General features: G+C 43.6%; 1 protein-coding gene across 7 annotated transcripts; it reads left to right on the forward strand.

Moving 5' to 3' along the window:
* Positions 1–4,765: 4,765 nt before the first annotated feature.
* Abcb4 (ATP binding cassette subfamily B member 4) lies at positions 4,766–60,140 on the forward strand. Of its 7 annotated transcripts, none has more exons than XM_075955944.1 (28): positions 4,766–4,841; positions 5,322–5,407; positions 7,734–7,788; positions 10,649–10,799; positions 15,630–15,687; positions 16,539–16,730; positions 18,051–18,222; positions 19,679–19,803; positions 22,073–22,244; positions 24,659–24,772; positions 25,106–25,216; positions 25,422–25,547; positions 27,892–28,095; positions 30,364–30,534; positions 31,462–31,623; positions 34,263–34,439; positions 35,677–35,823; positions 37,226–37,330; positions 38,787–38,864; positions 40,034–40,117; positions 41,173–41,376; positions 45,288–45,388; positions 47,365–47,505; positions 49,771–49,927; positions 50,496–50,693; positions 54,827–55,033; positions 59,226–59,372; positions 59,884–60,140. In XM_075955944.1, exons 2-28 carry the CDS (start codon positions 5,328–5,330, stop codon positions 60,088–60,090), a joined length of 3,846 nt encoding a protein of 1,281 aa, XP_075812059.1. In that variant the 5' UTR covers positions 4,766–4,841; positions 5,322–5,327; the 3' UTR covers positions 60,091–60,140. The 7 variants fall into 7 exon arrangements, with proteins under 7 accessions (XP_075812059.1, XP_075812062.1, XP_075812057.1 ...); XM_075955942.1 differs by lacking the exon at positions 4,766–4,841 and adding an exon at positions 4,956–5,150; XM_075955943.1 differs by lacking the exon at positions 4,766–4,841 and adding an exon at positions 4,959–5,106.
* The last annotated feature ends 1,084 nt before the right edge of the window (positions 60,141–61,224 follow it).

Raw genomic sequence — 61,224 nt, forward strand, 5'->3', positions numbered from 1 at the left:
GATGCAAGAAATAACAAATACAGCTGTCTTCACTGTAGAAAACTTAAACATAACTAATTTCAAGATGAGCCACAGAGTTGACAGTAACTGGAAAATGCAAGCATATTAAGAATACAGTATATTACAAACAATGCTGCTATGAACATAGTAGAGCCAACCACAGTGTGTGTGTTTATACTATTCATTTCTTGACTGGTTTCTTTTTTATTGTCCCTTTGGGAAGCCCGTATACACGTATACAATTAAATATGATCACATCTACTCCCCTTTCCCCCTCCACCTTCCTCCATGCACCCCAAGCACTCTCCCAACTCCAGGTCTAATAATATATCCCACTAAGTCCAGTTAGTGTTCTCCATACGTGCATGAATGTGAGCCCATCCCCTGACATGTGAAACCTACTAGTGACCACAGCTTCAAAAACAATGGTCATCCCCCAGCCCAACAACCATCCACTTCAGTAGCAGCTCAGAAACGGGTGGGGCCTGAGGTCATCTGCTCCTTCTAAATTGGAAATTTGGGATGGCTAGGTCTTGTCTACATCTTGTGCAGGCAACTCATAGCTGTGATTGTGATGGCCACGCCCCGCCCACAAGACAGCGTTTCACAGCCCTCCTCCCCATCTTTTGGCTCTAACATTCTTTCTGCCTCCTCTTCTGTGATGGCCTTGAGCCTTGTGGGGTGCAGTGTTAATATAGATAGCCTATTTAACAGTCAGTTTCTTATGTCAGCACTTCGACTAAATATGCATCAATTCATTGACAGCTATTCATTGCAAAAATAAGCTTCTCTGACCGAGGTAGTGAGCAGTCAAGGTTTATGAGTATAAGCATAAATCTTCAGAAGGCAATTTAACAGCTTGACTCCCATTTAGGAAAAAGTAATATTGAGTTCTACCCTACCCTAGAGTCTATGATCTCCCCAGCCAAGGGTTTTTGAGCAGAATTATGGGCTCGGCTATGAAATTCCCTCCTGTAGAACAAACAGGTCTCAAATCCTACCAGAAAGCAGTTCCCCAAAACTGCTGTGCCATTACTGCACCAGTGGGCAATCCTTCCCATCGAGTCTGTACTGTAGCATGCAGTGTTCAGGGCTAGCTAAGACCAGCTGTGTCTTTTCTCTCCTCGCAGTCTGCATAAGCCCCTTTGGATGCTGTGAAAACTGCCAGCAGGGAGGGAGTGATTTCTCTACTTCCTGCAAAGTGTGTGGTGCCTTCAGTAACAGGGTCTTACAATATAGTTACGGTGGATGACCAAGGACAATCAAGAATGAAAGTTATATTGTTTTAGAGACCTCTGCAATCTCCCTGACTAGTAACTCTTAGGGAGGTATCCCTTGCTTATTCTGTAATTTTCATCTAATAACCCATTTTCTAGCAGTGGCGTTATCAACCCATGCAGGGTGATACTGCTTGAGCACTTTTTAAAAGCTGTAATTGAAACCACTAAACTAATGAGTTTCTATAAGACTACTTTATAGACCCTTGGTTTTGGTTAGCCATTCACTCTATGGTTTCTGTGTGGCTTCTCATGCTCCCTTCCTTTGAGGTAATCCTCACCTTTTCCCCCCAACACCCATCACCTTCCTTGCTCAAGTATTTTGGCTCCCAGTATTCCACTTCCCTTACTATGACCCCAAAGATCCCTTTTTACACTCACAATTAAGCTCGTGGTTAAAAACACAAAACCAACAATCTGAAGCTAGGATCTATGTGTGAGAAAGAATGTGTCATATTTATCTTTCTGGGTTTTAAGTTACCTTAGTATAATTTTTTTCTAGTTCTATCCGTTTACCTATTCCCTTGTGTATATGTACCGTGGTTTTCTTATCCGTTCATCTCCAGATGAACATTATCCTAGTTGGCTTCTTGTCAGCGTAACACAAACTAGAGTCATCTGGGAAAGGGAACTCTCAAGTGAGAAATGTTTGCCTGCAGACAAGTCTGTAGGGCGTTTATTCGATTACTGACTGATGGGGAGGGCCCAATCCATTGTATGTGGTGTCACCCCTGAGCAGGTGGTCCTGGGGTGTGTAAGAAATGGAGGGAGGGGGAAGGAGTGGGAACTGGGATTGGTATGTAAAATGGGAAAAGATAGTGTTTTTTTAAATAAACTGATTAATTTTTTTAAAAAAGTCAGACTGAAGAAGCCATGAGCAAGCCAGTAAGCAGCTCTCCTCCATGGCCTGCATCAGTTCCTTCCTCAAGCCCCTTGCGTAATGCTCTACAAGTCATAAGATGCAATAAGCCCTTTTCTCCCCAGGTCGCTTTCGATCATGATGCATTATCACAGCAAGAGAAACCTAACTAAATCAGATATTGTGCTTGCTTCCATTTCCCAGCTGTTGTGAATAAAGCAGCAATGACCATGGCCGTGCCAGTGTCTCAGAACTAGGATGTAAAGTCTGCTGTACATACACGCAGAAGTGGTGTAGCAGCCTCATGTGGAAGTTCTATTCCTTCTCATTCAAGAAACCGCTAGACTGATTTCCAAAGTGACTGCACTCATCCACACTCTCAAGAGTATTGAGCTATTTCCTTATGACGGTTACCTTCTCATAACTACTACACCCATGTAATTGTTACATTAGTTTATGTAAGCATGTAGAAATTTCATCATTGCCAGGTTCTTATGGGAGGTGTCCTATGAATCTGTAGTGTTTTAGATGTTTTCAAACAAATTCCCATTTAATTTAAATAAGTATGTAGTGGGGGGCCACTGTTGTTTCCCGGGTGCCCAGAGTTCAGACCTGAAGTAATCACACAGAGACTTTATTATTTAAATCACTGCTTGGTCCATTAGCTCTAGCTTCTTATTGGCTAACTCTTACAAATTAATTTAACCCATTTCTATTAATCTGTGTATCGCCACGTGGCTGTAGCTTACCAGGTAAAGTTCCGGCATCTGGCAGGGCTCCATGGCTTCTCTCTGACCCCTCCTTCTTTCTCCCAGCATTCAGCCTAGCTTTCCCTGCCTAACTAAGTTCTACCTTGCGATAGGCCAAGCCAGTACCTTTATTAACCAAAGGTTTACAAAGCACACAGAGGGGAATCCCACATCAAAAGTATATCTCAAATAATCTCTAAATTTTTTCTATAATTGAGCACTGGGATTTTGATGGTTCAGATTTTCATTTTTGGCAGATATGTAAGCATAGCTATAGGATATGGCTTCTCATTCCCTGTAGATATTCTGTGACCCACCTGCTAACGTCTGTCTTCATGCAGAGAACAGAGTAACTCCTACAAGGACAACCTGTGGGTTGACTCAGATAGACAGACAGACAGAGCAATGCACCTCATTCCCCCTCATGTCCAGATTTTGCTTATTTATGTTTTAATTCAGACTCCTTTTGTTCCTTCAAACATTCTGTTTTACTCTAACTTTCTTACTTTGGAGATTGACAAGCGTATATTATCCCTTAGATCCTACCGAATTTTGTAATGTCCCCCAATTACCCAAAATTCCCCTTTGTCTGAATTTAACAATTCTAATTGCTTTAGCCTCAGAATATCTTAAAACGATAATTTGAACGCCTGCTAGGCCTGCAAAGGGCAGAACCCCATCAAGGAGACCTCATGGTTGGGGTAGGCTGGGAATTGAGCCCCAACATGTGTCTACGTTCATGCCCATCATGGTTGTAATCAACTCCCCACATGCGGCTTGAGCCATTTTCCTTGTGAAGAGGCAGCCAGAGATACCCAGCACACTCAAGTCTACCCTACCTTTGTCTCTCTCTCCTGCACTTTTAACCAAACTGGCAGCTGCCGTTCATCAAGTGGCCCTGTGTGAGGGACACTGTACACACGTCATCTTCAGTCTTACTAACACCCCTATTTTAATGGATTTTGAGACTTGGCAAATAAGCCACCCAGACAGCAGTAAATGGCAGAGTGGAGATTCCTGCAGGTTCCGTGTGACAGCTCCTACACTCTGCACTCCTTTAAGGTTGTCTGGAGATCTGGGAAAGCAGTGAGACGCTAGTGTGCTCATAACCACACAGGAGACCAGAGCTCAGTGGATGAACCAGCTACCGGACGAGGAGAAAAGCAAGCCCCTTATTTAACAGGTGCTATGTTTTAGAAACAAAATAGGTACTTTGACAATAACCTAGTAGGCGAGACCGACCCTTAAGAAACTGAAGCCTAGAGAAAGAAGCATTGTCCGCAAGCCACACTAAGTTGTGAAGCTCTTGAGTGTGAAACTCACTTGCTTGAAGCATGGAAGGTGGCGATGTTTTGTCAACTGATTTAGCGCCTTCATTTTGGGTAGAGGGGAGAAAGTAAGGAGAGCTGACAGGGAAGCCATCTCCACATAGGCACTAGGAATAGAGGCAACTTAGCATTGAGGGAAGTCTGAGATAAGAGCCGAGAGCCAGGGCAACAGCAGACAATAGGCTTGGCTTGGGTGCCAGTCCTAAAGATATAGCGTTAGGGGGCATTTAGCTGCTCTGAGCACCGATTTCTTCACATGTGAAAACAAAAACTAAAAGAATGTGCTTCTAATCGTGGAACCATTCAAAATCCTTTTCATCACTCAAGTTCTGGGTCGCGAAGTGCCCCTCCCCGGTGGGGGACACCAGCGGTGTTCCTCTTCTTCAACAGGCGTCTGGTGATGATTCTGGGCCGGACCTTCATAATCCTCAGCATCCGGAATGTTATTTGGGTTTGGTGCCATGGACTAAAGCTGAGGTTGCAGAAGTGACGGCCTTGCTGCTCTCCCTGGGTTCTCTGAGCGTCTGGTTGCTGAGCCCGAGGACACTGCCTCCCTAAAGTGTTCTAAAAGAAAAGTCAGCTCTGGGAAAGAGTGACAGTCACTTTTTAGGGGCCGGCGGCCTGCCAGGCAAGCATATCGGTGGGCTTATCGGGGCTGCAGCTTGTGCTGAGCTGTGGGACCTGGCAGCTCGCCCGGGTGGGCGGCAGCGGAGACGCGCGCGCCCCTGGCGGCGAGGGCGACGCGTTGGTGGCGCTGGGGCCTGCAGAGGCAGCGGGCTTGCGGGGACTCTCCTGCGGGCCCGGGCCCTCGCCCCCGCTGCAGCGGGAGGCGGGCGTCGCTGGCTCGGGACGCGTGTGGTAGGCGGGGACGAGCCACGACGAGCAAAGTCCAGGTCTGCACGGCACCCGCTGCGGCAGACACGCGCGCGAAGGCCAGGTGAAGGGAGGCCGCGCCGGGTGACCCGGGGTGGCGGGAGGGCGGCTGCAGCGGGACCAGCCCGGGAACGGCTCCCATCCGTGCGCTCCGCTCTGAGCCTTTGGCCCGAGGTCCCCTCTCCCCGGGGCTGGGCTGGGTGCACTTGGACCTGAGGCTGTGGTTTCTCCCCAGGCTGAGATGGATCTTGAGGCAGCAAGGAACGGAACAGCGCGGCGCCCCGGGACAGTGGAGGGCGACTTTGAACTAGGCAGCATCAGGTATACAGGGCCACAAAGCCACAGGCTTTGCCTTTATACCTGAGTCCTGGAAAGAAGTTGAGAAAATCGGTTGATGCCTCGTACCTTTGGGAAGAAATTTTAAGTGGTCTTGAATGTTGCCCGGTCTCCGTTTGGAATGGGTTGTCTTCAAAAGAACTCCCCTCCTTGAGGCACGGGTGATTGGATGACTATTGGTGTTGTATCGTTGTATTTTTATAAAGTAAGCATTTGAAGATAACTCTCTTTAACCATCATCTGGCTACAGCTAGTTGAGCCCCAGACACCTGCTGTTGATGTCTTTGCTTCTTGAACTAGGGTAGTGAAGCAAGACCCCTCTGCTCTCCTTTCTCTTCTTTATCCCAGGTCTTCCCCTACCTCCCGTGTGTAGACTGTGTTCCCCATGTTCCCTCTCTGGGGGTGGCGGGTGTGTGTGTGTGTGTGTGTGATGAAGAGCAACCTCATTCTTCCCTAACTTCTGCTTCCAAATCAGTTTTTGTCCAAGTGCAAGAAGGGAAACCACAATGCTTCCTCTGCCATGAGCCTTTCTTCCTCCCTCTCTGTTCGGTCCTCCTCCAGCCCACAACGCAGCACGCATACACCCTCTTGTGAGGCAGAAGAGCCCGGTCAAGTGTGTGTGCGTTTCCTCTTTCATTGTGGGAATAGTGAATCATTTTCGCCCTTCACTTCAAACAGTTTATGAGGCTATTCCAGTCTCTGAGTTCATGCTAGGCCACCCGGAACTAAGTGACATGTGTCATGGGGTTGTCAGCTAGAGGGACGAATTTATCAGGTTCTGTAGTTGGTCTTCCAGCTGCGAGGCATCTGATTAGCCAACTGAAAGTATGCCTATCTGATGCTCAAACCGAAGTGTTACTCCCCTCTGTTAATGTGTTTGGACAGTGACATTGACCTGTTGTTCATTCTCAGAATCGTGGCATTCATTCACAGAAAATTTAGGTTTGTCCATATAGAGTTACAAAACCCTACTGGTGGTGTTACTTCTAATAGAAAAAAAATGCGGTTTTCTTGTCTGACAATTTAGCTTGGGGATGACTGTGAATCTATTAATAGCTGGCATTTTCATGAAGAAGGCTATTTATGTGTTACCCTCGCCGAGCACACTGACTAGTAAAAGACGGGGCAGCTCCTGCAAACGGGGCAGTAACCCTGGCGACGGAGCAGGGAAGTTCTCGGGAAAAGTTCACAGCCTGGGGTGGAAAGAGGGAAGCAGCTCAAACTGAAATACAGAAGTTAAGAATAGCTTGATATTATAAGATGGTAAGATGAAATATGAGACTGAATCTTATATAGTCATACCAAGGATTATACACTCAAGGGAAGCTAAGCCCGCTTTCTGCTGTGTAGGGCAAATTGTATATGTGCTTCTTTCGAACATGGTGCGCACATAGTCCGTGGCACATTCTTTCCTACATATAGGTGCCAAGTATGAAGAAAAATGAATGAAGTCAGGAGAACACAGCAGAAGTACTCGTCAGTTTTAAGTAGGGTGGTTATGGTAGGTCTTATTTTGAAGCAATTATTGCAAAGAGAGTGGAAGGATATGAGCAGAGGGAGTCGTGGGTATTTGGGGAGCATCTTCCTGACAGCAATACTTTAGAGCAAAAAGACCCTGCGATTAGGGCTGTGGTTGTTGTACCCAGAAAACAGAGCTAGGTACAACAAGCAGAGAAGCTAGGCTGCCTCTCTGAGCAGCCTAAGTAAGGCAGGGAGTGGGAGTTGTATTCACCAGGACTCACAGACCCGGTGGACTCAGTGACCAGTAGGAAGGTGTGGATTTCACTGAGAAAAAGTGCAGCAATTGTTATTGCCTGACTAGAGAAGTAGCTTGGGTTTTAAATGATTATGTTGGCTACAGGTTGCCAAAACCCTGGACCAAAGATAAACAGAAGTGAAGTGGAGAGGTTACACAGGATACCAGCCTAACAGGAGAGACGCGTTTGGATCTTAGATGCATCTTGAATGCAGAAAAACAGTATTTCCTGAAACTACTTCCATCACTCGGAAGAGTTCTCTCCCTATAGGTCAATTTGTACTTTAGGAACAGAATGATTTAAATGGTTTGGTAAGCATTATTAAGATGTTCATCTTCTCTCTTTTTTATTATTTAATCCATGTCCTTGTGGTACCTTGGACAGTTACTTGACGGCTGGCTGCCTTGCTGCCGTTATTTGTGAAGCTGGATACTCCTGGCAATGGTAGTCTTCTTGTATTTAAAAATGTTCTGATTCAAAACCATAGCTACTAATATTTATGTTCAACTGGTTGTTAATAACAGTTTTAAATTCGAACGATTGTATTTTTACAGCAACCAAGGCAGAAATAAAAAGAAGAAAGTGAATTTAATCGGACCATTGACACTGGTAAGCTGTGAAATACTAAATGGGAATAATCCTGCCTTTCCTTCAGGTTTAGGAGCTTGAGTCAATAGCCAGCGAGCGAGTCCTTTAAGTCTGTCTGTCTTGTGCAGCACTGGACTGTTCCTGCTGCACCCAGGCTATAAGGCTGGCTTATTGTAAACAGTGGCCTCGAATCACAAGACAGATGAAGACAGGGGGGCAAGCTGGCTGTGTGCTCACTGCTACATAGGAAGACAGAACAAAATGAAACATTTTAGAAACACCCTGGAAGCTCATTGACTTCACGAAACATCTTGCTCCATAAACAAACAAACAAACAAACAAACCCTGTCTATACCTCCCAGCCCCCCCCAAAAGTAGTTGAAAAACATTTAAAGCAAGAAATTTGTAAATGCAATTAGCTTACAAGGAAATTAGTTAAACTTATCATAACGATTATGGATTCTGGTTCTGCTTCAGGCCATTTCTAGTATTTCCTGAGGGTACAAGGTAAGGCAACGTGTATTTGGAAGAAATTGAATCTGTTTTCATTTGTAATGTGTCTCTGAGAGACAGGGCAGAAAAGTGTTTAACTGCTTTGGGTAAATGTGATATGTTCCAAACAGACAGTCTGAGAGGGAGAGAGAGAGAGAGAGGGAGAGGGAGGGAGGGAGGGAGGGAGGGAGGGAGGGAGGGAGGGAGGGAGGGAGGATTAAGTGCGTGCCCGTTGAAGCCAAGTTAGAAAGCAAATGGATGAAAAGCATCAAAACATCCTCCTGCCACTCAGCGGCCCCTACTCCGCCCACGCTCTTCCCCCACTACTCTGTGTCTTTGTTTTAAACGTTTCCCTTTGAGTACACTTTTATTTACGTTTTATCGTGTGTGTGCTTATGCCATATTGACTTGTAATGGACAATGGCCCAAGATCCCACTACGGTGTTTGCCTGATGTGTGTCCAGTGCAGCTGTCTGTGCCACAGCACATGTGTGGAAGTCAGGGGACAGTTTTGTGGAACAGGTTCTCTTCTCCCAAGCCTGTTGGTTTCAGGGATCAAACTCATGTTGTCAGTCTTGACGGACAAGTACTTTTACCCACTGAGCCGTCTCACCAGCCTAGAAAAAAGAATTTTGTTTAGTGCCATGGGGAAAACAGTGTGAAACATTTTAATTTCAGTTTAGAACATGTTTCCTATAGAAAAAAGAAACATACCTGATGCAAAAAGCAGATGTTTGCCTTTACTAATTTTAGTTTAAACTGAATTTAAGTCTAATCATTATCCTGTGTCTGAGTAGACATTTTGGAAGGAAAAACCAGAACAAAACTGGTATAGTAGAATTAAAAATGCCTTGTTTTGTTGAAAAAGACCAATCTAGATTTGCTTAGGAAAGCTGCTTAGCTTTAAATTTGACCTTAGAAATTTAAATTTGATTCAACTAACATGAAAGGCATTAAAACTCTCTTCAGAGTCATACAATGTGCACTAAAAAGCACCACAGGCTGTCTGACTGTGTGCCCAGAAGGGAGGCTGGAAGATGCTCATGATTGACCCCTTCACTTGGACCACTAACAGCAGACCTTGAAGACACAGGCCCTTTCGTAGTAGTCAGGATCCTGTTTACATTTCCTCCAGATGTTTGACACTGCCTGTGCTTTATTCTAAACTCTTTCTGGTTCTCAACCTTCATTTCCGCTAGTTCTCTGGCTTGCCCTGTGTGTTTGAGGGTGGCATCTGCCCCTGCTGCCCTTGGCCTCAGATGAACACTGAAACTCTTTGAGAACTGTTTGCACACGTGCTCAGTCTCCACTGTGTGTTCCCAAACTCAGCACCACTCGATATTGACCAGTGTGACTCAGCCTCCGCCCTCAAAGATGCTGCTTCACCATACTGAATCACTGTGTACTTTTCAGATAACTGTTCCTCGTCTCCAAACGGAGATTTGGGGGAAATGGACAGAGTATAAAGTTTAAAAGGAGAGGAATAATACAAGAGACTGAGAGCAAGCTAAAATGGAAATGTTCCAACAAGGCTGTAGTTTAGAAGACAGAGGAGAAAGAACAAAGAAATTCGTAGAAGAGTCAATCAAAAATATTTTGCAAAAGGTGTAAATTGGAGAAGATTAAAAAGGCAGAGTTGCAGTTGTCTGAAGTGGTATTTAATCAGTAATTAGGAACTGCATACTTCACTGTGATAATTGGTACCCACCCTGCTACCCAAAGGTAACACCAAATCCCAAAGTTCCAGTGGTCTCTCCTCCCTGTAATGTGACCTCCAGGAGTGCTGCTGTGCTCTGTGTAGTTGTGAGTCACCTTTCTTTGCAAACCTGCAATCCCGACTTGCTCCATGGTCCCTGTTCTTTTCAAGTTGTTTCTCTCTCATCTTTCAAGACTCTTCATGAGCAAGACTCCCCTAAAACCCACAGACAGATACTCCATAACCTTTCAATGAGCCGTTCATTCCTGAACTACCTTTACAGGCCAATTTTACCCTTTCAAAGAGTTCTGGCCTCAAACTGAGAAGGTCTGTTTGTTCCTATTTTCAATTCTGCTGAAATCATATTCTGTGCCTCCACTATTGTGAACTTAAGGTCTGTCCTCAACTCACCTTAGGTCACTACACACAACCTCTGAGAGATTAAATAATATTTCTCAATGAATCCAACTCTTTATTCCCTTGATTATATTGTAACAATTTACCCAAGTTAAACATTAATTAAGTTGAAATAGATTGATTTTCTTACATGTACATAAATCATGAAACTAATATGATAATTATCTGGATTTTGATAAGCACATTTGCACCTGCAATAATAGAAAGAACTCGAAATAAAAATTCCCAAAGCATAAATTATTAAATGGAATCTTATTTTGTTTCTTTTTTTTTCAGTTCCGATATTCTGACTGGCAGGATAAATTGTTTATGCTCCTGGGCACCGTCATGGCCATAGCTCACGGATCAGGTCTTCCCCTCATGATGATAGTCTTTGGAGAAATGACAGATAAGTTTGTAGATAATGCTGGGAACTTGGCCTTGCCAGGTAATTGTTGTTCTACCCCTCCCTTTTTAAAAGAATAAATTGTATTTATTTAACTGGGTGAAAGGTAGCAGAAACTGATCTTGATCTGCGTCATCTGTTTATTTATTGATGTAGACATCTAGGTGACCCTAAACACCACAAAGGGAGTTGTGAAACTTTCGTAAAAGTGCACTCATTCAAATCTCAAAAAGCACATTGTGATGTCAGGAAACTCTGACCCTAAATAAAGAAGGCCTATAGTATCACCCTGCAGTGTCTGTCCTCCGGTGATGTCAGACAGGTTTGAAACATATCCCAGCAATTCTTAGATACAGTAACTTTTGTAGGTTTTTTTTTTTTTTGAGTTTTGTCTTTTTCTCTCTTGCCCATTCTCATTTTTAAAATACCTATTTTCTATGTTTGTTTGTTTGTTTGTTTGAACTAATGAGATTAACTAGAATTGAATGAGGCACTTTACTAAATAGCAATGACCTCAGCATAAATCCAAAGGAATGACGTCACATGGGCCCACGTCACCTTAAAGGGGGTCCCAGCCACACCATTAGGGTAAGGAGCTTAATCTAGAACTAGTTCCATGGTTTATCCTAAGCCCAAAGGGCTTGTTCTTCTGAGAGACAATGGAGGTCTAGGAGGAGAAAAACAAAGGGAAGTTTATTGGTACCTAGATGATAGAATAAAATAATAGTAAAGGAAAGCCAGTCTTCATAGCAAATGTAACTGAGTAGAATATACGCCATCATTTAGATGTCATTATATATACATTTTCAGTCCCACTGATTGAGAACTACATATTTAGTTGCCATTAAAAAAACATAAGTCCAATGATTTAGAGAAAATGTGATTGCTTGATTAATATGGAAGATATGTTTACATTAACACTGATAAATATTAGTGCTTTTCAGAAAGCCAGTGGAAGCGTCCAGACTCTATTTGTGTTAGGACAGAATTCCAACCCAGGTCTTCCTACCATCCCAGCTATAATCATAACCTTGTATATTTCTTCCAGTATAAATAATTATGCTTTCTCTATGAAGAAAAAAACTATTTCAAATCAGTTTAGGTTTCTGATGCTAAACCAGTGACCCAAAACCTTAACGTAAACATTGTAAAGATAAGTTGAAAGGGACAAGATAGCTTTAAAGGCCACGAAGATGGCTCAGCAGTGAAAAGCACTGGCTGCTCTCCTACAGACCCAGGTTTAAATCCCAAAGCTCACATGGCAGTTGCCAGAGGCCTCCAAGGGCACTGCAAACTTGTGATACATAGACATATACATGCAGGCAAAACACCTGTATACATAACATAAAATATATCTTTATAAAAAAATATCGAACTTGATGCGGTGGTGCATGCCTTTAACCCTGGCACTCAGGAGGCAGAGGCAGGTGGATCTCTGTGAGTTCGAGGCCAGCCTGGTCTACATAATGAGTTCTAGGATAGTTAGTGATAGTAGAGAGACCCTGTCAGAAAGAGAGAGAGAGAGAGAGAGAGAGAGAGAGAGAGAGAGAGAGAGAGAGAAATTAAAAGTATTTAAGGAAATGTAAGAGATAGGAATTTCCTATTTATTCCCTTTTATTTCTTTATCTGTTACAATTACATATTAACTACATCAGTTACGTGTTAATTACACACACACTCACACACACACGCATACACACATGCACACAGACGAATGTACCAGGGTGATACCCATAATGGAACATATCAACCAAAAATTGTCTTCTATTTAGGGTTTTAAAAACCAGATTAATGTGGGCAATACATACGATGGAATGTTGCAGCCTTTAAAGGGGGATTTTGATGCGTGACGCAGCATCAGTGTACTTTGAGGGTACTAGACTAAGTTAAATTAGCGGAGGAATGATGACTATTGTCTGCACTGTTCACTTGTACGGATTACCTAGAGTAGTAAAATTCATAGAAGCATGAAGTCGTCCCCAGGGACTGTGGGAGCAGGATTTGGAGAGCTACTGGTGAATGAGCATAGGATCTTAGACAGTGCCGAAGACTGGTTGGACAAAAATGTGGGAATATTTAACACCTTTAAGCTTAAAATGGTCAAAATGGTAAATTTTATTCTATGTGTTTTTATTACAACGACTTTTATTTTAAATAACCAGCTTAAAACAATGCAACTGACTTACCATGAATGAATTTACCCCTGGGTCAAGTATCATAATCTTGCTTCTCTTTTTCTACAATAATTCAACGACTCGCTTATTTGGAGCAGGCTCCTTTGTTTTCCGTGTAGCTAATTGTGCAATTCAGTGGCTTTGAAGTTGGCAGGTATTTTGTGCTAAGGTCCAAATTCAAGGTCTCTCTGGGGAATTGAATGAGCCAGAGATTACCGAGTGGTGGACTGAAGAGGGTTAACAATTCCGTCACTGTATCCTCAGAATATAAAGCCTGAGGTTTGGACTCCTGACTCTGAAGTCACATGGTCACAGGTCATATTGCCTGTCATGGAGGATTTGTGGTGGGGTTTCTGATAAGTGACGGATTTCTAGTCAGTAATTCATTCTGTAGGTTGTGGAAGCAATACACTTCATTCTCTTTCCAGAAAAATGAAGTCATGGATGAACTCGCTCCAACTGTAGAGTGCTCATTGCTGTGTTTATTGATGGGGGTTGAGTACTGAAGTCTTAGCTAATCACACAGAGGGCTTTCGCTTGTTTGTTTTGTGTTTTTTAGTATGCTATTTAGAATTTTGTTGGACTCTTGGGCAAGTAGACTTACTGAAAGCCGAGTGAGAATGGAAAGAAGGTTTAGATTCCAAAAGGCTCCAAGAACGGCTAACTGTGGATGAAGCCATTGTCAGCAGAGTGACGTCACTTCATGACAGGGTTGCTGTCTCACAGTGACTCGGTTGTGCGCTGTGAACAGACGTTATTCATCCGAAACCTTAAGAACAGAGTCATAGAAAACAGTTCATCTGAGGAGAATTTGTTATTGTTTAGGACAATTCTGTGTGGTTATAATCATCTAGAAGATTCTGTGGGGAAGTTGCTGCAGCTTGCACGCTCTTGTATTGCTTCGTGGTAGAGAAGAAAGAATGTGTTTGAGCTCTGACTTATATTAACCGTCCACAGCACCCAAGCTGCCTGAACAAACGCCACCCATTTGTTTTAATGCTGGGAAATTCATGTGATAAAGGAATTCCCGAGCAATCTAGAAAAGAGTGTGTCAGTTCACTTTGAGAGTCCCACGTGATAACGCTGACACTTACTTTATTCCTTAATGCCACTGTTACTATTTTTATCCTTCTTGGCCCATGACTCTTAGGAAGAAGCGGGTAGGACTGAAATGCCCATAGATTCATCTTTCCTAGAAGGGGAAGGGGAGAGTCCACTTGAGTTACATGGTCCTTGAGGAAAGATTTTAAAGGTTTGATGTAGAGATCGGAACAGATAAAAATGTAAGGTTTCACCTAAGGTTTAGGGGGAGAAACACCTCGTGATTTCTACAAATACTTCAAACACAAATACAGCTTCAGTGTTTATCTGCCTCTCACTCCAAGCATAGCACTCAGGATGGAGAAGGGCACACACAGCTGCGCAGAAGTGAGGTGAGAGGATTCCTCAAAGACTCAGCAGGCTCTGGGACGTGCACTCCCCGAGACTGCACTCCTGGCAATCGACCCCGACATAGTTTAGGTTTAAAATAAATTTGAACTTTTTATCTTCCATTGGAGACAGATAAGAAGGGCACACAGCCACACAACAGCAAGAAAACATGACCCCTGGGTCATTCGCACAGGACAAAAGGATAAAGAAAGAACACTTCCTCTCCTGGTTTGCAGAGGAGGGGAAGCGCCGCCTGGTACTTTCGCAACAACGCTTCGGGGATACTTTATCCCGCTACTTCGTAAATGCTGTAAATAGATGGTCCGCTTCTTTCTTTTTTCCGTGGGTGTGTTTGAAATGGAAATAAGCCATCACCACACAAATCCATCAGCACAGCGCCCTGTGAGAGCAAAGGGCACTCTGCCTAGGCCTACAGATTCCTCCTTGCTTGCTGTGTGGCTTTGGACACGTTTATTTCTCTCTGCGTCCGTTTCCTTTCCCATAACATGATACTTTTTGAACTATCCTTTACCTCGTAAGGTTGTTATGACAGTTAAACAAATGTTTGTAAAATATTCAGAGCAAAACCTGGCTTGTAATGAATAGTATTTGTCATTTAAACAGGACAACTCGGAATGTCTTGTTGACACTTTTATTAATCAGTACAGTTCTTTTCAGTTACAGCTACCTAAAACACACATATCCAGTATATCCAGTGCTGTTGTTAGTAAGCAAGACATACTGTAAGACTGACTGATTACCGCAGATCCAGGGGCTGATTTTTGAGCCGCTCTTTTGGGATTTCCCCTGTCTGTAATTTTCTGCTTTTGTCACTGGGAAGTATGTAAGAAAAAAAAAGTTTAAAAATAAAAATTGCAAGAGCAAGTCTTTTGAATCTCCAAAAACAGCAGTGTCCACCAAATCTCCAAGTTTCCCTTCTGTGCAGTTCCTTTGGCCTCCTTTGCCTTCAGTATGCCGTGTGACACTCTGCCTTTGACCAGCTCTTCCACCTGTCTTAGGAAACTGCTGGGCCGCAGGCCCAGGAGTATATGGGAGGGGTAGAACCAGGAGAGCAGGTCCCCCATCTATGCCTTAACACGTAGACCTGTGTTTCAGGGAACTGCAAAGGACCTTGGGTGTGAAAAATATTTTTCTTTGAGAAAGTAGGCTGCAGCATCACACAGTTATATTCTTAACAGATTTTTTTAGTCTAGCAATTCCTATTAATAATCTCTTTTTAAAATGTTCTTTTTTTGTTTTTATTTAGTAAATTTTTCATTGTCAATGATAAATCCAGGAAGACTTCTGGAAGAAGAAATGACTAGGTAATTTATGTGTATGTATACACTGTGTGTTCCTTTTAAGATTCCTCTAAAAATGGTCTCTTACTGCAGTGTTTTAAGAATATATAAAATACCCGATTTCTTTCCCGAGCTCCACCTCCGCCAATTGTTTGTTTTCCAGCCCCCAGTTTCAAGAAAGTTGCTTGCTAATGACCCTTTACCTGCATGTGTTTCCTAGCAATAGATATGCTTTTCATAATCGTGGTAATCTTTTAATAAAATTAGTAAAGCACAGTTATCTATAGCTTTTATTCCCATTTTGTCACTCTGATTCCAGTACAGCCATGTATGACCTCCGCACCCCTTCCAGTCTTCCTAACAAATCTCAAAGGCCTGGAGCACGATGTCCGCATATTAATTGCTCTGACCTATGAACGAGGAATTTCTGCATGCTGAAGCAGGTCTGAAAAGCAAATGGAAAGGAGTTTGTCAAATCAGATTAGAGACAGATTTGAAATCATTGAGAAGGAGTTGAGTATTTTAAAAGAAACTGTTAGCCAGTTAGTTACACTTTGTTCCGAACCAATTTGAATTTATTAAATTTCTTATAAAATTCATGTTTGAAAAATAAAGTCTGCAAAATAGGATGATTTGGGGTTTCCTTATGGAAAAACCTCCCACTAAGAACTGTTTTACATGTTTCATATGCTTAGTGCTGTTTGCCACGTGGAAGGGGTAGAGACATTTTCAGAATGAGTACACAAGCCCAGGCTACAGTTAGGACAAACTGTCACCAATTTAAAGCAGAGCACTGCCACCGTTGTTGGAGGGACTCACAGCAGGCGTCACTGTGTGGTATTTCAGGCAAAGGTGCCTTCCCCATTGTTTTCCAGATACGCATATTACTACTCGGGACTAGGTGGCGGAGTCCTTATTGCTGCCTACATCCAAGTTTCCTTCTGGACTTTGGCAGCTGGTCGGCAAATAAAGAAGATCAGACAACACTTCTTTCATGCCATCCTCCGACAAGAAATGGGCTGGTTTGACATCCAGGGCACCGCTGAACTCAATACGCGCCTGACAGAGTAAGTGTATTGTTGGCGCTACATTTCCATGAAGAGAGACGCACTCTGTGGGAACTGTTAAGGGAAGGACGGTTTGAAACATTAAATCATGACTTTCCGTGTTAGTTATAGATTGAGTGTATATCTGATAGTCATATAGAAGCCTCTAGAGCTTATGTCACATGTCCCATTTATGTTGGATTTGTTTCCCCCTCTATTTAGTGAATCTATTTGAAGACTGTGTGTGTGTCGTACACGCATTTCTCTTTCACGGAGCTTGTTACGGGCCTGGCAGGTGCTAGCCCCTAAAGACGGTGGAATGGATGAGCAAGTGGTGGCCTTAACTACAAAGACTTACTTTAGTAACTGTGGGCATGTCACTTGTTTAACGAATACTCAAGGGCCTGTTAAATGCTAAGCATCCTCCTGGGGACTCGGGACATGAGCAAACAGAGCAAGCTGCTCTGTCTCTTCGGTGTTTTGCTCCAGGAGGGGGAATAAATGATCAGCTTTTCCTCACTGGGCATTCTGGCACATGCACAGGTAAGGTCAGGAAGAGAGAGAAGACCAAGGCGTTTAGGGCCTTCGTGCTTCACTCTGAAAGAAACGGCAGCCATGGCAACACTAACGGTCACTCTCCAGTCACACTGACCATGAGAACACAAGCAAGGGAACAGGTCGAATACCTCGTATTTGAGATGCTTGTAACTAGGAGTTGGTCCTGATGTGTGGACTTTGGGGATTTTGACGTGTCTGTATACACTTTACCAATGGAGCACTCTTAAAAGGAAAAATCTGAAATACCTTTTAGCATCAACACAGTGCTCATAAAGTTACAAATGCTGGCTGTGGTGAAGAGGGAAAAGAAAGAAAGAAAGGAAGGAAGGAAGGAAGGAAGGAAGGAAGGAAGGAAGGAAGGAAGGAAGGAAGGAAGGAAGGGAAGGAGGGAAGGAAGGAGAGGAATATACTTTTTTTAATTTTAGAGAAATGATGTTCCACCTAGAACAGGACTTTTCTGTGATTGTGCTTTGACTGTTATAATACCTTTTCTAATTTCTTCGTTTAAACAAATTGACTCTTGGCCACAGTGTTAATGCTTCTGTGATAGGATTAACGGATTTCATAGGATCAGCTTCATAGCCTTAACTTCTTAGAAACATGAACTCATCCTGAGTTTCCTTTGTTAGTGTTTTCATGGGGAAAGAGCCAGGAGGCTGACTCTAAACAAGACTCTCAGTAGGATGGGCGTGGTGTTCTTGTCTGTGTGTTTATTAAATGTCTACTTCACCTCCTGACTGAAGACCTCCTGACTGTAACCACCTAGGTGTGATCTTTTTTTAGTGACATCTCCAGAATCAGTGAAGGAATTGGTGACAAGGTTGGAATGTTCTTTCAAGCAATAGCCACGTTTTTTGCAGGCTTCGTAGTGGGGTTCCTCAGAGGATGGAAGCTCACACTGGTGATCATGGCCATCAGCCCCATCCTGGGGCTCTCTACAGCTGTGTGGGCAAAGGTGTGTGAAACCCCAACATTCTTCTGTGTGCTGGCCCACAGAGCGGTGCCTTGTGTATTCAGCGTGTGTCTACTGCCCATTCAGAGGTGTGCTCGGTGTCGGCAGAGCGTGTATGTCCTTCACACAGAGCTTTAATATCAATATTAATGTTTAATATGATTCCAAACACCACAGTTCTTACCTTAATCTCTATGCTTCATTTCGCTGTTACCTCTCGGAGTAAATATCCTCACGTGATGTTTGAAATAACAGGTGTGGTTATATTTTTATTTAAGAAAACACAAATTTAAACATAGTCCTCCAAATGATTGAACGCATAATAGAAATTTTAAACAGGGCAGGGGTTATGGTCCCCGTGACAATTACATAGCACTCTGTCGATTTTAACGTGTATGCATACACATAAAATCATATTTACTTGAGCTAACATTTTAGAGTAGAGTGAATTTGCTGGCAATTTTTACGCACCCTAAGACTGATGATTCACTTAATCACTTGTATCTCTTTTGTTTTGATTTTTCTCCTTGCTATCTTATTTAACTATCTTATTATCTAGTTCTAATATATAGAATCACCATTAATAGTTTGAAAGTATCATTTTCATCTTATCTTGCAAAAATGAGGATAAGTCCTCATTATTATTTTTTTAGTTAGATCCCCAGAACCCAAATTTTAAAAAAAAAATCCTGGGTTTGGTGTTACAAGTTTGTAAGGTCAGCACTGGGGAGGCAGAGACAGGCAGGTCCCTGGGGAGGGCCATTGAGCTGGCCCAGCCTAACTAGTGAGTTCCAGGCCTGGGGATGGCCATTGAGCTGGCCTAACTAGTGAGTTCCAGGCCTGGGGATGGCCATTGAGCTGGCCTGACTAGTGAGTTCCAGGCCTGGGGATGGCCATTGAGCTGGCCCAGCCTAACTAGTGAGTTCCAGGCCTGGGGATGGCCATTGAGCTGGCCCAGCCTAACTAGTGAGTTCCAGGCCTGGGGAGGGCTGTTGAGACAGCCTAGACTAATAGTGAGCTCTAAGCCAATGAGCTATCTTTAAGAAACATGAATGCTGAGCTTGGAATAAGATATAATATTTTTGCTATTAATACTCTTTTTATGCACATAAATATATACACATCTCTCATGCACACACAAGTTATGACATTAGAAAGGACAAGCATAATTCATCTTTCCAAGGTATAAGGTTTTATTTTATCTAACTTTAGAGTTGACAGAAAAGAAAACATATGAGAGGTGTGGAATTTGACAGGATTCTCAAATAAACTTTCCCTGATGATTCGGGTAGCCCGGATCTAGCCTTTATGAGAGGCATGCCAAGACCCGCCTTGAAACCTGGTTTCAGTGTTGTAAAGCGTAGGGTCTATATGGGCAAGTGGGGGATAAAGCACTGTGAAGACTGTCTTTTACCTCTTCTCTCCATGCAAAAGTCGTGACTGTGTCTCTTCTGAACAGATCCTCTCAACGTTCAGTGACAAAGAACTAGCTGCATACGCAAAAGCAGGTGCCGTGGCTGAAGAGGCTCTGGGAGCCATCAGGACCGTGATAGCTTTCGGGGGCCAGAACAAAGAACTAGAAAGGTCAGGAAGTTTCTTTGTCTGCTGATTCAAAGAATCCACTTTTCCGTGGTTTCATTCATTCTTTTGTGGTATGTGTGTTCCGTTCTCTCTTTCCTGGTAGTCACCTTCCCCGTATGATAGAAGCATCTGTCGCCACTGGCTGTGACTTGTCATCCTTCTGTGCTCTGCAGACCTAGGGGCTTGCTTCCCAGCATGATAGTTTTAACTGCATAAAAGGAAACATGCAGGGTCCCAAAGCCATCAATAAAGTACAGTTACCAAGGTACTGTCTACTTTTCCAACCTGTTAGTGGCAATGAACTGGAATACGGAAGAGAAAAATCTGAGATGTGGATCTCTTGGTCACAACCCAGGATTTTCTGTGGGGCTGGGAGAACCGGACATAGCTCCCCACCCGCCCCCATCTGGCTTTCTGCCTCAATGCCAGAAGCCATTCTCTGTGGCCATGTGCTGGAGGACACAAGCAATTGCTTAAAAAACACAACAACTCCAACAGAAGCAATTTCATTGAGATAGCATTGATAAAGGGCTCTATATACGTAGTTTGCGTATCTTAATGAGTTTGGAGACAAATATAAGTGTATATAAATCATTAATATTCTCATTAAAATAATTTACCCCAATAAAGTTGAAATATGACCCCATATAGATATCTTTTTTATGTGAGATTTTTGATACCCACAACTCTTTGAATACAGTGTCTGGAAATTCCCCAAGTTTCCAGTGTTAAATACACGGGTTCTCCAACCCATTCCTCCTCATTTTCTGGTTTTCTGTTCTTCATCGCTCTTCACAGCCAGCGTGTCTCTGGTTCTCTAACCTCTTCCTTTTTTCTCTCTCACTGCGGCTTCCTGTACACAATAGTCCCCACAGACCACACTAACCCTCAGTTGGACCTCAGGATGGCAGTGTAATCACGCCGCTCCGTTACCCAGTGAAGGTAATTACGGCATGCCCACTCTCACCGGAGCATTGCGTCACCCTGGGGCACAGGGCAACCTTGCTGCTGCGTGCACCAGGAGGCTCTGCCGCTCAGCAGGAACCACAGTGTTGGATGTGGTGCCCTGGCTGCCTCCTCAAACACAGCTCTGCTGGATGAGTGCAGCATTCACAGTGGAGGAAAGGACTCTAGAGAACTGGGTGCTTAGAGGCGTTTAGGAAAACCTTTCTGCGTGGCAGCATACATTAAAAAAAAAATGACTAATGAATTTCCATGCCTCATTTGGTTGAACTAAAAATATAGTGATGTTGCTGGGGAGTGCTGATAAAAAGAAATCCTCCAGTTTATATGATGTTTTCCCTCAGAGTTTCATTGGAAATCCATTAGGGAGCCAACCCTGGAATTTCTACAGTGATTGAATCTAGCACGGAATTTAATTAATTTAACCTGATGTAAAAATACTTCGATGTGTTAAACTCATTCATAAGATTTGTAAATACATATGTATACATATATAGCTGCATGTGAAGTTAAAATATTCAGATACTAAAATATCATTCAAAAGTAAGATGATAATAGGATGAAAAATATAAGAAAATATGTTCTAGTATGGTAGGAGCAACAGAAACAAGAATTAGCAAGTTCGCCACCAGCTATACAGCCGTTAATATACTTACTCCGCTTTGTAATTATCAGCCAGCCTCGTGATTATCTTCCTAAGTAGGCATTAGTTGGTAGAGTTCTTGCCTCCATTTCTCAGTCAATGAAACTAAAGTAAAAAAAAAAAAAATGGAGAAAGAGCTTGTGTCCTGTAAGACACCTGACCTTACACCTGACTTGGCAATGAAGGCAGCTTGATTTATAAAAATCCCTTACCCAGAAGAGCAACCTAGGGAAAATGTCCTTTTCTATAGAGAGGGAAGTAGAAAGGTTAAGAATGTAACCATTAAAGAGTCTAGAGTAGCCATCTGGGGTTATGTTGTTTATTTTAATCCTACCTTAATCCTGATGGGTGATGCTGGCCATGAAGATAATAATAAGATTGTTTCTACTCCAGGAGTGCGACTTCAATTCCGGGGCAGCCATGGGAACACTAGTTGGCATGGGAGAGTTCAGCATAGATGAGGCAGGCCGGTGAGGAGCAGGCTAGGTCTGTTCTAGTGAGCCCTGATCCTGAATGGGGCCACTTCCCAGGATGCTGGGGCTCCCAAGAGTTTATTACCTTTTTTTTAAAAAAAAAAAAAAACTCCTTGCTGAAAAAGAGGCAATTATGGTTCAGGTTGTAAATTGATTTTCTCATCATAACATTCCCCTCTTCATTTTCTGACAGATATCAGAAACATTTAGAAAATGCCAAAAAAATTGGAATAAAAAAGGCTATCTCAGCGAACATATCCATGGGCATCGCCTTCTTGTTAATATATGCATCCTACGCACTGGCCTTCTGGTATGGGTCCACTCTGGTCATCTCAAAAGAGTATACTATTGGAAATGCAGTGACTGTAAGTAATACCTCCAATGTGTACGAGCAATCTGTGCTCATTTCCCCCCCATCTCCTCTTTCTTGTTTAAAGATTTGATTTTAGGGTCATTTTGAGGTGTGTGTGTGTGTGTGTGTGTGTGTGTGTGTGTGATGAGTGCAAGTACCTTCTAGAGGTGTAGGATTCCCCTGGACCTGGAGTTAAAGACGGTTGTGATGAGTCACCTGCTATAGGTACGATGAACCAAACCTGGTCCCTGCAGGAGCAGGATGTGTTCTTAACCCTAAGCCATCTCTCCAGCCCCTGCCTATTCTTTTTCCATCTTCCTTCTTTTGGAAGAGTAAGTTGCGATTGTTTGTTTTATCTTTGCCGTCGTGTGGGTAGAGCTGACCTTCTGGAACATACAAGTCCTAGTGATGAATGGGGACAAGATAATAACATACCGGGGAAATACATATGCATGCAGAGGGAAATGAAGAGGGAAAGAATTTATGAATGGAATAGCATGTATTGGAAATACCCTTATTCTCCTGTTGAGTTTAACTTGAGGATATAATATACATCTATTATCATCGATAGGTCATTGTGTAAAATAGAATTCAATTCACAACACAGTAAGTACCAGCTTCTTAAAATATAAAAGAAAATTTGTTAGTTCACTTGTCTATGTGAAAGTGAAAATGCCCTCATGACACGGTTATGAAAATAACATATTCTAATTATTCTAAAGATTAAAATAAACACTTTTAAAAGTTTAGTTACTTACAGTCTAAGAATTCATGTAGACTTGATGGTGAATTTTGGTGTGTATTTTTCAGATATATACGCTTTCTCTCCCCCAAAATGAGGTCATAATATCTAGGTCTTCCTTGGGCAATCTTTTCTGTAAACCACTGATATTTTGTGATCATCGTCCCATGTTGGGGTTAGTCAGTACAAAATCATTTAAACAAAAATGTTTCAAAACTTGTTTCTTAAAATGAAAATCCTAAGTATAATTCAGTCCCTGAACTTTTTCCATACAGAAACTTGAATCTCACAATGTACCCTACGCTGGCTTCACCAGGCCTTGGGCAAGGCTGAGGGTATTAGTAACAACCGCCCGGCCTCAGCCCTCTCCTCTCTGGCGGCTCTGTGGCAGTTGGCCACTTTTTCTCACTTCCTCCTTTCCTCCTGATGACTCGACAAAGTCTCATCTTGACTTTGCCATTAACCTTGTGATGAATTTGTCCACATCTGTAGCATGAGGAGAATATCCGTGTCACAAGGCTGGAAGTGGCTTCCAAGATAAAGGGAACCAGGCGATCCTCACACAAAGCGCTGAGACTGCTGCATTAACGTCTTAGCATCTACTCTGATGAGAAGTTTTTCTCATTGGTCCTTATTTATATTGAAATAAGAGACAGATAATTAAATGTGTTTGGGTTTTATAAACATGAACAAGACTGTTGTTTCAGAGAAAATAAGCTATATGTAGAAGTTTTACTATGCCTAGAGAGAAGAGAGTAATTTCTCTTCTATATTTTTCTTAAATTATGTATGCTATTAATCTGGTTTCCTGAAACTGTATTCTTAGATTTATATATCAGTTTATTTTTCAGTGAAAAAACAAGAAGAAAAATGCATTGTTTTGTGTGCTGTAGAACAGAATAACCAGAGTCCTATAAATTTCATGTCCTATAAATGGGTAAACTGACTAGGAATAGCCACACACACCTTTAATCTCAGCACACAGGAGACTGGGGTTAGAGAATAGGGGTTCCTATGAGGCCCAGGTCAGCCTGGGCTACATAATGGGTTTCAGACCATCTTGGTCTACAAGAAGAGATTTAAAAAAAAATAAGTTAACATTTTGCACAAAATTTTGTCCATATGTCCATATATAAGTCTGCAATAGCCTTTCAAGGAAAAATTCCATGGGGTCAAAATCTGTAATGTTTCCTGTTGAACGTTTTGTGCAGTTCCCACAGAGATAGAGAAAATGGTAGAGAACTGAATAATAACACTAGTGGGAAAGTACTTTGGTGGCATTAACTTTGGCGCTAATGAAATGGGTTTCAGAAGTCTTTATGACAGGTAATTATATAATCAGAAAAAAATGCAGCAAATAGTTTGGAAGACTAAGCAAAACTTATTTTTGATGCTGAAAAGCACAGGTAATAGAATGCTATTTTGATTTTTATAAATTTTGTTCTCTACTGAAGCAGTTTTTATTTTTTATTAAAATGACAAAAGTGCTTATCACGCTAATTATATGCGTGTATCAAATTATCACAATGTGTCCATACAGATGTACAAATACAATTTCTTAATATGAAATAAAGATTGCTACGTGTTCAATAAATCTAAATCCCCACCTTTGTACTTGGTATTTCAAGCGAGCTCTAACTCGGATGGTGTCGTTCTGCCCTAACCATTCCCGTGCTCTTTCTCAGGTGTTCTTCTCAATCCTCATTGGTGCTTTCAGTGTGGGGCAGGCTGCCCCCTGTATTGATGCTTTCGCCAATGCACGAGGAGCAGCTTACGTGATCTTTGACATTATTGACAACGTGAGTAAAAGCACACCTATTTGGCCATTTAGAAAATCTACGCATATATGTCAAAAACTGGAAGTGAGGCGCCGCATGAAATAAAATGAATATCCCCTATAAACGTTTCATGTAACACAACGCACACATGCATACACACATGCACATGTATACATCCGTGCACACAGGGGCCATGCACATGCATACCCACACCACACCTTCACTGTGGGTTTGCTCACATGAACAAGATTATGCCACTCCAGGTTTTATTTTTAGCATTTGATGAGCCCTATTCCTTAAAATTATAATTGCTTATTCCTTGATAAAATAGTCATTGGATTTTGTTTTATTTAGAATCCTAAAATTGACAGTCTTTCAGAGAGAGGACACAAACCAGACAGCATCAAAGGAACTCTGGACTTCAGTGATGTTCACTTTTCCTATCCATCTCGGGCTAATATCAAGGTACCGTCAATAGTACTGGAATTCCCAGTTTAAATAATCTCTGATCATTGTTCTATAGTCTACTTCCTGGGATGTTTATGTACTTTGTCCTGTTGGAGTCAAACTCTTAATTGACACCTTTTTCCCCCTAATTCTAACTAGTATTGAATTATTCCTTTTTTGGAGCTGTGTTGTGAAGTGTGTTCTGCCTTGCTTTCTCCTGCAGATCTTGAAGGGCCTCAACCTGAAGGTGCAGAGTGGACAGACCGTGGCCCTGGTGGGCAGCAGCGGCTGCGGGAAGAGTACAGTGGTCCAGCTGCTGCAGAGGCTCTACGACCCCACGGAGGGCGCGGTGAGTGGGAAGAGCCAAGTTCCCCAGCTGGGGAAGCTGGGCGTAAATTGGCCCTAGATATTGTTTTCTTACAGATAAATCCGTGTGTGCATCTGAGCTTGGCAAGAGCACACAGTGTCGCAACACATTGGGACAAGGCACATATTTCTGGGCACGGGGCAAATGCTTTCAGTGAAAGTCTTGAAACAACAGGCACTAGACAGGATTCTTCTGTCACCAAATACTGCTCCCAGCTGAGTCTGAGTTGACAAAACAAATTCCACAAAGTTATTTCTGACAGTCTGGAATTGTGGCCACAGATACCGTAAAACTGCAATTACATTCAGCAAATATGATTGTTTTCTTTAGCTTTAGTATAACACGGAGAAATCGGAATCTCCTACCAGAACAGAGGTGAGAACAGGCTAGAATATTCTCTTTTTCCCCCCTCAGGGAATACACATACCCTTCACCTAGATCATCTTTATTTTTGACCCATTTACTTTTTTCTCCTTTTCCGTGTATGTGGGCTAAGCTACAGGATATGACAGACTTCAGAATATGTTTCCTAAGAGGGCTATTCTCTTGTACAGAGAATGACGATCGGAATTGTTGAAACCCCAAGTTAACAAGACTAACTTAGTTTACACTCCTCTTCAGCTGTCCCAACTTAAGGACATTGTGTTTCCCAAATGTTAGTCATCAACTATGAAACACAACTCTACAAAGGATCTTAGCTCTCTTTCTGTGACCATGGCCAACAGCGACTGAGGGTAGGAAAGGGTTTATTTGGCTTCTCCTTACTGGCGACAGTCATCATTGAGTCAGGACAGGAACTCATGCAGGACCGTGGAGCAGAGGTCATGGAGGAAGTGAGCTGGCTAGCTGGCTCTCTCTGCATCATGCTCACTTATAGCCCAGGCCACCTTCTCAGGGAATGAAACTACCCACAGTGTGCTGGCCGCTCCTATGATTTTAGGATATGAACAGACAAACAAATGATTGGAGAATAAATATAAAGTTATTTTCTTTACGTACCCTGGTAGGTCTACCATACTCTAGTACATGACTACATCCAAGACAACAAAGGTTGGACTTCATTTATGTGTGTGTGGTGTATGTAAATGAAGATAATATAATTTTTATCTCTATATATAAATCATAATTTATATATATATGTATGTATATATAAATAAGAGTTTGTGAGTGTGGAAGGGAGCTGGATCTGGGGAAAGCTGGGACGAGAGGGTGAATGTATCAAACAATGCATGGAATTCTTAAACAATTAAGCTTTAAAGGAGAAGATAAATATCAATTTACAAAGTACTTTTGAGAAATGGTCAGCTTAAACTATGGGATATAGATTCTGGGAGAAGGACAACCATTCTTTTACCTGTATACTCCTGCCCCCATGAGCCCACCAAGCTCTAACATTAATTCCAAACCCATAGTCATATAGATGGCCTCAGTGGGTCAAAAAATACAGCAAAAAGACACGAACCACGGAAAGGACCTGTAGGTAGGAGGGAGAGTTGACAGGGACGGGGACGGGAGGAAGATAAGCGAGGAGTGGGGTGAAATAAGCAGAATGCATTATTTACATAGATCTGTATTGAATATTAAATTGCCGAAGAACAAACAATTAAACAATGGTCAGCAATGGACCCCAGTCCTACCTAGTAAGGGATAATGAAGAAGACATTTTGTTTATTTCTGCTTATGCTGTCCATTACTAAGTTACTTATGAAGCGATGTATTTAGCTTTTCTTCATCAAGGAGCAAATGCCCAGCAAACAACAGTAAATTGGCATTAAGAAAAAAAAAATCTTTCTTCTCAACTTAATAATTCTCGGCTTTTAGAATATGTTTGACAAAAGAAATGTTCAAAAGTTAAGAAATGGTAAAGTAAATTATGGTATGTTAAGCATAACAAAACACCAAAATGTCATCTAAATATATGTGGATTAGTTAGGTAAGGGGGCGTGTTAACTTAAATTTATCGTTAGTAATTGAAACAGTGGCATGCCTAAAACATAACTGGACTGGATGTGCACTGCCGAGGAAGAGCCCTCGAGTATATAAAAGGCCTTGGGGTCATTTTTTCAGCACTGTGTCAAATAATTACATATCTAAAATTTCTTATGGAGGATAACTAATAATCTATTTTTTAAAAAAAATATATATATGAAAATATCAGGAGAAACTATGGATGCTTATTTTATTCTTGCATATTACTGTTTATTTTAATTATTATATCTAACTTTTGAATGAATTCAATACTAGCTAAGATGTTCTCACAGTAAAGAGCCATTGTGCCTTAGAGATCAGGTTGTTTAAGATACCGAATAGGAAGTCTTTCTTCCAGATTAGCATCGATGGCCAGGACATCCGGGACTTCAATGTCAGGTACCTGAGGGAAATCATCGGAGTGGTCAGTCAGGAGCCGGTACTGTTTGCCACCACGATCGCCGAGAACATTCGCTATGGCCGTGGCAATGTAACCATGGAGGAGATAAAGAAAGCTGTCAAAGAAGCCAATGCTTACGAGTTCATCATGAAATTACCACAGGTAAAGACTCCCTTAAAATCAGATCTGAAACATTAGGGACTGAGCTGTTGCTTCAAAGCCTAAAGTTTGTGTTACAATGTTGTTCAGCCTTGCTGGGTGAATCCCTGGAATTATTCAGTTAAGGATAACAGATTATATTTGGTTTTTTTTTTCTGTTTTTTTAAATGTAGTTTTTTTTTCCCCATTTTTTTTTATTGATAAAAGGAGGATAAAGAAAAGAAAAAAATAACAAATTTCCACCTCCTCCCACCAGCCTCCCATTTCCCTCCCCCTCCTCCCACTCTTCTCCCCCTCCTCCCACTCTTCTCTCCCTCCTCCCACCCCTCTCCCCTTCCCCCCACTCCTCTCCCCCTCCCTTTCCAGTCCAAAGAGCTGTCAGGGTTCCCTGCCCTGTGGTAAGTCCTAGGTCCTCCCCCCTCCATCCATATCTAGGAAGGTGAACATCCAAACTGGCTAGACTCCCACCAAGCCAGCACATTGCGTAGGATCAAAACCGCGTGCCAATGTCCTTGGCGTCTCATCAGCCCTCATTGTTCGCCATGTTCCGAGAGTCCAGTTTTATCCCATGCTTTTTCTGGTAACAGTCCAGCTGGCCTTGGTGAGCTCCCAGTAGATCATCTCCACTGTCTCCATGGGTGGGTGCACTCCTCGTGGTCCCGACATCTTTGCTCATGTTCTCACTCTTTCTGCTCCTCATTGGGACCTTGGGAGCTCAGTCCAGTGCTCCAGTGTGGGTCTCTGTCTCTATCTCCATCCATCGCCAGATGCGAGTTCTAGGATGATATGCAATATATTCGTCAGTATTGCTCTAGGGTAGGGTCATTTCAGGTTCCCTATCCTCAGTTGCCCAGGGAACTAACTGGGGACCTCAGCTTGGGCACCTGGGAGCCCCTCTAGAGTCAAGTCTCCTGCCCCCCCTAAAGTGGGTCCCTTGACTAAGAATTGTGGTTCCGTGCTCCCCTATCCAACCTTCCTTTATCCCGCTCCTCCTGTTTCCCCAAGTCCCCCCTCCTTCCCTTCTACCTTTTCTCTCCCCATCTCCCCTAACCCTCATCCCACCCCACCCCCAAGATCCCACTTTTCTCCCCGGCAATTTTGTCTACTTCCCTTATCCAAGAGGATAACTATATGTTTTTCCTTGGGTTCACCTTCTTACTTAGCTTCTTTAGATTCGCCTATTGTAGACTCCGTGAGCCCTATTTATGGCTAGAAACCAATTATGAGTGAGTACATCCCATGTTCATCTTTTTGGGTCTGGGATACCTCACTCAGGATAGTGTTTTCTATTTCCATCCATTTGCATGCAAAATTTGAGAAGTCATTGTTTTTTACCGCAGCGTAGTACTCTAGTGTGTATATATTCCATACTTTCTTCATCCATTCTTCCATTGAAGGGCATCTAGGTTGTTTCCAGGTTCTGGCTATTACAAATAATGCTGCTATGAACATAGTTGAACAAATGCTTTTGACATGTGATAGAACATCTCTTGGGTAAATTCCCAAGAGTGGTATTGCTGGGTCCAGGGGTAGGTTGATCCCGAATTTCCTGAGAAACCGAAACACTGATTTCCATAGTGGTTGCACAAGATTGCATTCCCACCAGCACTGGATGAGGGTACCCCTTCCTCCACAGCCTCTCCAGCAAAGGCTATCCTTGGTGTTTTTGACTTTAGCCAATCTTACAGGTGTAAGATGATATCTCAAAGTTGTTTTGATTTGCATTTCCCTAATCGCTAAGGAGGTTGAGCATGACCTTAAGTGTCTTTTGGCCATTTGAACTTCTTCTGTTGAGAATTCTCTGTTCAGTTCAGCGCCCCATTTTTTAATTGGGTTAACAGATTATATTTGTATGAAAACGATATAAAAGCATATAGGCTATGTGGTGGTAGCTTTCAAATTCAGTGTTCATTTGTTATAGTTTATGACCCATTATGACAGTCAAAGCTTCAGCTGTCTCCATCTATTTCTACAAAGTCCATACTTTCGTGTTTCAAATATTTGAAGAAGGTTGACATGAACTGGAGAGACGGCTCAGCAGTTAAGAGCACTGGCTGCTCTCTGGGAGGACCCAGGTTCAATTCCCAGCATCCACATGGTAGCTCACAACTGTCTGTCGCTCCTGTTCCAGGTGATCCCTCACACAGATATACATGCAGGCAAATGGGGATGGCTTGCCGAGCATGCTCAAAACCCTCCTGGGTTTGATCCCCAACACTGGAAAATTGGTTGAATGATTGTTTCCAGAGTTTTTCTGGGTTTTCTGTTTAGAAATTTGACACCCTGGTTGGTGATAGAGGAGCGCAGCTGAGTGGGGGACAGAAACAGAGAATCGCCATTGCTCGTGCCCTGGTCCGCAACCCCAAGATCCTCCTGCTGGACGAAGCGACGTCAGCCTTGGACACAGAGAGTGAAGCTGAGGTACAGGCGGCTCTGGATAAGGTCAGTACCTGAGGGATAAACACCCGGGATTGGGGAGAGACAGCAAATTGGAATGGTTTGCAAATCTCTGTCAGTTCTTTTGGAGTCTAGATTGAGAAACAAACCCATAGGGCAATGAGGTCATCTCTTGGGGTTTATTGATTCTCCTGGTCTGCCGCAGAGAGAGGTCAGTGGTCTTGGCTACCGTCCACCATGGTGCAATGAACCTAGATTAAAGCTTGTGGGAGGAACCATCTAGTTTTGCTTCTTTCTTGTACTTGGTTCTGTTTGACAAAAGCACTTATGGTAAAATATGTGAAGAAATTAATTTTAAAAATTTATAATTTCTAAGCATTTTTCTATAACAATTTTTAGTGATAGCATAGTGTTCCTTTCTGTGGTTTACTGTACTTTATTTTAAATTTTAAGCTATTTCTTTGTAAATTTACTAATTTTGTTAAACCAATAAAAGGGCAAATACATTGAAATATATGTGAAATACATATAAATAAATATGTGAATATATATGTATGTAACATATAAATTATGTTCAGATCAGGATCTGGAGAAAGCTATGGCTTCATAATGACCTCCCTAAAATGTTTCTGCTAGTGTTCAGTGCACCACACAGCTCAGAGGTAGGGCCCATCGGACAAACAAGAAGACACTTATCAGGTCAAATCTTTAACTTTCTTGAGTATCAGATACTCCATAGTGTTCCAGAGTAATCGGCCCTCAGATTGAAAGGGTTGCTCCCTGCCTGGTCTGGAGCTCAAATGTGACTTTTGTCTTCTATGGAAGAGAGGTGCCTATGCTTTCAGTACACCAAAATGTGGGTGTCACTCTCTACCTCAAACAGCGTCTACCCAAGGCTTGTTTGTGCCTGTTGATTGACAACGTTTGCACCATAATCCCAATGCACCACAGATCTGTCCATTTCCCCTTTAGGCTAGAGAAGGGCGCACCACCATTGTGATCGCCCATCGACTGTCCACAGTCCGAAATGCTGACGTCATCGCCGGGCTTGAGGATGGCGTCATCGTGGAGCAGGGAAGTCACAGGGAGCTGATGGAGAAGGAAGGGGTCTACTTCAAACTCGTGAACACGCAGGTACCGCTTGCCCAGTTGCTTTCCCTCTGCTCTCTGGGCAGCGAATACGGTAGTCTTTAAGTTACTAAAACAAATTGCAGCTAATTTCACACAAGGAAATATGACTAGATCGAGGCATTAAAATTAGGCAAGCCTCAAAGCCTTAATTCATAACCTGGGAAAGAGTGAAAGGCCAGGGGAAGACAGGCGAAGGCAGAATTCACAGTTAATGTACCCAATAGATTAACCCAGTGACTATTGATTGTCTGGGGCATGTGTCCAAACTAACAGGACCTTCTCAGTGGATGGAGAGAGATCTACAGCGGTCGCGGAAAAGGCTGCAATTTCCCGATCCTTTGTAGACAAACTTGGTAAAGCAAGTGGCAACACTCATAGCTTTTAGAAGTGAATGGTTGGCTTTAGAAAACTGTTTTCTCTAGCCACTAAAACACTATCACCTTGTCTCCTGCGGTGCACTCTCATTGTAGCAACCTTGCAGAACTGTAGTTCATACATTTTAAACTATGTGCGTCTGCTTTGGCATTATGATAAGCTCCTACGTGTGTATTGCAGATTTCCCCCTTGACATTTCAGGTACACATCATGAAATATTATTTCAATTACTCAGCGGTAGTTATAGAAGTATGTGAAACTATTTGTTTCTCTAAAGTTGAATACTTAGCTTGTTTTGTTTTTTTAAAAAAAATATTTTTTCCTTTATTTAAGTATTGCAGTACAGGCACAGCTGAAAGCCATGCTAACAATTCCCTCAATTTCCCAACGAGCCCCAGCCCGCTGAGTATCAGTTCACATTTGGATTAGCAAGCCTACTGTGAGACATGGCTATGTTTCCGAATGCAAGAAATCTAATTATGGTTTGTAGAGACTGGGGAGTGGTAGGGAGCACCAGGGAGAAGATGATTGACAGGTGCAGAGATGCAGGCAGAAGGAAAGAATGTTCCAGAGCCCAGAAGGGCAACTGCGACTGACCACAGTGAGTTCTGGATGTCGAAAGAGCTGAGAGAAATTGTTTCCTTTTCACATATGCTAATGTTACACATGCTACATATATGTCCTAAAAAGTAAACAAATTACACGAACATCTGAGTACCCTGGAAAGCTACTGGCCACTTTTACAGGATGGATTTGCTATTTGGATCACGTCTTACTGAGCTGTTACTGTGTTTTTAAAGACCCGGACACAGGACAGTTTCAAAATTTCAAATTCCTCAAAGAATGAAATGTCAGAAAAATATATATAATTCAGTTTTATATAAAGCCTCTTTATCAATTTCTATTTTAAAATCGATGTAATTATAATGGGTAAGGTTGTCACTTGGACCTTGACAGTGGGTGGCGCCATTCCCCGAGCAGACAATCGCGGACTCACAAAGTGCCATTGCCTTATTGCTCTCCGTTTCCTGATGCTGGATCCACTGCAGCTGCTCCCTCAAGCTGTGACTGGGATGGACCCTCGCCTGGAATCGCCAGCCAATCAAAGCTCTTCTCTGTCCCTTAAGTCGCTTTTGCTCAGCTATTTTATTAGAGCTAAAGAAACAGAGACATGGTATTTTAAATCCATTTTAGTTTTCATGTTGACATGATTATGAGCAAGGCTTTGGGATGACATGTGGGCTCCTCAAGTGAAATAACTCTTACCCATCCTTATCTGTCCCATGTCTGTTTAACCCATAAGAATGGCCTCACGCTACTACAAGGACTTCGGCTGGGAGACAACCAGATTGCTCTAAAGTCTGTACCATATTCTCTTGGCCTTCTTTCCCAAGAGAACACGTTCATTTTCAAACTGAACGGTGGTCCAATATGAATAAATTAAAATAATATGCAGCTAGTTGTCAGTAGTAGTACTGCCAAATTTAGCCAGTTAGGCCTTGTTATCCCATGTGAAGTGAATCGGGCTACATTGAATCACCTCTGCTGCTCCTAACGGTTCTGGGGAATTTAGGACCTGTGTGTTTCTCCCTTGGTCCCCTTGCCATGCCTACTTCTGAGTTTTGTTTTACCCTCCCATGTAGTAGCATTTCAAATGAATTTTAATAAATAAATCCTGCCTGAAGATCTGAGAGTCAAACAGTCCCACTGGTCACCCTTGGAGACCAGGTTATGGTAACACACACCTTTAATCCCAGTAGCCATAGAAACCGGGTGGTGCGTGCCTTTAGTCCCAGTGGTGCACGCTTTTGATCCAAGCCCTAGAAAGGAATATAAGATGGGGTGAGTCCGCTCTCAGATGCAGGCTCCTGAGATTCTAGGAGGAAGAATCGCCATTTCACACTGAGGTCCAGTTAGAGTTAGTGGCTGGCTCTTTTGCTTTTCAGATCTTCAGGTTGAACCCGAGTTTCTAACCCTGAGTTTTTATTAATTGTGCTTCACCCCCAGTTCCTTGTTGGTCCTTTTGCAGAGATGGAGGATGGGACCATGGTGACCTTGAGGGCTCACTGGATGCTCAATTTAGTGCTGTTTGTTTGTTCTCAAACCTCAACCTGGTTTTAATTCAACTCTGTAGATATCTTGATACATGTAACATTTAGAGTTGCTTTGTTATTCTAAACTTGGAGATTCTACTCATCTGGACACACACACACACACACACACACACACACACACACACACATTGTAATGATTTATCTGTCATTCAGACATCAGGAAGCCACAGCCTGTCGGCAGAATTTGAAGTTGAACTAAGTGAAGAAAAGGCTGCAGGCGGCACGGCCCCCAATGGCTGGAATGCTCGCCTATTCAGGAACTCCACCAAGAAAAGTCTTAAAAGTTCAAGAGCACATCAGCACAGGCTAGAGGCAGACACCAGTGAACTCGTAAGTTGTTTTCCTCTCTGGGTAAAGCCTTTGTCGTAGGGTTTTGCTGTTGAAATCCTAGCCTTAAAGAATATGTGTTTCTTACTGTGGGCTGCATGCTTTTTTAAAGAAAGGAAATCCAATTTTTAAATATATTTGACAGTGAATCAAACAAATGGGAATGAAAAACGGATTTCCTAAGGGAAAAAAAGATAAAATATAGTCGTTGTGCTGAGATGTTTAATCTTCACCTTTGTAGTCCCAAATGAGTCCTGAGATATAGTGGGAGGCCACTTGTCGGTTCCCGGCTGCTCAGCCCTGAACTAATCACACAGAAACTGTATTATTTAAATCACTGCTTGGCCCATTAGCTCTAGCTTCTTCTTGGCTACTCTTACATCTTAATTTAACCCATCTCCATTAATCTGTGCATCACCACGAAGTCGTGGCCTATCAGCAAAATCACATTTGTCTCCGGCAGCAACTCCATGGCTTCTTCCTAACTCTGCCTTCTTTCTCCCAGCATTCAGCTTAGTTTTCCCCACCTAGCTCTGTTTCCCTATAGCTCTGCTATAGGCCCAAAGCTGTTCCTTTATTAACCAGTGAAGTCCCACATCATTGGGATCAGCCTTTGTGATAAGAAAGGGGTTGTGATTAATCTGGCAGTCCTGGGCAGAGAAATATCATTATTGATAATGATGCTGTTCTACATTTGAGAGGATCTGGATCCATCTGTTTCTGTCTATTGCCTCATTTGATCTGATAGCATCGCTGTTAGAAAGGCAAGGCCATAGCGTTATACGCTGATGGGAAACTATAGCTCAGCTCAGGTGGCCTAACTGTGACTATCACACAGACCCCGAGCTGAAACTTTGATCCTGCTACCTCACAAGCTGCAGATCAGAGACAGTGGCTACAGCGTGGAAATTTTCACCTGTGTGTAAGGTTCATGCTCAGCCCTGTGTCATTGTAGGTACTGTCAAAGACAGGACATATTTTTGTATTGAGTCTGCATAACAGTTGAGGGTAATAGTCAAGCCTCCTCTTTGTCTACAACACCAGATGACTGCATGGTCACCAGCTCATGTCTGTGGGCACCGAATGGTTGTGTGGTCACCAGCTCATGTCTGTGAGCACCGAATGGTTGTGTGGTCACCAGCTTGTGTCTGTGGCACCGAACGACTGTGTGGTCACCAGCTTGTGTCTGCGGCACCAAAGGGCGGTATCACCAGTTTGTTCTGACATCTATATGTTCTAGGATGCAAATGTGCCACCGGTGTCTTTTCTGCAAGTCTTGAAGCTGAATAAGACGGAGTGGCCCTACTTTGTGGTGGGAACAGTCTGTGCCATTGTCAACGGGGCCCTCCAGCCGGCCATCTCCATCATCCTGTCAGAGATGATAGCTGTAAGTGTGAAGAATCCATGGCAACCTGAGCAGAGACAGGTCATCAGACTGCTCAGCTCAGCCTCGCCAGGTCTGGGGCTAAGTCCTTTTGGATTAACCTAAGTAGAGCCCTTAATTTCCTTTTAAAGCCAATCTTATTAAAAGAGAAAATGAGTAGCCTTTGAAGCATCCTGTCGCAACGTTAGGAACTTACAAAGTATAAAGACAACGAAGAAATCACTCTGGTTAGCTGTCATCACTTGGGTGAAACCCGGGTCAGGTGGTAGCTCGTATGTGTTTATTTAGAAGGGCTGGCAGTTGGCTCACAGGACCACAGGCCTGGAGGGGTCGGAATGGATGGGAAATGAGTTCACATCCTGCTCTCCTGCAAGCCCAGGTTCTAGGCACGGGCTGGCCTCCATGTTGAGCATGTGGGTGACCCATTGCACAGTTGTTTCTTCATGTGTGGAATGAGCAGTCTCACAGAGTGCCTGGGGATGGAGAGCACATAGCTAACCATGTGGGGGCATTTCAGAGTGTCTGCCAACCGTGCAGCTTCAAACCCAATCAGTAAACCCAGCAAGGGACGTGAGTACAAAGTGATCCCAAGTGTCTGTCTTTGTGTTGCGTAAACACCTTGGCCACCCTCTATGGTTATTGGGGAGACTTGTTGAATAGAAACAAATTGTCCTCCAACATGCTGAAACGTATTAGTCTCGTGATGTCAGGCATTGATCTATGTTAAGACCATAAACAACAAAAAAATTAGAAAGGACCCTCTGAGTCTTTAAATTTCAGTATAAGACAATCTGTGGCTTTCTTGTACCTCAAGAGACTCATGACTTGCAGGCACATTTTTTTAAGGTCCAGACACTAGAAAGACAGTTCATGAAACGAATCTTCCTTTGGCATCTCTCACACACAACACACACACACAAAGATACAGCCTTAGAATGTGTCTGGTATTAATAAGTATTTTAAGAGCAGAGCATGGGAACAAGGAGAGGGGAAGGTTGGTCAGGGTAAGCTCCTGAAGGGGAAGGCTGAGGGCTGGCGCTAGGGGACAGAGGAAGGGGAGAGGCGTCTCACAGCTCCCTGCTGTTCTCAACCTATGTATGACCCATAATCCCCCAAGTCACAGATGACGCCAGGGCCTACAAGGAGGGGGAACAAAGAGTTGTTTATTGGGATCATGAAATCATGCTGGCAATGGAGGGGACGAAAAGCCCTATGATAATATGTATGCATGTCAGGCCACTAAACTGTACACTTAATAATGGTTAAAATGCTCAATCCTATACCAGTTGTACTTTCCTGCAATTTGGAAACATCACACATTGAAAGACTGCTTTCACAGATTGTCTCGGGCAGGAGTGAGCAGGCTGGGTCCGGCCACTCACGCGTGTTCTAATGCTCTCTCTAGATCTTCGGCCCCGGGGACGATGCTGTGAAGCAGCAGAAGTGTAACATGTTCTCACTGATCTTCTTGGGCCTGGGAGTCCTTTCATTCTTTACCTTCTTCCTTCAGGTAAGCAGTGACGATTGCTCTGCCTGTCTGGGACTGGAGAAACTGATACACACCTAACCAAACAACAGATACTCACACTGAAGTGAGTGGGAGGCAAGGCTCCTTAGAGGGCACACCCCTTCACCGGTAAACCCCAAGTGTGCAAACAAGTGTGTCCTTGGCAAATAGTCATTATGGCAGAAGAAGTCCCAGGCTCATCCACTGGAAACTGAAAACCAATAGAATAAAATCCTCTCTTTTTTTGTTATTACTTTTCCCAATATCAAGTAACTTTGAATTCCTTTTCCTTCCTAATTGGTGAACTATGAGAAAAGACATACATTTATATCCATATATTATAGACCAGGCCAGGAAAGCTCATCAAAACCAGGCAGGTGGTACATATCTATAATCCCAGCACACGGGAAATTGAGGCAGAAGAATCACAAGTTAGAGGTTGGCCTGGACTACACAGTGAAGTCCTGACTCAGACAAGTAGACAAGAACAAGAAATTGGTACCTGTTTTTCTTTTCTACCGAATTAAGCTTTCCCCAAGCCATGGTCAATCCAGTGGGAATGATGGGGTTCTCAAAGACAATCTAGGGTGCGAGCAGAATGTAACTAGTCATGCCCAGCATGCTTCTCCCTTTTCATTATGGAGTCAGAGGTAATGGCAAGATGAGATTTTTTTTATCTGGAAATCATTGCCTTGTCAGGAGCACCTCAGAGGTGCCAGGCTCTCTGGGGAGCGGAATTCTGGAAGTTATAGGAGCAATGGGGCAGCATGCAGCAATCCTCCAGCAAAGACAGGTGAGGACAGGCCTGTCCTACACAAGGAACCTGTGAGGCAGTTGCGCCCCGCTCACCCTCCTGGCTTAGTCAAGAGTTCAGCAGTGTGCCCTCACAAGCGTTCGCCACAGCCTGCCCGGCACTCACAGCATTGCTGGAGCCCAACCACGCTACGTGCTCCAGAAGCAAGGCCAGCTCTGGACGTCTGGGCTCCTCTCCAGCTTGGACACAATTGTTAGGGAGAGGGAAACTGTCTGGCAGGGAGACTTGGAGAGGAAGTGAAACCTAATTGCTGGCTATTCCGGGAGCAGGTGGGGCTGTGCCAGTGGAGGGGAATCTCCTCTTTCTACAGCACAGCAGCCAAAGCGTGTCTCTGTGCAGAATTTGTTTTTTTTGGTTTCATTATGTTCGAAGTGTTAGGAACACAACAAACATTCTAGTTCAATGCGGTATCTTGGTTACCGGGATGCTGCCCTCGAAATGAGAGAGAAGCCGAAACGGGACACGTACAGGTTTTCCGTGTTGCCGTCCCAGCACACGCCACTGACTCTGCGGAGTCTGCGTTTTAAGTTGGCCTTCATTCTTTGCATCGACCTAGAGATACTGTAAAATCAGCATGAATGCATGCAGTTGTGAGAGGACAATCGTGAGAATCGAAAGGAACCCGAGCCTTTTTCTCTCCCCCAGGGCTTCACATTTGGGAAAGCTGGCGAGATTCTCACCACAAGACTGCGGTCCATGGCCTTCAAAGCGATGCTGCGGCAGGTGAGGGCATGGGACATGGTACCCAGTGTTTAGATTTAAGACTCTGCCTGCTTTGTTTGGCATTCCAATGGTCATATACCCCCTCTGAGACTTCCATACCAGGAATGACTAGGGTCCTAGTGACCCTAGTCTTGAACTAGCCAGTGACATCTCAGGAGCTTCGTGGGAGCAGGCTTTTCAAGACAGACAGCTGTCTGTCTCCGTGCGGATACTCTATTTCCAGTACCTGTATCTGTTTCCTGGATTTTGCACAGACACTGGCCAGTCTTTGGAGACTGTAAGGTGTCTTTGTACAAAGGAGAAAGTAGTTGGTAGCACCCACGTTCAAGTGGTACAGTTGGCCTTCTACCGAGGCTTTCCCAAATGCTAGAAGTTGAGCTATTGTTTTGCCTTGAGCTCTGTTTCCACACTGATTTCACTTGTTAATTCATTAAAATGTGACTTATTACGTAAGTTCTCGTTCTGGGGTAGGGTGTGTGGGAAATATGAAAACACATGTTTCTCCTTTAAAGAAAGAGGAAGCCAATTGACTCGAACTGGTTGCATCTCTTTCCACACCAGCACAAACAGGCATTATATTTTGAGCACATCTGAAGTGATGAGTTCTTTTGGGAACTTTTCAAACTCCTGCTGTTTGGGGCAAATAACTTTATATGACAGTAAAAGATACTGCCAATAAATATTTATAAATTTGTCAAATATAAGATACACTTTTAAAGTCCTTGTTTAGACAAAATAAAGCAGAAGTATAGCATTTAATTTCCCTGTTTACAATTTATAAGTTCTACTATTTCCAGCTGAAAGTATCTATTCAGTTGGAAAGAAGTTACCCTACAGGGCAGAGGTGTCCATAGCTCAAGTTGTGACAACTTAGCAGCTGAAACAGCCGCAGGAGTCCAGCTTTGGGGCGGAGCTGGCAGATGAATCTGTTCCTTATCTCTGACTAGAGACCCCTTCCTATCATGGGAGGCAGTCAGGACCTGTGGCCTAGTGCGTATGCAGTGGGGTGCTCAAGATTGCCCCTGGTTGGCCACTTTGCGCAGAAGGTCTCCTCTGAATTTAAGTAGCCACATTCAGAGTGGCTGTTTCTTCTTACTGGAGCACGGAGAGATGTTTTTTTCTGCTGGTTTTAGCTGCGGGCTAATTTAAAGGCGTGTTTAATTCCATAGGACATGAGCTGGTTTGACGATTACAGAAACAGCACCGGAGCCCTTTCCACGAGACTAGCCACGGATGCTGCGCAAGTCCAAGGAGTACGTAGGCTGAGCTCTGCCGGCCTTTCCATGATAAAATGAACCTGTTTGTTCCATCTCTTGAGATGCTTCCAGCCGGGGGTGTGGGGGTGTGGGGGTGTGGGGGTGTGGGATAGCTTACTGGTAGACAGATTGCCCGCAGTGTACAAGGCCCTAAAAACATTTTTCAAAAGATACTTTCAGTTTGAAATAGTAGAGCATCCCGTTGAAACTATCATGAACAGCAAGGGGAAAGTTTAGACTTCAGGGTGGCATGATCTGCTGGCGTCAGAGACCCCAAGTTCCTTCTGTCTGTTTGGTGAGTCGCCTCCTCGGCATTGACTTCATGAGGCTGATCTCTTGGTTGGCAACCAATAGCAATTAGAATTAGAAGCTTCTGTGTTTCCCATCTAAGGAAAGGACATACATCTGTGCCTCATCCTTCAAATGAAAACCCCTTCCAGAACTAGTTACAGCTCATAAGTCACGCTCAAGCCTGAGGCAATTTCTGTCTCAAAAGAAAATGGTTCTCTGGCCAGCTTCCCTACCCTGTGACGTTCCCTCATTCCACAGTAAGAGAGAAGGGAAAGGGTGAACCAGGGAGATGGCAGCATTGCCCATGACAGTGGTCCTGGCTTTCTGAATTGTGCGAATGACTGATTCAAACACGGTGTGTTTTATGGTTAATGGTCTCATGTACTATGATTTCTAGAAGAATATAAATTTCTGTCTGCTAACTGAACCAAATTTTTATTTATATTACAGAGATTTAGGTTCCCCTTTGAAAAGATGTGTGTGTGTGTGTGTGTGTGTGTGTGTGTGTGTGTGTGTGTGTGTGTGTGTGAGAGAGAGAGAGAGAGAGAGAGAGAGAGAGAGAGAGAGAGAGAGAGAGAGATATCTCACCGTTTATCCATACAGTAGGTGATTCACGGGCTGAAGGGATGAGAGTGAAACCTGTTGGCCCAAGCGTGGGTTTACTGAGATAATGAAACCCTTCACGCTCTGAGTAGGAAGCCAAAGGCAGGAACCCATGGTTTGGAACTTCACCCAGCCGCCTTGCTCTTCTTCTCTTAAAGGCCACGGGAACCAGGCTGGCTTTAATTGCACAGAACACAGCCAACCTTGGAACCGGAATCATCATATCATTTATCTACGGTTGGCAACTGACACTTTTGCTGTTATCGGTTGTCCCATTCGTTGCTGTCTCGGGAGTTGTGGAAATGAAAATGTTGGCTGGAAATGCCAAGAGAGATAAGAAAGAACTGGAAGCCGCTGGAAAGGTGAGTTAAGTGGGTTCCAGCTAGCACAAGTGCTGCTTGTGGACATGCCTTGCTTGAACTGGCACCTTTACTGTTTCCATACAACCTGTGCAAAGTGTTTACCGAATCGATAATGCCTAGAACTCAAAGATGGGATGGAAAAACTTCCAGCTTCCAGGCAGAACTTGCTGTAAAGATCTTCCAAATTTGCCCAGACGCACCTCATCTTAACTGTATATCCTGAAGTCACTGATAGAACAAAAGTCACTATTTTATAGATAAGAGCTTAGCTTTACCTTCGATCTGATTGTTTCGGCAGCTGTCAGCACTCCCAAGCCACTGTGACACCGTGATGCTTTAAATCTCAAAATCTGCCCTGTGTAACCTTTGGCTATCAAAAGAAACCTGTAGGCTTTTCTCAGGGCTAGAGAGTCTAATTATTCTCTGTAGCCCTGACTAGTCTTTTACCATGGTGTTTTCAATAAGAGTTGCTTCTGTTTCTAGGGGAGAAAAGAGTTTAAGGCAGAGTATAGACTTGGATGAGTCACAAAGAGCCTGTTGCCTACACTCGCCCCCAACACCACTGTTATTTTTATTGTTAAAGTTAGCAGCCACCAGGTGGCAGTAATTCCTTCTTTTGTGCTTCTAATGTGTAGTGACAATAGAGATTGTGTGACAACCATACTACATATAGGAACCAGAGTCCCCTGGGAGCATGTGTGTTGTGGGTCCTGGACTTTGTCCTTGCGTGTTCCCAGTTGTTGAACACACTCTTACGTTCTGACTTAGGTAATGGAGGGTACCATTTTCTTCACTCTGTGTGCCATAGCTGACTTCTGAAAACAAACAAATCAACCAACCAACTAAATAAACAAACAAGCCAATAACAGTTGCTTTGCCCACGCCCCCGATCTTGGAGTTCGTCTTCATTCCTCAAGAGAAAGTTATCAGAATGAAAATAAAATTTCCTTAGGCAAATTACACAAATAAAAACATCTTGAATCTACCCAACATAGTAATCTTGACTCTATTCAGAGAGTTAATATTTTTATAACAATGAAAATTGCCGAAATTTTGGCAGAAGTAAGGCAGTAGAGTTGAATAATGTTGGAGACAGACTTAGACTTTCAGTTCTTAGTCTTGGCCTTCTGTTCAGACCTTATGATGCCAGGGAAAGCTTCCGGCTCCGGTGGCCTTTCTACATTGGTGAAGTGGGACTCCGCGCAGGGTGCCGCTCAGGCTTCTCTGTAACCTTCCTAGAGCTGCCATCCTGGGGACCAGATGAATGGCTCGCCATGCAGTCTAATGATGGGTTTGAACACTGGCAGGCACTACAGCTCTTTTACTCCCCAACAATTCAGTCAAGGTTCAATTTTGTTTTCTCCATTAACTGTTGATTCACTGACAGAACTGGGGTTAGATGGAGTTTCCGGTGTGGTGTGGTATGGTACTTGGAAGGCAGATGAAGGAGAATTGCTGCCAGTGTAAGACCAGACTGGTCTACATAAAGAGACGGCCTGGAGCAGTACCATCCTGGGACTGGGATCGAAGGCGGGAGTGGGAGCCTGGATGATCTCCTTCCCATCACCTGCTCTAAAGAAAGTGCTCATTTCCTGGAGTATACATTTTTATGAACGGGTAAAATATATCAGGCACTGGACAGTCCCGTTTCAATTTTCCAAGGAAAACTTAGAATATTTGTTGCTGTGCAGTTGGGGGAGGAAGGTAAAGTAAGATTATAGCCACAAATCATATGTACACTTGTAATGCGATCTTGTAAATATAATATTAATATATATGTACATCCTACTGATCAGCTCCACCAACATCTCCTTTGTAATCCGAATAATGGATTTATATCGTGGATGTCTTGACTAGATCCCATATTCCGAGCTCAGGAGCCTGTAATATCAGAACTAGACCACAAAGTTAACCCAGAAAATCAAGGGTCGATGGGAAATTTGTTTACAACCGGTTTCCCCTTGTGCAAATCTCAAAATAGACAGAGCAGCACAGTGCAGCTGGCTGACAGCAGACTTGGCATCAGGAGCCCTGCAGTTCTCACACCCTGAGTTAATTCTGAGGCTTCAGGCCTGTGGGGAACTGCCCTGCACCTCCGTCACCTGTCAGAGCAGGAGTAACACTGCCCCAGAGTTGTCCTGAGGCTAAAGGAGATTGTGTCCTTCAACGTTGCAACGTTTTGGCTGCTTCTATTATCCGTTAGATTATTTATTATCTAAAGAGATAGACCTTTTCAGCCCAAGGTAACAAATATCCTTGCTTAACAATAGGAAGTTGAAATACAGATGTTAAAACTGATGAAACAAAACTGGAAAATGTAAGATCCTCACATTGCTGGTATTTCCAGGGAACATGCCTGTAGAACAGAAATGCAGATTCACTCGCTAATCACAGACAATGCCCAAAGGGTAGGCTACAAAAATTGCAAACCTTTTGGATGGCTTGGGTTAAAGTGGTTTGACATAAAGGATATATGTCAAGTGCAGGCAGTAGGTTCACAGGCTGTGTTCGCTCTGAGTCTCTGTCTCTTAGGTCCACAGGCTGTGTTCTCTTTGTCTCTGTGTCTGATGTCCACAGGCTGTGTTCTCTTTGTCTCTGTCTCTTAGGTCCACAGACTGTGTTCTCTCTGCATCTCTGTCTCTTAGGTCCTCAGACTGTGTTCTCTCTGTCTCTGTATCTGAGATCCACAGACTGTGTTCTCTCTGTGTCTCTGTCTCTTAGGTCCACAGACTGTGTTCTGAGTCTCTGTCTCTTAGGTCCTCAGACTGTGTTCTCTCTGTTTCTGTATCTGAGATCCACAGGCTGTGTTCTCTTTGTCTCTGTCTCTTAGGTCCACAGACTGTGTTCTCTCTGCATCTCTGTCTCTTAGGTCCTCAGACTGTGTTCTCTCTGTCTCTGTATCTGAGATCCACAGACTGTGTTCTCTCTGTGTCTCTGTCTCTTAGGTCCACAGACTGTGTTCTGAGTCTCTGTCTCTTAGGTCCTCAGACTGTGTTCTCTCTGTTTCTGTATCTGAGATCCACAGGCTGTGTTCTCTCTTTGTCTCTGTCTCTTAAGTCCACAGACTGTGTTCTCTTTGTCTCTGTGTCTAAGATCCACAGCCTGTGTTCTCTCTGTGTCTCTGTCTCTTAGGTCCACAGACTGTGTTCTCTCTGAGTCTCTGTCTCTTAGGTCCTCAGACTGTGTTCTCTCTGTCTCTGTATCTGAGATCCACAGGCTGTGTTCTCTCTGAGTCTCTATCTCTTAGGTCCACAGACTGTGTTCTCTTTGTCTCTGTGTCTAAGGTCCACAGGCTGTGTTCTTAGTAAGTGTCCCTGCACATCTGTTTCATTCCTCAAGCATCTGCATTCAGATCTGTTCCCTAAGTGATGACTACCCCTCTGAATCCACAGGGCCTCACAACAGGTACTTGCCTCCACCTCCAGGAAACCGAGTCTAATTAACCAGGATCAGGCTTGTTTCCTTCATTTAAACAGCAGCTTAGAACAGGGCCATATTATTTCAAGTTTCAAGCAGGAGTCTCCTTCCTGCTTTTGGGTAGACAGCTTGTCTAAGAAGCGGTGTGTCCAGGTAAAAATGACCATCATTTCCAGTGGATCCCTAGAAACCATTGCTTAATTGTGCCTTCTAGACTCTACCCTATGAAGAAAGTGAGGTCACTAAAGGCTGTGATTGAACTCATTCTGGCCCTCAGCCATACGCCTCCATGAGCATCCAGAGACTTAGCTGCTCCGGTGTACACAACCCCAAGGCTAATTTTGTTAGAAACCTAGTCTTAAAGAATGTATTTTGCCTTGGCTTTTATTTGAAGAAATCTAAGATCATTGACTTGACCCTTAGAGTACATCTGACAGAGATTTTTCATTTCAGAAATAAAAGTACTATTTCTAATTGAGGTCTTTCTGTTACAGATCGCAACAGAGGCCATAGAAAACATTCGGACTGTTGTATCCTTGACCCAGGAAAGAAAATTTGAATCAATGTATGTTGAAAAATTGCATGGGCCTTACAGGTAATAAGCATGATTGCTGCCTCCCTACTGCGTTCCCAGACTGGGCTGCTGTCCTCTGAAAGCGTTAGAAATCTCTGCACTCAACAGTAATCACCTCTTCTGATAATTATCTCATCAAATGTCATGACTCAATTTTCTTTGCTCTCGTGAACACAGTAAGGGTTAGGTCTCCTCTAAGGGCCAAGAGGTACCGGGGGGGCTACAGAAAACTTTGTCACCGTGGTGTAGCTCAGCTGGGTGGCTCAGGATGAGCATGCTCTGAGGAAGTTGTTCAAACCTATCTTTTCTTGAGTACACAGGCTGCTTTAAGAATGAGTTCTATTGGCTTTATTCCAGAAGACAGTGTCTCCCTTGTCTTCTAAATATGGACCAGTTCCAGGCTGTTCTGAAGAAAAAGACATGAAGCCCCTTTCATGGTTTAGAGTTGGCTCATTTGAAATCTCCCTGTGTTCTGTTTTCTACTTGTCTGGTTTTGTAAACAAACCACCTTCACTCTGACAAAATTAACACAATGTATAGACTGGAACAGCGGTAGATACAGCCTTTCTTTTCTTTCTTTCCCTCCTTCCCTCCCTCTCTCTCTCCCTTTCTCCCTCCCTTCCTCCTATCTTCCCTCCCTTCCTCCCTCTCTTCCTCCCTCCCTCTCTCCCTCCCTCCCTTCCACCCATCTTCTCTTCTTTCCCCTCTTTCTTTCTTACAGGATTTTACTATGTAGCCCAGGCTAACCTACAATTTGTTATACAATCTAGGCTAACCTTGAACTCATGATCCTTCTGCCCAGCTTACCACATGTTGGAAAGCATGTACCACCATACCTGCCTTAAAGAATCAGTAGTTTTGAACACTTGAATATCTGAGCAAGAATCCTCAACATGTTCCGGTTTGTCCATTGTGTGTACTTCCATACTGCTAAAGAATACACAGCTACCATTTCTCTTTGATATTTAATGTGTATGTGCACCATTACCCCATTATCTTATGGTGTAGTTTTAACTTCAAAGAATAAAAAGCTGAAAAAAATTATTAATTTGATCAAAACTTAATTATGTAGCCATAACGTTAAGTGTAACATTGTAATTACACTATTCAAGTTAATGCCCAAATAAACATAACACCATGGTCACAGTACACAAGCAACACCTCCCAAATCAACAATACAATGAATCTCCTTGACCAAATAATTCCTGGTTTAAGAGTAAGAAATTACTGGGGCTGGATTCAGAAAGCTTACAAAGTGTAGCAACAATTCTAATTAGAAACAGTATAGAATAACTTACGTATGGGGCTGGCAGGATCTAGCTTGGAGAGTTTGGGATGTATAGCTATAGAAACGTCAATTATCCACCGTTTGTGAAACTGAAATAAGTTTGACATGTGACTACAGCTTGTTGTGTGTACAGGACCCATGATAAGAATATATCAACAAGCTGAGCGATGGTGCTGCACACCTTTAATCCCAGCACTCGGCAGGCAGAGGCAGGTGGATCTCTGTGAGTTCAAGGCCAGCCTGGTCCACAGAGGGAATTCCAGGAGAAGCTCCAAAGCTACAGAGAAACCCTGTCTTGAAAAAAAAAAAGAATATGCAAACAAATTATATACAAATGATCACAATGCTATTTATAACATTGGTATCTGTGGTACTTTTGACATAATTATTACATAATGCAGTTTAATATCTGAATTATTAACCAATGTATCATAGCAGCTATAATGTAAAAACCACCATGTGCTAGGCACTATGGAAGGTAGTCGTGTCGTTCAGTGCATTTAGTTCTCAAAACCACTTTTCATGATAACAGACGATTCATTGTGTAAGTCAGAAATACTTTGGTTTACCTACTGAACCGAATACCCCAGAAGACAGGCATTTAGCCCAGACTGGACAGGCTAAGCTGTGCTTTTAGCTAGACGGAGGGTGAGAGAAGCAGGATAAGGGCTACAAGTATTCATTGTGAACAAACGCATTTGCTTTTCAGGAATTCAGTGCGGAAGGCACACATCTACGGCATCACGTTCAGCATCTCACAGGCATTTATGTATTTTTCCTACGCTGCCTGTTTCCGGTTTGGCGCTTACCTCATTGTGAACGGGCACATGCGTTTCAAGGACGTCATTCTGTGAGTAGCTTGAAAAGAGCAAGGTGACTTCTCCGGCCCGTCGTAGGGCATCTGCCACTAGGCGTGTGTGCACAGGTGTGGCATGGGAAAAACAACTCTCCGGAGATGAGACCAAGGGGTTAGCCTCCTATAGCTGTCACCCTGGCAGGCACAGAAATCTGATCTTGTCACTACACCCAGCAGACTTTCATCATCCGAGTGCTCGAAAATTCACGAAGCCTTGTTAAGTTGATCGCAAAGCACGAGGCGGGTTGTGTGTGTGAGCCACTTTGGGATGGAATGTAACAGAGGAAGTTGTATGAGTGTAACTAGGAAGTCGTTGAAGCTCTTAGGCTCAAAACAGGGTTAGGTTAAGTAGCTTGCTACTTTTCTGTAACCAACACACGGCCTTGACCATGCAATGGGGATCTCAGACAAAAGTCCGGCAAACCTGCTCTTTCCCCTAAGTAGGCGAGAGGCAGCTATCAAGTGTCTGTCTTCTATATGTGGTCACCCAGGGTTGCCTGCGTCTTTGTTTATTATAGGGGTTGCCCTGTGTCTGGCATCTGTTTGGATGCTTTTGTTGAGAAACCACTTGATAAAGATGCCTGGGTTTATTTCTAGGATGTCTGTTGTATCTCTTGGTTTACGTGTCTGTCTTTATGTCCACACAATGCTGACCTGGTTGCTGTGGCTGTGAAGTTTGTACCAAAACCAAGTATGATGCTGTCTCTAGCTTTATTCCTTTTGCTCAGTTGTATTCTATTTTTATGTGCATAGTTCTATATGATTGCTTTGGGTGATATAATCCTTAAACAACATACGAGAATTTTCCTTTTCTTGATTTTTGTTTTCAGTTTCCAAAATCAGCATTTTTGTTACAGTGGATTTCCATTCTTGGTAGAGTTTATTCCAGAGCTATTTATTTACTTATTTTTGTAACTATTGAAAGTGAGATAGGTTTGTAGTTTCCTATCTCTCGTTTTACTTACGTGGGTCTTCTCTTTTTTTCTTCTGGCTAATCTAGTTCAAGGGTTTTTCATATTTTCTTGAAGGACCAACTCTGTTGTGTTTATCATTTGTACTGATTTTGTTTCCTGTTTATTGTTTTCTGATCTTCTAATGTTTGCTTTGTTTTGTGCATGCTTTTCTTTCTTATTTACTTTACTAGTATTGTGTAGTGTGTGTGTGTGTGTGTGTGTGTGTGTGTGTGTGTGTGTGTGTGTGTGTGTGTGTATGAGAGAGAGAGAGAAGGAGGGGGAGAGGAGGGAAAGAGGAGAAACAGAGAAAGTGAAGATGTATCATGTATTTGGCTCAGCACATGTGTGAAGGTCAGAAGATAGTCTTTGGAAGTCTGTCCCCTTTTTCAGGCTTGTGTGGAATTCGAGTTTTTTCCCACTGAGCCATGCCCTAGGTCCTTATTCTTGCTTCTCTAAGCCCTGGGATGCATTTTTAGGTTGTCTATTTGAAATCTTTCCTCTTTTGACGTTGGCACTCACTGACAGTTTCTTCCTAGTGTTAGTTTTCTGCAACCCTCAAGTTGTAGTAGGCTGTGCCTACACTTGCCTCTGTTTGGGGGACTTGTTTTTATCCTTTCTGACTCTGTTAGTAGCCTACTGTTCATTTACAAGCCTTTGTTCCGTCTCCAGGCATTTATAAATACCCTAAAATGTCTTCCATTGTTGGCATCTCCTTTAGCTGACCAGAAAAGATATGAGATCTTAATTCTTTCGAATGTAGACTGGTATATTTTAGAGCAAGCTCTGCAAACTCCTTAGAATGTATACTCTATTAGATGAAATAGTCTGTAAATGTATGTCTAAAAACTTGTTTGCTTTGGTGACTCTTGTCACCCGTGATGCAGGATTGTCCAAACCTCAAACTGGAAGGCAGTAGTCTCGTCATTCAATCTGCCACTCTTTGAGCCCCTTGGTCCTGGGGGTTTCAGTCTCCTTCAGTCTTAAAAAGGGCACAGCCAGCAACTAAAATGAGCTGAGATGACAGATAAGATTCAGTCATGAGCCACTCCAGGAAAGTGAAAACCTCTGGAAGTCACATTAGCTCAGAGCCAGAGCCCTGCTGCTGGAAGGCGAACAGACAAAACAGCCAGAGACAGTGTGTCTTGCCTCCCTTCTAGACTTTGTCGTTGCTACTGGAATCTCACAGAAATGTGTGTGGGCTTTGGGAAACGACAGTTGAAAGACAGACACGCAAATATTCGTTAAAAGTTTGTCTTTGTCCTTTGAATGCCACGGAGCTAATTCTGACACCTCCCCTTCCATCCAGGGTGTTTTCAGCCATTGTGTTTGGCGCAGTGGCCCTAGGACACGCCAGCTCCTTTGCTCCAGACTATGCAAAAGCCAAGCTATCTGCTGCACACTTATTCAGCCTGTTTGAAAGACAGCCTCTGATTGACAGCTCCAGTGGAGAAGGGCTGTGGCCTGTAAGTTCCTCCGGCCAGGGGGCAGAGCTTTGTCCTAAGGCTTTCTTTCTGCTAGATCACAAGGACGTCATCAGCGTCGGTGGGATATTTATGCCGCTAGTATCTCATCAACTTTTTGACACTTTAAAATTTTAACACAAACTTTACAAAAGAAAAATGAAGACAAATAAATGCACATTAATAAGAAAAATGGAGATATCTGAAACAAAATATTGTTGACAAGAGCTTAGTCTGTTCTGCAGGAAGGTCTACGCATCTATTTCAGTCAGGGTGCTGTAGTTTGCAATTTCGCTTTAGACACTGTTTGCTGCTTTCTGAAGCTCTTGGCTCAGTGTTTACGTGAATCAGAAGCTGTGCTTTGGTAGCCCGACTTTTAGTAACTCTCGCTCTAACTCATCTATTTCTATCATAACGATCTTGCTCTCGGCATAAACTGTGCCGGCACTGCACCCAACAGGCATTTCATGTTTCACTGGTATTGTTTGTGGTAAAATTTTCTTGAAGTACTACTTTTATTTCCAATGGATTGCGAGATCAGTTTAATACAAAATATTGTAAAAACTTTTAGGATAAGTTTGAAGGAAGTGTGACGTTTAATGAAGTCGTATTCAACTATCCCACCCGACCTGACATCCCAGTGCTTCAGGGGCTGAGCCTGGAGGTGAAGAAGGGCCAGACTCTGGCCCTGGTGGGCAGCAGCGGCTGCGGGAAGAGTACAGTGGTCCAGCTGCTCGAGCGGTTCTACGACCCCAGGGCCGGGACAGTGGTGAGCACGCTTTCTTAGCAAACCCATTGCAGGTTGTATTTTACGTGATCAGACTAAGAGATGAGTGAAGGCCCAAAATTCTGTCTGGTGTACTGACCACGGCCTGTAAAGTCTCAACGGGCACCCGTATGAAACAAATAGACGGGGCACTTGAGGAAGGATATCAGAGACTTAAACGTTGCACTAAAGCTGGTACAGGATGGATTTCTGGCCTCGGGGGACTTTGTCTCAGTCCAGTCCTCTTAAGCAAAACTAAGCTGCCTGAAGGCAGGAAGGAGACCACATCCTCCACACACAGCAACCAAAACAGGAACAAGACTACTTCCCGACCGCTTTGCTCTCTGTCTGCTTGACTTTCTGTGATCTCTGCTTTGCCTCCCACTGAATCCCTGGCCTGTGTTGTGAGAAAGGAGAAGCGAAGCTGCAGGCTGGCAACCCTCAGAGAGAGCAGAAGAAAGCTAACGTCGCTCCACGCAGACTCTCAGGACAGGGGTGTGCCAGCTCTTCTTGCCCCACTGCCATCTGCTTGGCCTCATTTCTCTAACCTTGAACTCTAGGCTCTCTGACATTGACGCTTAAACTCCAGCTCGTTCACATTCGGCTTTTATCATAAATTTATGGCATTTGCTCTCTTCGCTGAGTGAAAAGTCTGTCTCTAACTGATATAGTCAACAAATGTAGACGTGAACAGTGGACGATGACTCACTAGGTAAACTCTGTCTCTAACTGATATAGTGTAGACGTTAGCAGTGGACGATGGCTCACTAGGTAAACTCTGTCTCTAACTGATATAGTGTAGACATTAGCAGTGGACCATGACTCACTAGGTAAACTCTGTCTCTAACTGATATAGTGTAGACGTTAGCAGTGGACGATGGCTCACTAGGTAAAGTCTGTCTCTAACTGATATAGTGTAGACGTTAGCAGCGAACCATGACTCACTAGGTAAACTCTGTCTCTAACTGATATAGTGTAGACGTTAGCAGTGGACCATGACTCACTAGGTAAACTCTGTCTCTAACTGATATAGTGTAGACGTTAGCAGTGGACAATGACTCACTAGGTAAACTCTGTCTCTAACTGATATAGTGTAGACGTTAGCAGTGGACGATGACTCACTAGGTAAACTCTGTCTCTAACTAATATGGTATAGACGTTAGCAGTGGACCATGACTCACTAGGTAAACTCTGTCTCTAACTGATATAGTGTAGACGTTAGCAGTGGACGATGACTCACTAGGTAAACTCTGTCTCTAACTGATATAGTGTAGACGTTAGCAGTGGACCATGACTCACTAGGTAAACTCTGTCTCTAACTAATATGGTATAGACGTTAGCAATGAACCATGACTCACTAGGTAAACTCTGTCTCTAACTGATATAGTGTAGACGTTAGCAGTGGACCATGACTCACTAGGTAAACTCTGTCTCTAACTAATATGGTATAGACGTTAGCAGTGGACCATGACTCACTGGTAAACTCTGTCTCTAACTAATATGGTATAGACGTTAGCAGTGGACCATGACTCACTAGGTAAACTCTGTCTCTAACTGATATAGTGTAGACGTTAGCAGTGGACAATGACTCACTAGGTAAACTCTGTCTCTAACTGATATAGTGTAGACGTTAGCAGTGGACAATGACTCACTAGGTAAACTCTGTCTCTAACTGATATAGTGTAGACGTTAGCAGTGGACAATGACTCACTAGGTAAACTCTGTCTCTAACTGATATAGTGTAGACGTTAGCAGTGGACCATGACTCACTGGTAAACTCTGTCTCTAACTGATATAGTGTAGACGGTAGCAGTGGACCATGACTCACTAGGTAAACTCTGTCTCTAACTGATATAGTGTAGACGTTAGCAGTGGACGATGACTCACTAGGTAAACTCTGTCTCTAACTGATATAGTGTAGACGTTAGCAGTGGACCATGACTCACTAGGTAAACTCTGTCTCTAACTGATATAGTGTAGACATTAGCAGTGGACCATGACTCACTAGATAAACTGTGTCTCTAACTGATATAGTGTAGACGTGAGCAGTGGACCATGACTCACTAGGTAAACTGTGTCTCTAACTGATATAGTGTAGACATTAGCAGTGGACGATGGCTCACTAGGTAAAGTCTGTCTCTAACTGATATAGTGTAGACGTTAGCAGCGAACCATGACTCACTAGGTAAACTCTGTCTCTAACTGATATAGTGTAGACATTAGCAGTGGACGATGGCTCACTAGGTAAAGTCTGTCTCTAACTGATATAGTGTAGACGTTAGCAGTGGACAATGACTCACTAGGTAAACTCTGTCTCTAACTGATATAGTGTAGACGGTAGCAGTGGACGATGGCTCACTAGGTAAACTCTGTCTCTAACTGATATGGTGTAGACGTTAGCAGTGGACAATGACTCACTAGGTAAACTCTGTCTCTAACTGATATAGTGTAGACGGTAGCAGTGGACGATGGCTCACTAGGTAAACTCTGTCTCTAACTGATATGGTGTAGACGTTAGCAGTGGACAATGACTCACTAGGTAAACTCTGTCTCTAACTGATATGGTGTAGACGTTAGCAGTGGACAATGACTCACTAGGTAAACTCTGTCTCTAACTGATATAGTGTAGACGGTAGCAGTGGACGATGGCTCACTAGGTAAACTCTGTCTCTAACTGATATGGTGTAGACGTTAGCAGTGGACAATGACTCACTAGGTAAACTCTGTCTCTAACTGATATGGTGTAGACATTAGCAGTGGACGATGGCTCACTAGGTAAACTCTGTCTCTAACTGATATAGTGTAGACGTTAGCAGTGGACCATGACTCACTAGGTAAACTCTGTCTCTAACTGATATAGTGTAGACATTAGCAGTGGACCATGACTCACTAGGTAAACTCTGTCTCTAACTGATATAGTGTAGACGTTAGCAGTGGACAATGACTCACTAGGTAAACTCTGTCTCTAACTGATATAGTGTAGACGTTAGCAGTGGACAATGACTCACTAGGTAAACTCTGTCTCTAACTGATATAGTGTAGACATTAGCAGTGGACCATGACTCACTAGGTAAACTCTGTCTCTAACTGATATAGTGTAGACGTTAGCAGTGGACGATGACTCACTAGGTAAAGTCGTGCTGTTCAAGCATGAGGACTTAGACTCAACCTCCAGAACTTACCTCACACCCAGAAGTACTTGGCCAACACAAAACAGATTTCATGTTCTTTGGTTTTTGTTTGTGTGTGTGTGTGTGTACGCACTATTTGTTTTGTTTTGTCTCCATGGGAGTTTTGATCCTCGTTTTCTGTTGCTTGTTTATTTTAGAGAGAGATGACACACTTGCGTGCAAGTAAGGTTGGATAGTTAGGGAGATGGACTGGCTGGGAGGAGTTGGGGAAGGGAAAGAATATGATCCAAATATATGCAAGAAACTTAATAAAATAATAAATTTAAAAAGTCTGACATAGAGGTGTTTGTCTGAAATCCCCCACTAGGGAGGCAGAGAGGGGCAGAGCTCTGAAGCTAACTGGCCGGCTAGTCTAGCCACATTCAGGAGCTCCAGGTTCAGTGAGGGACCCTGGCTCAAAAACTAAGGTGAGAAATGGTTGAAGAAGATACCCAACATCAACTTCTAGGACGTGCATGTGCAGACAGATGCATGTGTGTACACCACACGATCATTTCCATGCACACATGCACACAAATAGGAGGGATGTTTAAGACTGCTGCTTTCACAGAATATCAGAATCTAGGGCTGTGTTACTAATCCGCTCCTCTTTTTCTAGGGCCACAAGGAGAGTCATACTGAAGGAGTAAGGTCATCAGGGGCAGGAGAGCTAGTGTCAGATTTTGACGCAGACTTCCTAAGGGCACCTGGTACAGAGATGCCCGATGAGGGCACAGGGAGACAAAAGACAAGGTTACATGTGTTTCATTTACCTTCTAGAGCACAGCAAAAGAGGCTTGCCGTAGAGTCACTCTGCTCGCCATGATGTCCTTCAGGATGTCGACATCAGACATGAGACTTGGCTTGTGCACAGTGCAAGAGCCTACCCGAGCCAGTCACTTCTTGTTTAGGATTGCTTCCCTTTTCTTTGAAGACGCTAATAGTTTGTGGATTTCTGTTTTTTAGCTTCTAGATGGTCAAGAAGCAAAGCAACTCAATGTCCAGTGGCTCCGAGCACACCTAGGCATCGTGTCCCAGGAGCCCATCCTGTTTGACTGCAGCATCGCCGAGAACATCGCCTATGGAGACAACAGCCGGGTCGTGTCCCAGGATGAGATCGAGAGGGCGGCCAAGGAGGCCAACATCCACCCCTTCATCGAGACGCTGCCCCAAGTGAGTTAACTCAGAACGTCTTAGCTAAAATCAAGGCAGGCTCCTTTTTATCCCGGAAGCAATCCCCAAAGTTCTTCCAGCAGTCGGGTCAGGAATGGGCTGATGTGTCAACATGGTTGCTTTGGGGACAGCACTGACGTGGGTGACAGGGTGTTCCACCACCGTCATGTAGTGAGAAACCAACAAGGTAAGATTCAGTTCGGAGAGCTCTACACCAGTTCTCACATCTGGACCACATGTCAACTAGGGTTTGGTGTCGTTCATGTGCTACTTCCCCACCCCCAAATTTAAGCTTTTGATTTTGAGATCCTGTAGATGCACATACAGTGGCATGAGATACAGAGATACCTGCGTAGCACGATTAATAAAACCCCAGAGGCAGATATTGGGGTTTAAGCAGAAGATCAGAAAAACAAAACAACCAAGCCTCTAGAAAAGCCTAACCTCTCCCAAGGTGGGCACCTCCAGACTGAGCCCTGAGCCGCTGTCTCCTCCCGTCTTATAGTCACCTCTAGTGCTGGGATTGAAGGCATGTGTGTGTGTGCGTGTGTGTGTGTATGTGTGTGCTTGTGTGTATGTGTATGTATGCATGTGCCTGTGTGCGCATGTGCATGCGCGCGTGTGTGTGCGTGTGCACGCGAGCAGTGGCAGTACGGATTTGGTAACACTGCAGTGCAGGTGCACACTCTCGTACTGACACTGCAGACAACAGCATTTCTGGCACACGAAGGTCCCTCGCACGGCCATCTTTCCATTCATAGTCCACTCCCCCACTTCAGTCCCCACAGTTCTGTAAATCCTAATCTGTCCTCAGTTTGCACCGCTTTCCACGGTTAGGGTCTTATACACACACAGTGTGTAAACTCGGGGGGCAGCTCTCACTCAGCACCTATCTGAAGCATCCATCTGCGCCCTTTGATTTGCCGGGTGGCCTTTCATGCCTGGCTGGACCACAGGTTTGCCTTTCTCCAGAAGAAACTTATCACGCTTCATCTACATGTGAGGCTATAAATTCCTGATGTGATGGTCTATGTGAACCTAGGGTCCAGTGGTTCTGGATTACAGCAGTGCAATTGTTGACATGTACCATCATTGCGTGCTTGCTTTAGAAAGCAACACACCAAGCAGTTTCCTCTAGCTGCCATTCCAGCCCTCCCAGCAATGGATGAGGGATACAGGTTCTAAAGACTTGCCAGCACTTACTGGGGATATGAGACTTTTTCAACTTCGTATGTATTGTTTGTGGATTTCGCGTCTTGCATCCCAGTCTCACTCATCTCCCCATCCCCTCACTTCCAACCTCTGCCCTTGCATCCTCCCTTCCCCAAAAACCTCCAACAAAACTTAAGAGCAAAAACAAAAACAAATAAACAAAAAAATTAAAATCTCAGTGTGGAAGCTGCAGCGTGGCCGAGTGAGTCACACAGTACACCCCTTAGTCCTTTGACATCTTTACTTGTATTTGTTGCAATGAGTCGTCGGTCTGGTTTGAGGCCTCTGGCTTTTGCTACACCCTCGGTACTGGGCCCTCACTGGGATTCCTCTTGGATATCCTGGGGTTGCCCTGTGTCACGGAGATCCTGTAGCTTTGGATCTGCAGGTCCCTTCACATGCCCCAGAGGCTCACAGATGAGGTGGATGTTGGGGTGGGCTACCTCACAGTCTGGGTTCTGGGCCCGGGGAGTTGGGTTGGTCAGCCTGTCAGCTTTCCCTCATGGTCACCAGCAGAGCTCCTCTCCGGCACTGCCCTAGCTTGCTTGCCCAGTGTAGCAGACAGCAAGGAGCACGGCCGGTTCTCTGGCTCACCCGCACCCACACTTCCAGGCCAGGTCTACGGTTTTGGCCAGGTTAGAGGCAGGGCTGCTCTCTGGACTGCTGGACCAAGTGATGGGGGCAGGGCTACCCTTCCATTCTCAGGCCCCCCAAACTGGCTCCCCTGCCTGTCGCAGGTTGCAAGGGAAGGGGAGAGCATAGTTCCCTTACCTTTGCCGTCCTATGGCGTACAAGGGGTGAACCACAGGCCTGGTTCACCCCTGCGTCCCCACCAACAGGGTCAGCTCTGGTGTGCTGCCCAGGTGTGGTGCTATGCCCACTCTTCTGGGTGCTCCAGCTGGTGAGGGGACCCGAGATTGTTATTTGCAGCCATTTGATAGAATGTAAGATATGTCCCAGTAGATTTGTGTTTATCAAAGGAAAAGTGAGGCTTCTTATCATTAATACATACCTGCAGCTATATAACCACTTCGCTAAAACATCTCTTCAAAATTTCTAATTATTCTTATGGTTGAGCTTTGAGTATTTCCTTTATTCTAATTAATTTTATATATGTGCTTTCTAGACACTTTCCTCAGCCTGTGATTTGGTTTTCTATTATTTAAAACAGATGCCTTACAGAACAGATCTTTTTGCTTATTTATCGAAGTCTTCCCCCTACATACACGCCCCAGCCCCATCCACTCCTCTTCTACTGTTTCCCTTCAGATACCGGCGGGCATCCCATGAATATCAGCAATTCATGGGATACCAAGCCGTGGTGAGACTGGGTTCCTCCTCTACAGAACGGAATTTCTAATTGTAGTGAGGTCGGATTTATGTTCCTTTCATGCGTCTCCCTTCTGATGTCAAATCTGTGACATCCCTGCACATCCCTGTCTGGAAGATGCTTCGGTTTGCAGCATATATATGCATGGCAAGAAAACTCCCAGTAGGGTGATGCTACCGATGCAATTAGTTTTATGAATTAATCCAGAACTCAAGGGCCAACTACAGGAGAACTTTATTTGTTCCATTGCATTCTTCTGGGAATCCCAAGTGAATCACACAAAGGACTTGAAAACTCTTTGGGATGACCTCCTTACAACCTTTGTGCCTAGACTCTGACCTCAGACAAGCAGTGGTGACTGGGAGTAGGAGAAATCTAAACCTTCACCTTTTAATCTGATGTTGGACCTCGGGAGACGAATTTGCATGGTGTGCATCACCCCGAGCTTTGCAAAGATGCCAACCCAGTATTTACCTGTCCCCTGCGCTCTCCCCAGCTGAGAGCTTTCCTAAAGCCAGCCCCTGCACTAAGCAAATATTTCTCTCCTCTATTTCGCTCCTCTTTTTTTTAAAAGTCTTTCTTCCATCTGATCCCCCATTCTCTTTTATATTGTGTAATATGATTCTTAATAAACCTTTAAGTAAATATTATTAAACAATTAAAAGAGAATGAACTAGTTTATACATGGGTCTTTTTTTTTTAATTTATTTATTTATTAAAGATTTCTGTCTCTTCCCCGCCACCGCCTCCCATTTCCCTCCCCCTCCCCCAATTAAGTCTCCCCCCAGCCCGAAAAGCAATCAGGGTTCCCTGTCCTGTGGGAAGTCCAAGGAACCCCCACCTCCATCCAGGTCTAGTAAGTTGAGCATCCAAACTGCCTAGGCTCCCACCAAGCCAGTGCGTGCAGTAGGATCAGAAACCCATTGCCATTGTTCTTGAGTTCTCAGTAGTCCTCATTGTCCACTATGTTCAGAGAGTCTGGTTTTATCCCAGGCTTTTCCAGACCCAGGCCAGCTGGCCTTGGTGAGTTCCCGATAGAACATCCCCATTGTCTCAGTGTGTGGGTGCACCCCTCGCGGTCCTGAGTTCCATGCTCGTGCTCTCTCTCCTTCTGCTCCTGATTTGGACCTTGAGATTTCAGTCCTGTGCTCCAATTTGGGTCTCTGTCTCTGTCTCCTTTCATCGCTTGCTGAAGGTTAATATTCAGGAGGATGCCTATATGTTTTTCTTTGGGTTCTCCTTATTTAGCTTCTCTAGGATCACTAGAGCTCAATGTCCTTGGTTTATGGCTAGAAACCAAATATGAGTGAGTACATCCCATATACATGGGTCTTATAGGTACTTCAAATTGTAAAAAAGAAAAAAAAATCCTTTATAAGTCTAAGCTATGATTCCTCTGAAGTCATATAAAATGATACTAATGTGAATGGCAAAAATTTAAAATATCTCAAATTCCTGTGACAGAATACTATTGAAAACTAAAGACACTGTGTTCTAGTTAAGTTTTGAAGGCAAACATTCCCTGGAGCTGAAGATGTATTGTTAAAAACACAAATATCTTACTAGAGAAATGCCTACTGATTTTCAGTTTTCCTTTGTAAAAAGAGCTGACTTCAAACTGCATTGCGTTTATTGATGACTAACTTGCAGAAATACGAAACGAGAGTAGGAGACAAGGGCACTCAGCTCTCAGGAGGCCAGAAGCAGAGGATCGCTATCGCTCGAGCCCTCATCAGACAGCCGCGGGTCCTGCTGCTGGATGAAGCCACGTCGGCTCTGGACACGGAGAGTGAAAAGGTCTGCCTCTGCCTGTCTGTCCTACTAACCTATGAAAAGGAGAATGAGAAAAGCAGACACAGGGAAAGCAAGCACTCGATAGAGATACAATTGGTTTAAAGTAATAGAATATGTGATTCCAATTTTTCTAACAAAGTACATATATTTCCTAAACATAAAGCAAGCATTCAAAAGGAGACATAACAGTTTTGGTACATTAGCTGTAATGAAAAACTCAAAAGGACTAAAATAAAAAAGGAGCTAGATAAGTTGATATGGCAATGAGTCAGAAAGTGTAAATACTTGCCAGGGTCATTTGCATTATAGAAGCCTGTTTCTGTTATGATTGCAAAGTAAAGCATAACAATGTAGATCACACTGACAGCTATGTGAAATTCATACATAAAGCCGTGTTCGAAGAGAAGGGGATTCTGGGAGTTGATGTTATTAGGATGGGGAGCTGTAAATGTCATAGGACAGTCACGCCTGCTGCTGTGGTTCTCAGTACACAGCTCCTCTTGGCTTTCCACAGGTGGTCCAGGAAGCCCTGGACAAAGCCAGGGAAGGCCGCACCTGCATCGTGATCGCCCACCGCCTGTCCACCATCCAGAACGCCGACCTGATCGTGGTGATTCAGAACGGCAAGGTCAAGGAGCAGGGCACCCACCAGCAGCTGCTGGCGCAGAAAGGCATCTATTTCTCAATGGTCAATATTCAGGCTGGTGCCCAGAACTTATGAACTCTTGTTACAGTGTATTTTTAAAATAAATTCAAAACGTTTTACACTTATGATGTGTAAAAGAAGTTTCTCATTGAAGCTACAAAGTAAAGATCTACTTTATTCCACACGAGTTTAAAGCACCCGAGGCTGGCGATCTCGAAGGGACACCTGCCTTGACAAAAGTGACGTCTACCAACTACAGTGTGGCTCTTTCTCCCCGAGCCATCAGCACCACCCAGGGAGACCTGCAGCAAAGCTCAGGCACGTGAGTGAGAGGATTAATAGAAACCCCAAACTAGGAGCAAGTTCCCATGGTTCCAAATAGGTAGGTGTGTGACAAGATGACTCGGGAACAGGTTTCTGAGTACAAAGGAAAGTTAAATTTACCCTCTGAATTATTCCACTGCGGAATAGGAGGTGTCGCTTGTTGTGGCCGTATTGAACACTCATTTTTATCAACACGTTCCATCCTACATATTAACGAGGTTCCGTGTGGTATCACTCTACACGGAATACGCATGAGAAGATCCAACCACCGGTTCCCATTCCTTCACAAAGCCATCCCAGTGAGTAGTAATCCCTACTCTACATGCAGGAGTCAGGTTTAGCGTCACAGGAGTGAGGACGTGTGGCACTCTTCCCTCTGTCCTGCTTATTGCACTTAAAAAACACCCATTTCATCCATTTTGCTGAAAACCATGACCTCATTTGCTGGCTTTTTTTCTTCTTGTGCTACTAGAGATCAAACTTAGGGTAGGCATACATTCTTAACGTGTAGCTTAGATTTCTTTCATCCTTATGACTAAATAATACATTAAATATAGCACATTTCTTTATGCATTTTTCTATTGACAGAAATCATTGTAGATTGACTGTACACCGTAGCTGTTATGAATACTCCTTAATGAAACGTGGGGATATATTTTGTATGCTGCCTCATTTTCTTTTCTGTTGTTTTTTTTTTTCCAGTCATGTTTGGTTCTATACCAGGTCTCTGGGCTATCAAGTCTCTGGGTCCTGAACTTCCAGGCCGTGCCAGTGAAGAGCTCCCTTTCTGTATAGGTCTCAAGCTGGATCAGTCATTAGTTGGCCACTCTTAAAATTTCTGTGCCATCTTTACCCAGCACAGCCTGTAGGCAGGACAGATTATAG

Source organism: Microtus pennsylvanicus, chromosome 22, assembly GCF_037038515.1.
Source record: "Microtus pennsylvanicus isolate mMicPen1 chromosome 22, mMicPen1.hap1, whole genome shotgun sequence".
Classification (NCBI taxonomy): domain Eukaryota; kingdom Metazoa; phylum Chordata; class Mammalia; order Rodentia; family Cricetidae; genus Microtus; species Microtus pennsylvanicus.

What these genes read in the sequence shown, in the direction of transcription:
- Abcb4 (XM_075955944.1), top strand. Translation starts at nt 5,328, where the DNA reads ATGGATCTTGAGGCAGCAAGGAACGGAACAGCGCGGCGCCCCGGGACA. An exon ending in ATGCTGCGCAAGTCCAAGGA is followed by an intron (nt 40,118 to 41,172) that starts GTACGTAGGCTG and finishes CTTCTCTTAAAG; the next exon opens with GCCACGGGAACCAGGCTGGC. An exon ending in GTGGAGAAGGGCTGTGGCCT is followed by an intron (nt 49,928 to 50,495) that starts GTAAGTTCCTCC and finishes AAAAACTTTTAG; the next exon opens with GATAAGTTTGAAGGAAGTGT.